Consider the following 71,917-nt stretch of genomic DNA (forward strand, 5'->3'; position numbering starts at 1 on the left):
TTTAAAAATGATAGAAGAATTATACACTAATAAGTTAAAAACAATAAACTCAAATTCTTAACTAAACTAAAAAAACATAAATTGCTTTTATAAATTAAAAATAATTACTCAAACCATAAAATTACCTGAATGGAAAAAGAAAAAACTTCAGGAATCGTTAACCTAATTGCTTTTTACTCAAGGTATAAATTTTTATGACTATCTATAAATATGTTGAACATAAAATATAAAATAAGAATTTGTATAATAAGTTAGGAGATATAGTACTTATATACATAGTACTCAAAAGAGAATTAAGATTTTTTTTTTTAAATTAGAGGATAAAATAACAAAATGTTACATCAATTTGTAGTGTGGTTATTAATTATTGAAAAAACTGATTAGTTTTTATTATTAATACAAAAAATCTATTATTTGGATTATTAATTATTGCTAAAGAAAGAAAACAAAGAATTTTTTTTATTAATGAAATAAATTTATTATATGATTATTAATTATTGAATGAAGAAAATAAAAAGTTTTATAATTTGATTTCTTCAAATTACATAATTAAATAAAAATTTAAAAAAATTATAAAATTACACATCACTGATTAAGTTTTAAAATAACAAAAAACCTTACAAATTTGGTTGAACTTTTATATATTTATATAGATGCCATCATCGAACTTTATAAATAATAAAAAACATTAATTGCTACATGAAAAACGGTCGACCAATATGGCCAAAAAGGATAACTTCTAATAATTCGCTCTTTCAAATTCTAAATGCTAATATAAACACTATGTAACTAAATAATATAAATAGCCGATATAGGTTTTGACTAGGTCAAACATTAACTATTACATAAAAAAAACTGTTGCTTGAATACAAGCTAAGAAGAATAATGTTTTATAATTTACCCTTTAACTTTTAAAACAATAGTATAAAAATTACATTATTAAACAGTATAGACAATAGAAATATACTCATTTTGACCATAAAGATAAGTTGTTTTAGTATAATTTTTTTCTTCATAAATATAAATTGTTTTGAAATATCATAAAATAATCATGTTTCAATTTTATCTTTATTTATATTAAATGAATAATTATTTTTATAATTTTTTAAAAGATAATTTAGTTAAATTAATGAATATTCACTTGACAAAGGAAGTATTATTTTCGTTCCATAATCCCTGTCACGTTTGAAAAAATAGTTTGTTTCAAAATACTAATCATATTTGTGGTTTCAAGGAGTGATAAATATTTTTTTCATATTTCCCTTATATATAGCAATATTATTACTCCAATTTAATAATTTTTTTAAAAAAATTAATATAAATTAAGAATAATATAATCAAGTTACTTAATAATTTATTATAAATTAAATAAATTTAATAATTTTTTTAAAAGATGTAAAATTTCAAATGACAATAGTATTATTGAAAGGGAGATGGTAGTTTTTTGTACCCTCATCAAAGTTGTAATATGGGTGTTTGGTCAATGCAATATCAGCAAAGCGTCTAAAAAGACAAGCTAATCCTGGGATCTGGAGTGAAAGTGAGGAAGGCATGGCACGTTTCTTGGTTTATTTTGCCACATTACACATGTCCTTCTCAGAATGCCACGTCTAGGGAGAATAAATTATTCTAGAACCTGTCGCATGCAAACACAACTCCTCTTCTCTTCACTTCTCTTCTCTTGTATGGTTGTATCGCCAGTCTAAGTTTAATGGATACTGGTGAGTGCTGAGTACTAAGCAAGTTTTGCCCACGCGTAATGCCAGCTGTTCATGCCATGGATTCCGTGATTGCCTACATCTTGGACCATGTGGGTCCATCTGCTCCTCAATCCTCAAGTTATTATTACATAATTCACTTTTGCCTTTAATGTTATTAGTAGTTTAGTACTACTTCTTTATTTTAATTTTTTTATAGAAATTATATGGATAATTTAAAAAGAAAAATTCCTAGTGTTAAATAAATTTCATTTTTGGTCCCTTCGAAAAAAAAAAAAAAATTCATTTTTGGTATAATATCCAAAATTTGAAGTTTGGTCGACTTTGACTTGGAGTATAAAAGTTAAATTTTTTAAATTTGTTTACTCTATGCCATGATAAAATTTAACTTTTACCTTTTCCTAAAAAAAAAAAACTTTTACCTGGATTAAAATTTTTGATAAACTATTGTTTTTACTTAATTTTTTCAACGTTCTTTATTAAATATTAACTATCTATAATTAAACGTTGTAGAATTATTTAATATAGGTGGACAAAATAATTATTTTATTTATTTGAGTATTTGAATGATGATAATGGTGGTGTATTTTCTGATAAATATATAGGTTTAATAAATATTTATAAAGACCATTCTCTTAAATAAAAGGAAATAAGAAAATTTTAGAACTTACTTTTTGCATCCAGGTGATTTTAATATACTCTTTTTTTCCATTTCACTTCATTTATTAATTTTTAAAATTCATTTTCTTTTCTAATTTTATGTTCATCTTTTGATATCTCTACTAAATGGATATCAATAATAAAATTAATAAACGAGTAATTTAATCAACTACAATTATATTTTAAAAAATTAAAATAATCAAATATTAAAAACATTATAATGATAATTAAATTATCATATATTATTTAAATAATTTCAAATAGTATAATATCAATCTTTTTAATAATCTCTTCATTATTCTTTTTTTTCTGTCTTTTTTTAAAAGAATTATAAATACTATCTTTATTTTTTAAAAAAATTATAAATACTCATCATGTAGATTATTAATTTTGATTTATTCTCTCCATTTTGATAATACTAAATATTAGATTTCATATGAGATTACTAAATTTTGTTGTACTTTTTTTTTCTATAATTATAACGTATAATTCCTTCGAGTCATAGAAGGTAAAAATTTTTGACATTATCAATAAATTTAAGAAAATTGTGATCGTTTATCACCCCAACCAATAAGGTATTGATTGTAATTTTTTTTATTATGATGATGCATAATTAATAAAATTTAATATTTATTAAAATTTTAATATTTATTATTCACAAAAACGTTTATTTTCTACTCATTTATAAAGTGAAATTATCTCTCTTAATTCATTGTCTAATTAGAAAATATACTGACTTACTAATGAGTGATGACGGGTGAGGGAGAAGGACGATGATGCGAAATTATTTGTTACTTATTTATATTTTTTTTGAAGGTTTACTTATTTATATTTGAAAAATAATAATAATTGAAAACAGAGAAAAGACAGCAGTTTTAAGTTTATATTGTGCTTCGTCTCAGTCCATAAAATTACCGACATTAGAAAAAGAGAATAAATTAGTAAATAAAAGAAAAGAAACATATAAAAAAAATAATTAACAAAATAAATAAATAAAAAAGAGATAGAAAGCAATGTAAAGAGAAGAGAGAAACAGAGTAGAGAAGAAAGATAATTTTTTCATAAAAATTGAAAACAAAAGAGAGAGAATGAAACAGAGCATTCTCCTTCTCATTCTTCTCATTCTCTGTCTCACCATTCTTGGCACGACAACTCTTACTGAACATTAAACGCACATCAATTCTCTGTTTTAATCACCTTCTTTGATTTTTCTTTCCATGGCCAAGACCGGTGTCTTCGATTCCGATCCGACTGTCATGGCCAAGGCGACTGAATTAAAGAAGGAACTCCGAAAGCTAGTTAGGACCATTGTAGATGATGAGGATTACCCTATAGAAATAATCGATCAAGCCAAAGAAACGCTATCTGCTTTAAAAGAATTGAAGATAAAGAAGAGATCCTTGTCTCCGAAGTTGCGTGAAATTTTGTTGCGTCCTCCTGAGGAGTTCAAGTGTCCGTTATCTAAAGAATTGATGAAAGATCCTGTCATTTTAGCAACTGGAGAGGTTTGTTTTGTATATTTAAGTGTTAAAAGATTGGTTCTTGGTTCTGTTTGTTTTCCGAGAAAATGCTGGTAATTTGTTTATGAAATGAAATGCAATTGTTGTTTTTGTGTTTTAAGTTTTTCACTTTTAGGCGAGTAGTCAATTAATCTACAATAATTTTGGCTAATGAAGATGGGTTCTGACTCTTATTGATTCTTGAAGTGAAATATAAGGAGTGGATTTTAAGTTCTTTGGGTTTTTGTGTGAAATTGCATAATTTTTCTGTATTTTGATTATATAATTTATCTATTCATTTTTAGGCCTTTTGTTTTTTTTTTTTCTTTTCACTTCACGGTCAGTTTGATGTTCATAAATCGTGGGAAATGAAATGGAATTCCTTATCTGTTTTGTGAAGTGGAAATCAAAAAGTTCCTTCTTTTCTCTCTCATTTCTCAGAAACCAAACAGAGGTTAAGGATTTTTCCCTTCTTCTGTGTATGTGTGACATGTGTTGTGTTGGGTAGTTTATTATTAATACTTATAACCATTAAGAATGGTTTGAAATCTAGCAGTTGTTGAAATTAACGTGCGATGGATGCTTTGCTTGTACTATTTCTTAAGTATGAAAAGTGGCGGTTCTGTGACTCTTAAAAATTGGCATATGATTAAACCCTTATTTATGATGCTGTCCATGCTTTTTATGTTATATTTTCAGAAATTAAATGTCGTTTGGTTTGATCGATTTTATAATGAAACAAATTTCTGGTGATGTTCTTACAGAGGAAATGTTCTTACAATCTGCAATAATTACTGGTGATATTGTTGATACAATTGATTAATGTGATTTTTCAATGTTGTTTTTTGGTTTTCAATTTTAATATTATTTTGGTCTGTGTTAGTCCTAAATTTGCTGCTTCTTGGTCATTGATTTGTTTGGTTTTGTTTGTGTGTCTATTTGTGCAGACTTATGATAGACCATTCATCCAGAAATGGCTGAAAGGAGGCAACCGGACATGCCCTCTAACTCAGCAAGTTCTGTCGCACACATACCTTACACCAAATCACTTGATAAGACAAATGATATCACAATGGTGTAGAAGTCAAGGATTAGAGTTGCAGGACCCTGTTCACTATGTTAATGAGGAAGGAATAACAGAAGCTGATCGCGACCATTTTCTGTCTTTACTTGAAAAGATGTCGTTAACAATTCCTGAACAAAAAGAAGCTGCAAAGGAGCTTCGGCTTTTGACAAAGAGGATGCCCTCATTCCGTGCGCTGTTTGGCGAATCTCTTGATGCCATTCCTCAATTGCTCAATCCGCTCTCTACAAGCAAGTCCACAAGTGAGATTCACCCTGATCTTCAAGAAGATTTGATAACAACCCTTTTAAATCTTTCGATCCATGATAACAACAAGAAGCTTGTTGCTGAAACCCCTGTGGTAATTCCTCTCCTAATGGAAGCATTAAGGTCAGGAACCATCGAAACAAGGACTAATGCAGCTGCAGCCCTTTTCACATTATCTGCTCTTGATTCCAACAAGGCACTTATTGGGAAATCAGGAGCCCTAAAACCACTTATAGACCTTCTAGATGAGGGGAATCCTTTAGCTATGAAAGATGCTGCTTCGGCAATTTTTACCTTATGTTTCATACATGAAAACAAGGCAAGAGCTGTGAGGGATGGTGCAGTCAAGGTGATTGTGAAGAAGATTATGAGTGGCGTGCTTGTCGATGAATTACTAGCTATCCTTGCTATTCTTTCTAGTCATCAAAGAGCTGTTGAAGACATGGGAGAGCTTGAAACTGTTCCTTGTTTGCTTCGCATTATCAGGGAGAGCACTTGTGAACGCAGCAAGGAAAATTGCATTGCCATTCTCCACACAATCTGTTTGTATGATCGAACCAATTGGAAAGCTGTGAGGGAAGAAGAGTGTGCACATGAAACAATCTCCAAACTAGCTCGAGATGGCACTTCAAGGGCCATGAGAAAGGCTACTGGAATTCTTGAGAGACTGAACAGAGCTATTAATCTTACGCATACAGCATAACAAGATAAGTTCTGCACAATGGCCAAGTTCAGCAAAATGTAAATTCTAAATCTGTTCCCCGATGCAACTCAGCTTATCTGTGCCATTCTCCCCAGCCTTTTTGTAAATTCTCTTCACTGAAAACTTCTATTCCAGGTTAATGAGTTAGCCTTTGTGTATAAATTTGCCATAAGCTTGTCACATCCTTTTTTTTTTTTTTTTTTTTTTTTTTATGTTATGTGCTATAGTTCCTTCAGGCGCCATGCCTTATTTTGTAGATGTTTTGGATTTTACTAGTAGCATTTTTGGCTTTTATTTTTCCTTTTACCCGGTTTTTAGCATCCTTGGTCCCCCTATGGAATTTAACTTGAATGAGATTTTTCTGGCTAGCTTTTGCCCTCTAATCCAGTTTCTACTTGCATTTTACTTGAATTGGTAACTATCACACAATTTTTCGTCTTGTATTGGTTGGAACTCATACCCTTACTAGGACTAGGACTTGCACTTGCACTTGCACTATTCTAAGTTGTTGGTTGGTTCATGAATGAATTGATCTTTTTAAGCTTGGAATGGAAAATATTGGCTTTTTTACTGTAAGAATAGTTCCAAATTGATGAATGAATCCAAATAGGTGAATGAATGGTTCTGAGATGGGTTTTGAAATTGTAATGCGTTGAAACAAGAATAATGTGGCCATATTGAATGGAGTTTGTGATTTCTGGTGTTGTGGTCCATGAAAGATGCTGTGTGTCTATTCCCTATTTGATATTTGCCCATTGCCTACTCTCTTGTGAAAGTCTTGAATGCAATAGTTATTACCAGACCCTATCTTCCTAGAAATATAAAACTTTGTCAATGCCAATTCAAGATGGCAACATAGTACATCCTTTGTAAGAATATTCCTTGTTAGTTATTTGTAATAATTTATTCACCAGTTTTATGTATGTGAGACTGAAGTTTTTTATGGGAATGTTACTATAAATGTGGTAGAAGAGGGATTCTTTGTTCTTATAATTCAATTAAAGAGGCAATTATGTTTTTTTATTGCTAATAAAGAGTTGAGCTTTGCTAAATGGCACAAGTGACAACTGCTAAAAAGTTTTATAAGGGCATGATAGTCTTTTTAACTCATATTGGTATGGTACAAATTGTGTCAAAGATGTTTTCCGTGAAGAGTTAAACAACCAAAGCAGCCATTGGCTGTTTTTTTTTTTTTTTTAACAAATCTTAATATTTTTACTCCATTTTGGAAGATAAGTTTGGTTTTATTTTCCATCTAGATTAGGAAAAGTTAATTAATATGGTTTGAAAATGATATTCGATTGAGAAAATGATTGATAACAAAATGGATTAAACAAAGGTAAATAAAAAAGAAAAGAGAGCATAGAAGAAAGAGGGTATAAAAATAAAAATGTGATTTGAAGCAGACATTTCTGTTGGAGATTGAAATTGTAATTTAATAATGATTTGAATGACAATTCAAAGTCTTGTGAAAAAGAAGGCTGAAACTGACATTTATGATTGACATGGCAATGGCAGTAAAAATTTCACATGAAATCCATTTCCTGGCATTCAAAACCACCAATTCAAATGGTATGCTCAAACTATCAAATCCACCATTTTAAGATTCAAAAATTAGGAATTCTTCAGGAATTTTAGTTGGAACTTCAATCTTGGACAAATAGAGGCATTACCAAAAAGAATGTAACAATAGTAATAGTGAATCAACTAACAATGATTTGGAATATGAAAACAAAATGAAGAACAGAAAAGAAATGGGTCTACCATGTGGAATTGCAGATGGATGGCTTAACTAAGCCCACAACAATCCAAAGAACCTGCGTCGGCTCTTTGATTGCTAAGCCTCTGTTTTCACTTTGAAGAATATTTGCTTCACATGTCTTTACAACAATAACAATAATCATTTGGTTTTTATAATTTGTTTGATCTAAAATGGCTTATTTTCTCGTAACTTTATTTTTCACAAAATGTTATCTCTCAGGAAATATAAATAAATATTACTCTTCCAAAAATGTTACAGCTTCTTATTTCTCTATAAATAAATAATTTTTCATATTTAAGAGAAGTAGAGCATTATATTTTTAGAGATTCAAGAGTATAATGAAAATCAATTCGTCGTATTCTTTAAAAAGTTTAACTTCTGATCCAACTTCTCCCGTTATCAAATAAATCCGTTTAGATAACTATTATTTAAATGCATTGATTAGAAATAATTAAAATTTATTTTTATAAGAAATTTAAGTCTATATATATATATATATATATTGTTTTTTCAAAATGAATATAAAAAATATACTCATTATAAGCCGGGGAAAGAGAATGATTAACGGTGTCATATGATTAAGGAATGTGAATTATTGTGAGAAGGTACAAGTGAATAATTGGAAGCGACATGATATGAGGAAGGTGTGTCCGTCCCATTCATTGTTTATTTAAATTTTGGTTTTAACGGTGGGAAAGAAAGATTGACTTTTTTTTTTTTTTTTTGGGATTCTAAAAGAGGAGAAAAATTTTGCAAAGATAGACCAAAGCCATGATAAAGGAGATACACCACCCTAATTTTGAACAAATAAATGTGATGGGTCTATTGAATAGACATTATGAAATGACCAATAGCATGGCCATTTCTATTCTATGATTTTAACTTTTCTTCGGATTTTTATGTTCAACAATAATTATTCTGTAATTGAATTCTATATATTTGTCATCGATTTGATATCCTCTTTTTTGTACTTTTTAATTTTTTTTATTTAATTTATATGATATTTTTAAAAAATTAAGATAATATATTTTATTTCAACTTTTTCTTTTATCTAGCTATATCTACTAAACTTCTATCTTTAATTATAAAAATTAATAGAGGGCAATTAGTTTATTATTCTATTATAAAATGAATAGATGGCAATTATAAAAATTTAAAAAATATTATTATAAATTAGATGATTTAATTATTTTTAATCACCATGTAAAAAACCTAAAATCACATAAAATGCACAAAGGAAATATGTGATAAGAAGTATTTCAAATAATATAACATTCTAATTGAAAGTATGAATTAAGAAATCATACGATTTAAGAAAAATACGATGAAAAAATAATTACTATGGAAATAAGATCCGCTCAACACAACTCCCATAAAAAAGAAATGAGACTTGCTTTCTTAACGGAAAAATTAATTATATAAATCATAAAAAACAATAAGAAGGCATAATATAAAATATGAACTATTTGAATCATTCTATTACTTTCCATTGTTAGGGTTTTATTTTCTTCAAGTTTATGAAAAATAAATCATGTCATATATATATATAATTTGATAACTGATAATACAATTTACTATGTAACCCGTGAGGAAATATCTGAATGGTAAAAAATGCTTTAATTTAGTAAAGTTAAGGATTCAAAATGTAAGAAGCATTTATGTAGAAACACAGAACAAACTCGAAACATTATTAAGTAGAAATAAAAAATAAATAAAATTCCTGTATGTAATTTCCATCTCAAACGAAATAAAAAATAAAAAAATAAAAATACCTCTTGATTGGGAGAAAAATAAACAAATTGGAGAATGGTCCACAAAGTACAATCAGGAGGTGAAATCTTGGACCGACAGAGCAAAATCATTGCATTCGACAAAGCAAAAATTATCAATAAGACTGTTTGTCAAGCCAAAAAAAAAAAAAAAAAAAAAAAAAAAAAAAAAAAAAACAAATCGTGAACATTATAAATTTATGTCTACCTCTATATGACCACTTATGTTAGAATATGAATTTACTTTAGCAAAGAGAAAAACTAAGATAACCTATAAATTTTTATAACATATGTTTTTTTTTTTTCTGATAAATTAATGATAATTAAATTTTTGATTTGTTTCAAAATATAGTCTCTTTTCCTTTTCTACGTCATAGTTAATTCTTAAATTGTCTACTATATCTTTATTAAATTTTATTTTTTTTTCAATAACTCTTATTAATTTTTATTTATTATTTTAATATAATAATTGCTCATATATTATTTAAAATGAGCATAATATAAAAATTATATAAATAAAATTATCCTTTAATCATGATAATTGCTAATTTTTTAATCGGTATGAAAATAAAAAAAATAGTGCCCACCAAGGGAGTACTGATAATATAGGGGAGTAAAAATGTCTTATTTATTGTAGAGTTGTCCACATTGGATGATGTCCTTTATGAATTGATTAAAAGAGACTCCTTGGCATCATTAACTTTGGACACATTTCTAACAACAAAAAAGAGGCAAAAAAAAAAAAAAAATAAAAGAACTTATCCATGTTGAAGAGCCAATTGTCAATATTTGATTAGTCCTCTCACTTATATGGAGAGTGAAAAGTTTAGGTTTGAAATTTTTCCACTGCAAAATTTTTCACTAATTTAATGACTAAAATAAAACACTATTCGTATTATAATTTATAATATTCTTTCAGTTTATTAAATCTCAGAATAAATAAAAAATACTGAAGGGTCAAGCTAAATAAATTTTATTGTCTTATTATTTGCTTGTGAAATGTAATGTCACTTTTGCTGAGATGCTCAAATTATGGATTTGATAAAATCATGGGTTATTATCAGTTGCCATTGCCAACGAACCCACTAATAAAAATGAAATGACCAAATGGGCCTCTACAAAACTTTGATCCACAATTTTTAATAGCCAGTACGGATTGGGATATTTTGTTCCTGTCGATGTGGTGACACCACACACTTGTACTATTATTCTTTAGGGAACAGACAAAGCTTACCCTTAAAATGCTTAGATGTATAAATTTATCTATATACTTAAAAAAAAATTTTTATTAACATTTCAAATTTTGCGAGACATATCTATCATACTCTATAAGTTGTGAATTTTGATAAATATTGTACCTCTTTTATATTAACAATAACACTTTTTTTTTTTTTTTTTGTTTATGGTATTATATGCCAAATATTCATTTCAGTATAGTTAATTTAATTTTCAGAATAATAATTTTTATATTTTTTAACTGTCCAATAAATATTTAATTGATTTATTTTTATAAATTCGAATATTCAATATAATAATTTTACAAATTAAAATATTTAATATGTTCAATTTTATTTGTGTAATATTTAATATGTTCAATTTTATTTGTGTAACTGTTCAATAGATCAAAGTAAAAATAAAAAATACTATAAAACTTTTTACATAAAATTCAATAGTGAATTTATACATTGATCAATAAAAATCATGATGCTTATTAAATATAATTAATATAAAATCAACTGCTATACAAATTGACTAACTAATTATGTGATCACCTTACGATTAGACTATCATACCTTTTTTTTTCTGATAAGCATTTGTAATTGGATTCTTCGTTATAGATATAATGCCTTTTATCTCTATTTTTATACTAATTTAATTGCATTATATTATATTTTATCAAAATTTACGAGTAATCTGAGGATGAGGAGAGCAAGGTAAAATATTACCCTGATAAAATAGGCTGCAGTAAATTTATGTACAAGCAGCAGGCAATAATTTAGAGCATAATATATGTACAAATTCAAAAGATCATACAGTTGGGGCATCAAACAACACACTTTGAAGCACATGCACAAAAATACATTATCAGACATGATCGATGCTGCACACTTGAGATACTGCTACCAAAAGTTAAGTTCTGAGAGAATCAGGTCTGCACTATAACCATTTAGTCCCTCACACTCAAAATATGAAGTTATCAAAAACAATCAATTTAGTTCCATCTTGTAAGCCCAACCATGTTTATCAAGATATGCTTGGACTGCTTCCTTTATCGCCAAGTTAGGAATTAGCTGAGACGGATCAAGGGGTTCTCGTGTAACCGGATCAAACTTCCCTACCTAAATTGATTTCAATTCAATTGATCAATGCAAATAAATACAAGCACACAAAAGGCATGGGGCTAGACAATGTTTGGAGTGACTTTTCAAACCAATCCTACACGGTTTTATCGGTTGATTAATGCAGATAAAGAAAGCAAACAAACGCAAAAGGTTAGCAAACGTTTGGATTGGATAGTTTGGCGTCACTTTTTCAAAGCAATCCTACCCAGTTTTAACGGTTTTGTTAATTGTGGATTTTTTTTTTCCCCACCTACAGTACATTCAATTAAAAGAAACAATAAGATACCTTCTGAAGATGGTCAAGGATTACTGCTCTCTCATATGAAATTCCACTTGGAGTAATGACAGGATCACGGAAAATATCAAGCGTAATTTTACAACATAGGTAATCCGGCACCTGAAAACTTTCAGTTCAATAAAACAGCTAATAACAAAGCGGAATATATTAAACAAACAAACCCAGAAACTACCTCAGTTGGCGTGTCATCTTCTGCAGCTTTCTCAAACACTTGTCCTAAATCCTCCAACTGTTTCACATGGGAAGCAAATGTTTCATCTAAAAATCCTTCTGTTTGAAAGTCATCGAGGAAATGTTTTTCCTTGAGAGCATTCTCACAGGCTTCTCTGAGAGGAACAAGAGTAACTCATGTGAGTGGAAAACAGCATGATAAGCCAGCAACTAATTTTCTAACTACTCAGAACAGCAGAAATCTTTTCCAACAACAGGCACTAAACTCACTGGGATTACATACTTCAAGTTTTGTAGTTCCCATGATCGCTTAGTAGATGCTTGCTCCCACTCCTTGTATTTTGATTTTGCTAGCTCTTGCCAGATCTCTTCCACCATATAACCCTTTGGACCTGCACCCCTACCAAGATCCAGAGCCTGCAAAAGAAAGCAATCAGTTCCTTGTAAGAACCTGATGCTTTGCATCAAATCTTCAATATAAACAACAAAATCTAGCTGGCACTATGTAATACTAGCAAATCTAAGATTATTGAAAACCTGTTTATTCACAAATAGCAATCACTGTTACACCAGATTGGTTCTTTGTAAATGTGTCATCACGTATCAGATTTACTGTTGCTTCAGATGCTACAGTTCATGATCTTAAATTCCAGCATGCTAAAGTTCATGATTTTTCCACTATCATTATTGGAAAGCAGCATTCATCTCTTCCATAGCTAGAACGTAGAGGGTCCTAAAAGAACGATATTGTCAGCCTTCCAATAGCGAAAACCTACTCCAAACACACTGCCCATATTCAAAAGCCAAAATATTTTCCCCAGTGAGTAAAGAATCTTGTACATTCACCATGCTATATAAGCTGTGGTTGAATGACTTTTAGGATGTCTATAAAAATTGGTTAAGTGTGTGTTTTTTTTTTTTTCATGAGTAGGAAAAAGCCATCCTGTTGCCTGCCACATAAGCACATATTACTGAATAGTTGAATAACTAATAATGGTCAGCTATTTTTCTGTGCTGAAGTAGCTGGAGCACATATCAACATTAAACTATTGTACACATTTAGCACCTTCTTGTATGGATGTCATAAGATATTTCTTGTCGCAAAATCTATTCCACTTCAGAAAATATTAGATGAAATATACACGCGTAGGTAAAGCATCTCATATTCTCATCGAAACTGCTGTCATCTTCTATTTATAAGCTAGCTTGTGGACTATGTGCAACTTTTATATTATTTACCACTGTCCTTATCCGTCAATAAACTAAGAGTTCTAAAAATGATAAAACAAAAATGGGAAAGAGTATTCATAACAAATTCAATTGTTATCGTAGAATGTTAATGGCCAACTGAAATCCATAAGCTGAAGCTGAGGCTAAAACAAATAACAAATCAATAAAAAAATCTGAAGGACAATGACAACTTAATCGCTAATTTGTCTATCTAGCCTTCATATGCACCCATCATCAGCTTTTTTTCCATTAGACGATCAGTTATTTGTTGGAATCACATTTTTTATATGTTTTCAATAATAGACAAAATAAGACCTTTTGGAACTTAATACTCACAATTCATCACGTCCCGATGGTACTGGATATGAGTATTTGGAGAATTATCTTCTTTTGTTAAGATTCAAACTTTATATTTTTTTTTTCCTTTCACTGATATTTGGATGCTGATAAGTTCCCCTATATGCTTAAGCTTTTGATTGGTCTGCGGTTGTCAACATGGTCAACACTAACAATTCATTGCACATGCATAAGCCAAATAAGTACCATCACCAGCATGCAAGTTGCATTCTCTCATTTACAAGAATCACAGTCAATTTTACATGGAATATTTGGTATAGGATGTTTACTATTTGTGAAGAAAGATTTGTCTGACAATCATAAAGACTATGATAAACAAATTTAAGGAGTTTCAACTGGGGTTTAAAGTTGAAAATGAACAAAACCATTCATGAACTATTTTCCAAGTAATAAAATCTTGTTTCAACTTACTAGTTAAGACAAACGATACAAGTCAAACTTACCCACAAAGTTCACTGTGAATTACCTAAGCTCAACTTGTTTACATTTGCAAACTAACTCATTTATAAACTAACAAGCCAATTAGAATGTCGATGTAGACATACCAAATGCAGTTTGTATTGGATCAATGGCAAAGCCATGTTAACGGAAGGGAAGCAATTCTTAGAAATAAAATAATATTGCAGTACATGTCCTGGGGTTCAAAGTTCAAACCTAGGACCTGCTATATTTCTATCAACCTTAACCATTTTTCCCTCTTGGTTTTGATATTAAAAGCCTTTCCCCCCATAATTTAAATTGCCAGCTTCACCCTTGTATGGGGCAAATTTAGCTGTTAACACTTATAACTAATCCTTTTAATCTACTGAAAAATATGATAGCTAAAGAAGCCCTAGAAAAAGAAAGATAAAAAAAAAAAAAAAAAAAAAAAAAAAAGCAAAGCCATGATAAGGAACTACCAATACAAGAATACTAGTTTGTGCACTAAAAAGTTTAAAACCAGGAAGACAATGAGAACAGTTCAAATAGCTATTCATTTCAGAAATCGAGAACGCATCGAGGACAATGATTTTGTTAAAAAACTGATACTATCAAATAGGAAAAGAAAAATGCACAAAATTGTGGTAGAAATAAATTGGGTGCAATATCTTACATGTAATAATAAATTACAAGAAAAATCAATTAGAATGGATTACTCATCTATAATTCAAGCAACTAATGCAAACGCTTACCGAATGAGTTCACAGCAAATCAAATGCATGAAGAAGTCTAGCATCATAGTATAGTAATTCGCTTTGCATAGGATTCCAAAGCCTAAAGGAAAACAAACATTCACGTGCAACTTACACCACCAGTCTGATGCCAGAAAGAATTCCAAGAACAATTCAAGATAAAAATAATTCTGTACCTTCTGCAATTCCTTCACCCCTTCAGATAAGTTGTCCTTCTGTAGTAATGCAAGTCCTAACATATAGTGGGCCTGTCACATGGCAAAACAAGCTTGAACTTCATGCAATCATAACAAATTTTATCAGTACATTTACAAAAAACAACACATGCACATTTGTACTGACCATACATAAGTAACTTTAGTTACGGTTAATTGCTATGTCAAATATTAATTTGAAGCAGTATATCTTTTAATCATAAGCTGAACAAATATGGGAAATTAAAAAGAGTCTGACAAAAAATGCTGGATGTAAACTACTGATATCTTGATGCTAGCAGTAAAATGCTGACTATTTTTCAGACCTACATGAAAGGATGCCTTTATCCATTACTGCATAAGGAGTTTAAGTTGAAAAATGGCAAAATAGGTAGAGCATATGTGTCTTACAAGTATATACTTCCTCCACAATAAGCAATGATAGTCTGTTTCTCCTTTTCTTATTCACATTTTCTGGAAGATTCTCCTCTCTCTTCTTGCTAATTCTCTCCAGTCACCATCATCTCATCCAATTCAATTCATGTGTTCATATTTGCTTCTTCTTTCTAACAGTTTATTTGCTGCTTATCCTAGTACAGCTGGGGCACTGCCCTTTTCTGTATTTCCTCTTATACTTAATTTCCTTTAGTTATCAAAAGAAAAGCTCAATGAAACAACACAAAAACAAAAGTCAAAGTGCATATGTTGAACTTTAACACCTCCACAGTCATGAAGAAAGAACCTAGCGCCATCTCAAAGCCTACTTTATTTTAAACAAATATATCTGGCAATGTGTATTTCTGTATGAATATGAATTACATGATATAAAATGAATGATCTCCTCTACCCGTGGTCATCATGCTTAACTTGCTCACTGTGTGAATGATTGAGAGTAGCATAAACCTTTCACACAGCAAGCAACCAAAGTATCTCAAACCATTGCTTTGTTAAAAGATAACAATTCATGCATTCTTGACCAAAAAGTTCCATTCCAAAACTCAAAATTCACAAAAGAAAGGAACTCAAAACAAAACTGCTGAAAACAGCAATCACCTTGAAAGAATTACTGTCAAGTTGAATAGCTTTGCGACAATCCTCTTCAACTTTCGCCCAATCACTGAATCCCCATATCAAAACCACAAAAAACAAGTTAAAGGCAAGAGAGAGAGAGAGAGAGAACAATTGTAAAAAAAAAAGAGGTCAGCGCTCGTACATACTTCCGTTTCCGATGACAGAGAGCCCGATTCGTCCAATACACAGGAACATTAGGGCATAGAGTAATTGCCTAGCTTTTCGACAACAGAAAGTAAACTATCAATGAAAGAAATGAAAACCGAAAACTTCACAAATCCCTAAATAAACTAATTAGGTTTTAAATTATTACCTCAGTGTAAGCATCGATTGCAGCACCAAATCGGTTTTTGCCGAAATAAGTGTTTCCATGTTTTCTCAATTCCTCTGCTTGTTTTGCCGCCATAGTCAACGCTGCTCCTGGCCCCATTGCCTTTCTCTTCCTCTCTCAATCCCTTTGTCCTCTAATTAATCTCTCTGTAAAACGAAAATGATTCTATAATTGATTAAGGGGGCCATAGTCTTCTCTCTAGAACTTTCTGTTTAAGTTATTGAAGGAAGGAAATGTCTAACGACTTTTCCAAATATATGTCTAGAAGCTGTAAATCGATGTTAATACGAGACGGCAACGAAGAAGAAATGATATGAGACTGTGACGGTGGAGGTTTCTAAGATCACGACATTCGTTTAAAACTAGAAATTTGGAAAATTGAAAATAAAATCAATTAACTTGGAGGGGAAGGAGTTCTCTCTTCTCTGTTGAGAAAGATTTGTTGGGTTACGTGTCGAGGACGTAGTTAGATCACAAATGGATTTTATTGGACCAATCTGGGCTCGTCTAGAACCAAAAGTTGATTTTTATTGGCGGTTGTTTTATTTTTATTTTTCTATTTTTCACGTGTTTATTTATTTTTGCGCCATATGGCCATTATATATAAGTTCTTTAAGGCGTGGTGCTTTAACAAGTTGTTTGCCAACTAGACCCATTTTTTCAAAACAATTTTGAAAAAAATTAAAACGATATTAATTTAATACTCCCATTCCGAATGTCATCTTGAAAATAATATCGAGACCAAATTGATTCTTTCATAAAACCGATTTGTACCGACCTAATTCCATCCAAAAAAATCAAGTATTTTGGTTTTTTTTTTTTTAATTTCAGATTATATCTTCATCCTGACACCAATTATTTATTAAGATGATAATCATATAAAAAATTAATATGCACTATTCTAAACATAAAATGAATCGGTTAATTAAACATATTTTTCAATTTAAAATTTTCTTTTATTATTTTACTATAGATATTACGTAAATCTTTTTAAATAATTTTTTTACTTAAAAAAATATTAATCAATAAAGAGAAAAATATTAATTGTAATTAATTTGATTACTAAACTATTAGTTATGCTGAACACTATTTTTATATGATATTTAGGATTAAATCAAGTATGTACAAAAAATTTAAATCAGTTTAAAGGTAATAAAAATAAAAAAAGATGATGAGCAAAAATTCATAAAAAAAACATTTGAAATTAAATTGTACATCGTTTTTAAATTATTATATTTAATGCTCTCATTAACTAGAAAGTAACAACTAACCAATCTTATATTATGACTTTAGTAGTAATTCATCATTGATTGAATTAATTATTTGATTTATCCGATTTTTTTAACTCAGATTTGTATTTGTGAATTTTATTTGATTGCAAGGGATGAGTGTAGTAATTTTATATTTTTTTTGTGAAAATAATAATTTAGTAAACTTATAGGATATCTTGATTAATTTCTAATGTGACCCATTCCGACCCTTCCCACAGATCCAATTTTCATCTTATCCTATTGCAAAAATTGGGTGGAGACGAGACGAGACGCAAATATGTATCTATTGGAACTTGAATAAAATCCTATTTTTTTATCCTAATATTTTAGGATGAAATTGAAAATTATATAATTTCGTCACAATGGGACTCATACACACCTCTATTTCTAACAACGTCTTAGTTATTCTTTTGCACTAGGCAATAATAGCTATTGAGAGCTAATTGTAAATCACACATGGTCATAACCAATGTTCATTAAATCAATCATGATAGGGATTCACTAAATTAGAGGATTCGACATAATTCAATATGGTTTAATCGAATAAATATATATTTTAAAATACGATTGAAAATATAGGAATTTATAAATACTAAATAACTTTTATAAAAAGAATAAAAAATGACTAAATTTAGTATCAAACAAAGAATTAATTAATTATTATAAAATATAATACTCCTTCCGTCCCATTTTGTTTGCTTGTTATTTCTTTTTGGGACGTTCCAAAATATTTGCAAGGTTGCTAAATTTGTTATTTAAATTTTTCCAAAGTAACTTTTATGATTGTTTATTAAATGAATGACTTTTATTAATATCTTAATGAGTTATGGGTAAAAAAGGGCAAAATAAATTTTCATTGACTAAATTCTTAATATCGTTTTGTCAACCACGCTAACAAATAGGATGGAGGGAGTATTATTTTGAGAAATTAAAGTAAATGTCACTTTTTGAAACTTACTTTTATAGAATGTCAGTTTGATTAAGATTTAAATTATTGTTATTTGTGATATACTTTTACTATTGTGCCCTCATTTTATTAGTAGGGAATTAATTTATTAATATTTTAATGTTTTAATATGTTAGTGTTCCTTTTTATATTAATTTTATATTTCAGTGTTTTAATATGTTAGTGTTTCCTTTTATATTAATTTCCTATTTTTATCATTGTTTCTTTTGTTTTTTTAGTATGTTAATAATATTTTTCTTCTGCTATTTTTTCAGCCCTCATTATTTTCTGATGGTTCTTTCTCATTTTTGTTGCCGTCTAGTATTTTCTTATCGTTCTTTTTCTTTTTACTGTCATTCTTCTCATCATTGGTATTGTTTCATGGTTTTGTTTTTATTCATAAGGCATGTTGATTTCCATTTTTGATCTATTGTTTATTGCTGAGAATATCTCTATCAATTTTCCACACAGTCAGTACTTTTGGAGATAAGATATGACTCTCGATTCTGTTTGAATTGATACAATACAATATAAATGTACACACCGTATTTACTTGTGTTGGTTCTTTTTTGAAAAAGAGCAACTAATCCACTGGTTGACAGCTTAGGTTGTGAATTAACTACGGGCATGCCGGGTGTATAAAGTACACCAACTGAAAATTAAAGTGCGCTCGATCTGACTTCTAGACTATGGGTTTGTTTCCTTAGTATACGCTTCACCATTATGCGATTAAATTAAAATTGGCAGATGAAATTGTAAAAAATAGTTTGATCACTTGAAAAGTAAATTGAATTTGATTGATTGTATTGAAAAAGAGCTTATAATTATAAGAAATGTAAATAGACAGTACTTAGAAAAAATAAGAACAAGGCTTCGAAGATAAAACTGCTTGACTCGTCGGAGAGTTTGATTTGATTGTTGAATTCGTCAGAGAATTTGGTTGCTTGTTGGGGTTCTCTTGTTCCACTTATAAGCTTCACAGGTGATTACCAAAAAGATCAACTGACACACGTTCCCATTAGTTCCTTTGGTGTTCTAACTTCCTATACGTGAACAACCGCTTGATAAATGCTTGCTCAACTACATATCACGTCTTCATCTCTTTCTTTTAATTAATTAATTAATAAATAAAATTAATTATTCAATTAATAATTCAAAATAATATTAACTGAGTCCCAATAAACTCCAAGCCCAAAATGCATAATAACCCTAATTCTAAAAAATCACAAAATGGTCCAACAATTGCCTCCATAGTAAGTTGACCAAATAGACCATGCTTAATATATTAGCCTATTTTGAAAATTCTAACCCAAAAAAACGCAAAAATTAAAAATATCATTCTAAACAAATAAACAAGAAACCCACAAATAAATAAAACAACCCTAACACGGCATTCACTTTTCTCTTTCAGGTTTGCACCGCCACCACTCTTCATTAACTTCTTCTTCTTGACAAAAAAAATTTGTCCCTTTTAATAAGCGACTTTCCAATTTTGAGGCTCAACCTTTGCCATTCTTGCAATTTTGCTTTGGCCAATTTGGCCGTTGTATACAGGTTCGTTTTTTTCTTTCTTTTCTTGCTTTTTTTTTTTTTTTAATTTTAATAATATATTTATATAATAGTTAATATATATATATAATTACTATAGGTTTGTTTTTTTTTTCCTTTTTTACTTTTTCTTTTTTTGGTTTTTTTTAATAATATATATAATAACTAATATATATTAGAAATAGGATATATATATATATATATATATATATATATATATATATATATATATATATATATATATATATATATATATATATAAAAATAGAAAAGTGGGTCTTTTTGGGTGGCAGCAAATTTTATAAATGAGAATTAAATAGCCGGGTATTTCTACCTTGTCTTTGGTAAATTTTTGAAAAATCATAGCTAAGGAACCAATAAAAAATTATTCCAGAGGCACCAAACTTTTGATACCAAATCCACTGGCAATCATTTTTCCAGATTATGACAACAGTGGAAATATTTTTCTAATCTAACCAAAGGAAAGAGCTAATTCCTCTGAGATAGAATATGAATCGTGTACCTTTAATTTTTCGGTGACAGGTTCCACTGCTTCATTTGCTAACTCATTCGGTGGTGCCCTTGCTAATGCACCAGCTCCTCAAGTAAGTTCCTTTGCTAAACTTTGCACCCTTTCTCTGCCAAGTTCTCTCAAGGGACATTTGTGACTAGCTCATCATCCTACCTATCAACTGTTTCTAGATATATTTTTTATATTGAGGCAAATCCCCTGGCTCATATGTCTTCTACTCAGCAGTCTCCTCTTTTCACTATTTAAGATTCAGATGTTTCAGTTATCTCTTCTCCACATGTATGTTCTATCGCACCTGCCCTGTGTTGCACCTGCAGATGGCTCTTCTTCTAATTTTATTTGTTTGTGATTGAGGATCTTTTACCCGAGATTTACTTTTTTTTTTTTTTGAGTGATCTACATTTTTCTTCTTAGGTACAGGCTTAGATAAAAAGCCATGAGACACACTCCTTTGCTATTTCATAGCATTAGTTGACCTGACACTAGTTTCAAGATATGAACCCCAACTGACCCTCCTTTTTTTTCTGAGATTTGTATGAATATATTTAAAGTCGTGAATCAGTCTTTACACGTTTATGAAAGAAACGATCAGTAAGCCTGTTTAATTTATTCAAGATTTCCATGGGATCAGCTATATAACCTGCCTATATTGTTGTGTTGCTTGCTACAGGTGACCATTCTTAATTGGGCCATGGGATTAGCCCCACTGCATTCATTGCTGATGATCCTTCATTTTCCACTAGTGGGATAGTACTCCTTGAGGAAACAACTATTGGCATTTCTCTTGTGCGGCTCTCCTGTACTACTTGATAACCAATAAGCATTTCCTCTAGGACGTTGTAAGTACAAACAACTGTGATTTTTTATTTTAGCTCAAGTTTTAACAGTCGGCTAACGTATGTTAATCTTGGATCCTCAGGTATGCCGAGGTTGATTTCCTCGAAGGGATCTTGGACTCCTGTAAGAATGTCATCCAGTTTTGGTAGCGTAGGGCTAAGCTCATACAATTGGACTTCTTCCCTGAAATCATCTACCGGTTCTTCCTCAAATATCACCTCAGCCCCATCAACTTCCTATGACTCTTCCATAGCTAAGTTGTCAAACAGTTGCTGCAAATAAGCTCTAGAGATGCAGCTGCAGCTGCTACCATCTCTTTATTAGTATATGACTTATTAGTCATGGAGCTCTGAGACATTAGTCTCCCACCTCGGCCTTTTGTAAGTCACGATGGGTAATGATGGCGTTGAACCAACTCCAGAGGTCTTTACCGCTCATGAGCTATTAAAAGATGTGCTAGGATCCTCTGAATCTTCACTAATTAAACACTCTAGTTGTTTTGGTGGATCCAACTCCTCTGAAAATTTTTATTGCCAATATTGTTACGACTTTTTAGGTGTCTTCAAGGACTTTGAATGAACCTTCAACTTCTTCAATTGATCAATGATACTCCTCAAATATACTTCAACAGCGTTGATAGATGCCACAAGTGGAAAAGGATCCTCATCAATCAACATCTGCTCTTTGTCAAGGAACCTCAACACTCCTCTGTTAATGCGATCCTGTAGAGCATTCCTGAAACTCTAATAGTTATTAGTATTATGGTTCCAGGAATCATGGTACTTACAGTATTGCTTGCCCTTCATCTCTTCTTTTGTCAGCAGCTTATGACCAAATAGAAGAGATGTAAATTTTTCCTTTAGTAAGGAATCAAATATCTCCTCTGTCTTAGAAACATCAAATGTGAATTGAGTTTTTGAACTGGATTTCTTCTTCTAAAAAGCTGTCTTTATTGGAGATCCAAGGTTTGGACACATAAGGAACCTGAATTCACCAAGTCAGCCACAATTATTTCCTGATGAAGCTCCTGATAGTAAGTTCCTGGTGAGTTTCTTTTCATCTATGATTCTTCTTTCAGCAGCTCTTCATATTCTGCTACCTTAGCCTCCAGCTTATAGAAATATCTAAACTCCATCCCTTGGAATTTCTTTTTCAGCTTGAAGTTCAAGCCTCTCTGAGCCATCTTGACAAACACATGTTCAAGTAAGAACGCCTTACAATTGTTCCTCAGCTTCTTAAACCTTACAATAAATGAGTCAGTCATCTCTCCACTTCTTTGTGTTAGCCTGGACAATTAGGCCATACAAACCTCTGGCTTAGCTTTAAAGAACTAGGTATGGAAGAGACGCTTCATCTCATACCATGAATTGACTGAGTTCCTCAAAAGTGTTGAATACCAGGTGAAAGTTGTACCTGTCAAGGAGTCAGGAAACAATCACAACTTATAGTTAGCAAAATTCTCTAGATTGGCAAGTTCCCCATATTAGATGGTGAATTTGGCTATATGCTCCATGGTCGGTTGTCCATCTTCTCCAGAGAATAGTTTGAAGTCTAGAATCTTGTACCCTCTGGGATAAGGGTTCTTTTTATCGATGGTTTCTGAATAAGGCTTCATAAATTTTGGGCGGTCAACTTGCTTGAGGCTAGGGCCATACAACTCCTACACAGCATCTTCCAGAACATCCATGGTGACTTAGAGAATCTGAGGAACAGGATTACCTGCCGTTTGAGGAACCGTAGACAATGGTGTATGTATTTTTGGGAGCTACGTTGAAGGCAACCCCTCTAGTTCCTTTGCTTCTTCTTATGCCTATCAACGTCTGAGGAGCATTAGAAGCCTCAGCCTCATAGACAGCTGAGTTAATCATATGACGAGTGGTCTCGAAAATAATAGTAGGAGTTGTAGGCCTGCTAGTAGGGCGGCCTGTCTAGAGTGATGCCTTTGATGGGTGGTGCACCGGCTCCTCTCTTTGATGTGGTGGTTGATACCTCTCTTCAGAAAGAGCACGACCACTGTCAGTGCCCCCCGAGGGACTTCGAGGCGGTTGCCCCCCGAGTTCTTTGGCACACTTGGATGAAGATTCATTCTCCTCTTTAGCAGAAGACTTGCTAGTAGGAGACTAATTGATGGGGGAGTCCACAACATCATTCTTATTTCCAGTGACCTTCTCTATAAGGACATTCATGGTTTGTAGCAATTGGGCTATCATCTGACCATTATTCCTCTGTGCTTCCGGCATTGCCTTCAAATCAGAAGAACTAAAGTTAATGACAACATCATCAGAAATAGAAGGTGTTTTGCTTGAGCGTTTATTGAGATTGTCAGAGGTAAGTGCAACTTCTACTGGATTTTGAGCAGTAAAGTTGATTTCTCCTTCCTCATTTTGAGCAGGACAATTATTTGCTTGTTTATCTTCAAATATTTATTATATTACTAATTTTTGAGGCCCCATAGTAGAGTTGGTTAGAGCGTGGCTCTTATGAGCTGAAGGTTGCGAGTTCGAGCCTCCCCAAACCAAATAAGTTTATTCATGACGTTGTTTAGAAGCTATTTAGAAATATAAAAAATAAATAGTTAAATATTTTTGATATTTGCTTATTTATCTTCAGATATTTATTATGTTATCAATATTTGAGGTGTCGTAGCTCAGTTAGTTAGAACATTGCTTTTATAAGCCGAAAGTCGTGGGTTCGAGCCTTGCTGGGACCAAAATAAGTTTAATTATCACATTGATTGAAAGTAATTTAGACAAATTTGTTATTTTTCTAAAATAATATTTTTGAGATTAAAAAGTTTGTTATTCAAAACTACTTGGTTTTTTATCTTCAAAATTTTATTATATTACAAATGTTTGAGGTCTCGTAGCTTAGTTGGTTAGAGCGTGGCTCTTATGAGTTGAAGGTCGCGAGTTCGAACCTCGTCGCGACCAAATAAGCTTATTCATAACATTATTTGGAAGCTATTTAGAAATTAAAAAAAATAATAAATGAACATGCAAATATTTTTTATATTTGCTTACTTATCTTCAGATATTTATTATGTTATCAATATTTGAGTTCTCGTAACTCAGTTGGTTACAACATTAGTCTTATGAGCCAAAAGTCATGGGTTTGAGCCCTGACGGGACCAAATAAGTTTATTCATAACATTGTTTTGAAGTTATATAGAAATATTTGTTTTTTTTTCTATAACAATGTTTTTGAGATTAAAAAGTTTGTTATTCAAAACTATTTGCTTGTTTATCCTCAGATACTTATTACATTATCAATATTTGAGGTCCCGTAACTCAATTGGTTAGAACGTTGGTCTTATGAGCCGAAGGTTGCGGGTTCGAGTCCTTTTGGTAGGACCAAACAAATTTGTTCATAACATTGATTGGAAGTTATATAGAAATATTTCTTATTTTTCTAAAACAATGTTTTTGAGAATAAAAAGTTTGTTATTCAAAATTATTTGCTTGTTTATCTTCAAATATTTATTATATTACTAATGTTTGAGGTCCTGTAGCTCAGTTGGTTAGAGCATGGCTTTTATGAGCTGAAGGTCAGGAGTTCGGTCCTCGCCGGGACCTAATAAATAGAATCATGACATTTTTTGGAAGCTATTTAGAAATATAAAAAATAGAAAATAAATAGTTAAATATTTATGATATTTGCTTCTTTATCTTCAGATATTTATTATATTGTCAACGTTTGTGGTCGCGTAGCTCAGTTGGTTAGAGCGTTGGTCTTATGAGCCGAAGGTTGCAGGTTCGGTCCCTGATAGGACCAAATATGTCCAATTTTCACATTGATTGAAAGTTTGTTATTCAAAACTAATTGCTTGTTTATCTTCAAATATTTATTATTATACAAATGTTCACGGTCCTGTAGCTTAGTTGGTCAGAGCATGGCTCTTATGAGTTGAAGGTCGCAGGTTTGAATCTCGTCCGGACCAAATAAGTTTAGTCATAATATTTTGGAAGCTATTTAGAAATATAAAAAATAGAAAATAAATAGTTAAATATTTATGATATTTGCTTCTTTATCTTGAGATATTTATTATGTTCTCAATGTTTGCGGTCGCATCGCTCAGTTGGTTAGAGCGTTGGTCTTATGAGCCGAAGGTTGCGGGTTCGGTCCCTATAGGGACCCAATAGGTTCAATTATTACACTGATTGAAAGTTTGTTATTCAAAACTAATTGCTTGTTTATCTTCAGATATTTATTATTATACAAATGTTCGAGGTCCCATAGCTCAGTTGGTCAAAGCGTGACTCTTATGAGTTGAAGGTCGCGGGTTCAAATCTCGTCGGGACCAAATAAGTTTATTCATAATATTTTGGAAGCTATTTAGAAATTAAAAAATAGAAAATAAACATTTAAATATTTTTGATATTTGCTTATTTATCTTCAAATATTTATTATATTATCAATATTTGATTTCTCGTAACTCAGTTGGCTACAACATTGGTCTTATGAGCCGAAAGTCGTGGTTACAACATTGGTCTTATGAGTCAAAAGTCATGGGTTTGAGCGCTGACGGGACCAAATAAGTTTATTTATAACTTTGTTTTGAAGTTATGTAGAAATATTTGTTTTTTTTTCTATAACAATGTTTTCGAGATTAAAAAGTTTGTTATTCAAAACTATTTGCTTGTTTGTCTTCAATATTTATTATATTACTAATGTTTGAGGTTCCGCAGCTCAGTTGGCTAGAGCACGGGTCTTGTGACCTGAAGGCCGCAGGTTTTAGCCTTGCCGGGACCAAATAAGTTTATTCATGACATTGTTTGAAAGTTAATTAGAAATATAGAAAATAAACAACCAAATATTTTTTATATTTGCTTATTTATCTTCAGATATTTATTATATTATCAATATTTGAGGTCCTGTAACTGAATTGGTTAGAGCATTGGTCTTATGAGCCGAAGGTTGTGGGTTTGAGTCCTTTTGGTAGAACCAAACAAATTTGTTCATAACATTGTTGGAAGTTATATAGAAATATTTCTTATTTTTCTAAAACAATGTTTTTGAGATTAAAAAGTTTGTTATTCAAAATTATTTGCTTGTTTATCTTCAAATATTTGTTATATTACTAATGTTTGAGGTCCCGTAGCTCAGTTGCTTAGAGCACGGCTTTAATGAGCTGAAGGTCGCGAGTTTGGTCCTCACTGGGACCAAATAAGTTTATTCGTGACATTTTTTGGAAGCTATTTAGAAATAGAAAATAAATAGTTAAATATTTTTGATATTTGCTTCTTTATCTTTAGATATTTATTATGTTGTCAATGTTTGCGGTCGCGTAGCTCAGTTGGTTAGAGCGTTGGTCTTATGAGCCGAAGGTCGCGGATTCGAGCCCCGCCCGGGACCAAATAAGTTTAATTATCACATCGATTGAAAGTTTGTTATTTAAAACTAATTGCTTGTTTATCTTCAGGTAGCTCAGTTGGTCAAAAAAACTAATTGCTTGTTTATCTTCAGGTAGCTCAGTTGGTCAAAGCGTGTCTCTTTTCAAATAAGTTTATTCATAATATTTAAAAGTTATTTAGAAATTAAAAAATAGAAAATAAACATGCAAATATTTTTGATATTTGCTTATTTATCTTTAAATATTTATTATATTACCAATATTTGAGTTCTCGTAACTCAGTTGGCTACAACATTGGTCTTATGAGCCGAAAGTCATTGTTACAACATTGGTCTTATGAGCCAAAAGTCATGGGTTTGAGCGTTGACGGGACCAAATAAGTTTATTTATAACATTGTTTTGAAGTTATATAGAAATATTTGTTTTTGTTTTCTATAACAATGTTTTTGAGATTAAAATGTAACATCCCTTCTCGGTCCACCCGTAAACCCGAATAAACCGAGACGAGACGCTACAAACTGGTTGACTGTATGTCCTGTCATGCTGACATCATCCTGTATATGAACATACTAGCATGCTGATGCTGTTATATTAATACTGTCTATAATCTTTACAAGACATGATACTAGTTACAAAATGGATTGGGCCCAACTGTGTGCCCTGTACATGCCATAAAAAGAATAACAAAATGAGTTTCTACCCTGAAGACCGAGTCTTCTACAGATGAACGGCAGCAGTTGTAAACGGACCCTCTACGGACCAGTCTCAAAACCTGCGAGTTAAACAGGTAACTCGCTGAGCAAATAAAGCTCAGTGGATATCTCAACAAGGAAAGAAACAATAAAGCACATACTTGTATATAAAGAATCATGTAGGCACACAAGGCACATATAAGCACACATATCATGATATCTTTCATTTATCTGTATGGTTTATGTAATGTTATGTCCAGATATCTGTATGGCTCCATAAGGTTATAGCGAAACCGAGGTGATAAGAAAAACTGTATAAACTGGATGAATACTGTATACTTGGCTGCTATGGCCCATATAATCATATCCACTCAACAGCCTGTAGCCGGAGTAACAAACTGTATGAGGCGCAGATCTGCTATCCTATGTCGCGACATGGCCTTATCGACATGGTTTCTACCTAACCTCAATGGAGCATAATGTTGGTATGTCAAATGTATAACACAACATCATAGTAATAGTTCATCACTTCATAAATTATAATGTTCATATGATTTCACATCATTTGCGTGCTTGGATGTTGTTTTGATACATGTTCTAATGTTGTCTTTTTGTTTTGAAATGATTGGATGCATACAAGTTGAGCAAAGAACCCAATTACATAGAAAAAGAAAGTCCAAAAATGCAGGAAAAACCAAGTCGCGAGCGCGCCTGTGAAAGTCGCGAGCGTGAGATGCAGAAAATAAGAGACAGTGTGTTATCAGGCACAAGTCGCGATCGCGTACTTGAGAGTCGCGAGCGCGTAGTGTGCCAAATGAGAGACAGTGAGTTTTCATGCCAACTACGCGAGCGCGCAATGCAAGTCGCGAGCGCTTCCAGGCCAAGGGCCAACTTCGCGAGCGCGCACTTGAGAGTTGCGAGCGCGTAACATGCCAATTGAGAGTCAGAGAGTTTGAAGTGGAAGTCGCGCGCGCGCAGTGCAAAGTCGCGAGCGCGCGACGTGCTTCCAGCCTACGCAGTGCCAGGTCGCGACGCGTTTCCAGCCTGCGCAGTCTGCACTCTTTTGGTCATATCTCTCAATATACAAATCCAATTTGGGTGATTCAAAAACCCATGCAAAGCTAACACATATAGGAACAAATAACTCTTCTATGACACTTCCTAATTCCCTCATTAAATGGGGTCAAAATCAAGATGAAGTCCTCCCCTGTTTTCAACATAAACTCAATACCTCCCCTGTTTTCTCACCACTACCATTCTCCAACATGAAGCAATATATTGTCTCAATAGCAACACACCACACAAATTCCCATGCAAAGACAATAATAAAAATCAAGAGATATCAAACCTTTACTCCAAAAACGCATGAGCTCTGTTCTAGCTTCTCTTCTCTACACTCTTTGAACTCCCTTCTCCTATACACATCAAAATTCTTACAACTTATCTACAATATCACTCAAGTAGAGACTGAATAACAATAAGCTGCAAGTAATTCTACTTACGTGGAGAGAATTGAGGTTGCCTAAATGGATGAAGAAATATGAAGAAGATAAAGATAAAGATGAACAATGGGAAAGTAAAATGATGATTACGGGTAAGTCATCACAAAATCAAGATAAATGATGGAAACTTACTACATGGTACCTCAATTGTCAAAAGGCTATAACTTAATACCCAAGCTTGTTCTTTTAATGCCATTAAATCCTAATCCTTACACTTTGCTCTTTTTCTCTCAATCAAGTAAGTCCACTAATAATCCCATTCTACCCCAACCGGGTTTGGTTCAACTCGACTCAACTCGACTCTATGTAAAGACTCGACTATGCAAAGACTCGACTCGGTAGGATGTCACATAAAAAGTTTGTTATTCAAAACTATTTGCTTGTTTGTCTTCAGATATTTATTATATTACTAATGTTTGAGGTCCCGCAGCTCAGTTGGCTAGAGCACGGGTCTTGTGACCTGAAGGCCGCAGGTTTTAGCCTCGCCGGGACCAAATAAGTTTATTCATGACATTGTTTGAAAGCTAATTAGAAATATAGAAAATAAACAACCAAATATTTTTTATATTTGCTTGTTTATCTTCAGATATTTATTATGTTATCAATATTTGAGCTCCCGTAACTCAATTGGTTAGAGCGTTGGTCTTATGAGCCAAAGGTTGTGGGTTGGAGTCCTTTTGGTAGAACTAAACAAATTTGTTCATCACATTGTTGGAAGTTATATAGAAATATTTCTTATTTTTCTAAAACAATGTCTTTGAGATTAAAAAGTTTGTTATTCAAAATTAGTTGCTTGTTTATCTTCAAATATTTATTATATTACTAATGTTTGAGGTCCCGTAGCTCAGTTGGTTAGAGCATGGCTTTTATGAGCTAAAGGTCGCGAGTTCGGTCCTCACTGGGACCAAATAAGTTTATTCGTGATGTTTTTTGGAAGCTATTTAGAAATAGAAAATAAATAGTTAAATATTTTTGATATTTGCTTCTTTATCTTCAGATATTTATTATGTTATCAATGTTTGCGGTCGCGTAGCTCAGTTGGTTAGAGCGTTGGTCTTATGAGCCGAAGGTCGTGGGTTCGGTCCCCGCCGGGACCAAATAAATTTAATTATCACATCGATTGAAAGTTTGTTATTCAAAACTAATTGCTTGTTTATCTTCAAATATTTATTACTGTACAAATGTTCGAGGTCCCGTAGCTCAGTTGATCAGAGCGTGACTCTTATAAGCTGAAGGTCGCGGGTTCGAATCTCACCGGGACCAAATAAGTTTATTCATAATATTTGCAAGTTATTTAGAAATTAAAAAATAGAAAATAAACATGCAAATATTTTTGATATTTGCTTATTTATCTTGAGATATTTATTATGTTATCAATATTTGAGTTCTCGTAACTCAGCTGGTTACAACATTGGTCTTATGAGCCGAAAGTCATGGTTACAACATTGGTCTTATGAGCCAAAAGTCATGGGTTTGAGCCCTGACGGGACCAAATAATTTTATTCATAACATTGTTTTGAAGTTACGTAGAAATATTTGTTTTTTTTTTTCTATAACAATGTTTTTGAGATTAAAAGGCTTGTTATTCAAAACTATTCGCTTGTTTATCTTCAGATACTTATTATGTTATCAATATTTGAGGTCCCGTAACTCAATTGATTAGAGCATTGGTCTTATGAGCCGAAGGTTGCGGGTTCGAGTCCTTTTGGTAGGACCAAACAAATTTGTTCATAACATTGATTGGAAGTTATATAGAAATATTTCTTATTTTTCTGAAACAATGTTTTTGAGATTAAAAAGTTTGTTATTCAAAATTATTTGCTTATTTATCTTCAAATATTTATTATATTATTAATTTTTGAGGTCCCGTAGCTCAGTTAGTTAGAGCATGGCTTTTATGAGCTGAAGGTCGCGAGTTCGGCCCTCGCCGGGACCAAATAAATAGAATCATGACATTTTTTGGAAGCTATTTAGAAATATAAAAAATAGAAAATAGACAGTTAAATATTTATGATATTTGCTTCTTTATCTTCAGATATTTATTATGTTGTCAATTTTTGCGGTAGCGTAGCTTAGTTGGTTAGAGCGTTGGTCTTATGAGCCGAAGGTCGCGAGTTCAGTCCCCGGTGGGACTAAATAAGTTCAATTATCACATTGATTGAAAATTTGTTATTCAAAACTAATTGCTAGTTTATCTACAAATATTTATTATTATAAAAATGTTCGAGGTCCTGTAGCTCAGTTGGTTAGAGCGTGGCTATTATGAGTTGAAGGTCGCGGGTTCGAATCTCGTCGGGACCAAATAAGTTTATTCATAATATTTTGGAAGCTATTTAGAAATTAAAAAATAGAAAATAAACATGCAAATAATTTTGATATTTGCTTATTTATCTTCAGATATTTATTATGTTATCAATATTTGAGTTCTCGTAACTCAATTGGTTACAACATTGGTCTTATGAGCCAAAAGTCATGGGTTTGAGCGCTGACGGGACCAAATAAGTTTATTTATAACTTTGTTTTGAAGTTATGTAGAAATATTTGTTTTTTTTTTCTATAACAATGTTTTTGAGATTAAAAAGTTTGTTATTCAAAACTATTTGCTTGTTTGTCTTCAAATATTTATTATATTACTAATGTTTGAGGTTCCGCAGCTCAGTTGGCTAGAGCACGGGTCTTGTGACCTGAAGGCCGCAGGTTTTAGCCTCGCCGGGACCAAATAAGTTTATTCATGACATTGTTTGAATGCTAATTAGAAATATAGAAAATAAACAACCAAATATTTTTTATATTTGCTTGTTTATCTTCAGATATTTATTATGTTATCAATATTTGAGCTCCCGTAACTCAATTGGTTAGAGCGTTGGTCTTATGAGCCGAAGGTTGTGGGTTGGAGTCCTTTTGGTAGAACTAAACAAATTTGTTCATCACATAGTTGGAAGTTATTTAGAAATATTTCTTATTTTTCTAAAACAATGTCTTTGAGATTAAAAAGTTTGTTATTCAAAATTAGTTGCTTGTTTATCTTCAAATATTTATTATATTATTAAAGTTTGAGGTCCCGTAGCTCAGTTGGTTAGAGCATGGCTTTTATGAGCTAAAGGTCGCGAGTTCGGTCCTCACTGGGACCAAAAAAGTTTATTCGTGACGTTTTTTGGAAGCTATTTAGAAATAGAAAATAAATAGTTAAATATTTTTGATATTTGCTTCTTTATCTTCAGATATTTATTGTGTTGTTAATGTTTGCGGTCGCGTAGCTCAGTTGGTTAGAGCGTTGATCTTATGAGTCGAAGGTCGTGGGTTCGAGTCCCGTCGGGACCAAATAAGTTTAATTATCACATCGATTGAAAGTTTGTTATTCAAAACTAATTGCTTGTTTATCTTGAGATATTTATTACTATACAAATGTTCGAGGTCCCATAGCTCAATTGGTCAGAGCCCCGTCGGGACCAAATAAGTTTAATTATCACATCGATTGAAAGTTTGTTATTCAAAACTAATTGCTTGTTTATCTTGAGATATTTATTACTGTACAAATGTTCGAGGTCCCATAGCTCAATTGGTCAGAGCGTGACTCTTATGAGCTGAAGGTTGCGGGTTCGAATCTCAGCGGGACCAAATAAGTTTATTCATAATATTTGGGAAGCTATTTAGAAATTAAAAAATAGAAAATAAACATGCAAATATTTTTGATATTTGCTTATTTATCTTGAGATATTTATTATGTTATCAATATTTGAGTTCTCGTAACTCAGTTGGTTACAACATTGGTCTTATGAGCCAAAAGTCGTGGGTTTGAGCCCTGACAGGACCAAATAATTTTATTCATAACATTGTTTTGAAGTTATGTAGAAATATTTGTTTTTTTTTTCTATAACAATGTTTTTGAGATTAAAAAGCTTGTTATTCAAAACTATTCGCTTGTTTATCTTCAGATACTTATTATGTTATCAATATTTGAGGTCCCGTAACTCAATTGATTAGAGCGTTGGTCTTATGAGCCGAAGGTTGTGGGTTCGAGTCCTTTTGGTAGGACCAAACAAATTTGTTCATAACATTGATTGGAAATTATATAGAAATATTTTTTATTTTTCTGAAACAATGTTTTTGAGATTAAAAAATTTGTTATTCAAAATTATTTGCTTATTTATCTTCAAATATTTATTATATTACTAATGTTTGAGGTCCCGTAGCTCAGTTGGTTAGAGCATGGCTTTTATTAGCTGAAGGTCGCGAGTTCGGTCCTCGCCGAGACCAAATAAATAGAATCATGACATTTTTTGGAAGCTATTTAGAAATATATAAAATAGAAAATAAATAGTTAAATATTTATGATATTTGCTTCTTTATCTTCAGATATTTATTATATTGTCAATTTTTGCGGTAGCATAGCTTAGTTGGTTAGAGCGTTGGTCTTATGAGTCGAAGGTCGCGAGTTCGATCCTCGCTGGGAAAATAAGTTTAATTATCACATTGATTGAAAATTTGTTATTCAAAACTAACTGCTTGTTTATCTTCAATTATTTATTATTATACAAATGTTTGAGGTCCCGTAGCTCAGTTGGTTAGAGCGTGGCTCTTATGAGTTGAAGGTCGCGTGTTCGAGTCTCACCGAGACCAAATAAGTTTAGTTATAATATTTGGAAGCTATTTAGAAATTAAAAAATAGAAAATAAACATGCAAATATTTTTGATATTTGCTTATTTATCTTGAGATATTTATTATGTTATCAATATTTGAGTTCTCGTAACTCAGTTGGTTACAACATTGGTCTTATGAGCCGAAAGTTATGGTTACAACATTGGTCTTATGAGCCGAAAGTCATAGGTTTTAGCGCTGATGGGACCAAATAAGTTTATTTATAACATTGTTTTGAAGTTGCTTATTTATCTTGAGATATTTATTATGTTATCAATATTTGAGTTCTCGTAACTCAGTTGGTTACAACATTGGTCTTATGAGCCGAAAGTTATGGTTACAACATTGGTCTTATGAGCCGAAAGTCATAGGTTTTAGCGCTGATGGGACCAAATAAGTTTATTTATAACATTGTTTTGAAGTTATGTAGAAATATTTATTTTTTTTCTATAACAATGTTTTTGAGATTAAAAAGTTTGTTATTCAAAACTATTTGCTTGTTTGTCTTCAAATATTTATTATATTACTAATGTTTGAGGTCCCGCGGCTCAGTTGGCTAGAGCGTGGCTCTTATGAGCTGAAGGCTGCAGGTTTTAGCCTCGCTGGGACTAAATAAGTTTATTCATAACATTGTTTTAAAGCTAATTAGAAATATAGAAAATAAACAACCAAATATTTTTTATATTTTCTTGTTTATCTTCAGATATTTATTATGTTATCAATACTTGAGGGCCCGTAACTCAATTGGTTAGAGCGTTGGTCTTATGAGCCGATGGTTATGGGTTTGAGTCCTTTTGGTAGAACCAAACAAATTTGTTCATAACATTGTTGGAAGTTATATAGAAATATTTCTTATTTTTCTAAAACAATGTCTTTGCGATTAAAAAGTTTGTTATTCAAAATTATTTGCTTGTTTATCTTCAAATATTTATTATATTACTAATGTTTAAGGTCCCGTAACTCAATTGGTTAGAACATGGCTTTTATGAGCTAAAGGTCGCGAGTTTGGTCCTCGCCAGGACCAAATAAGTTTATTCGTGACGTTCTTTGGAAGCTATTTAGAAATAGAAAATAAATAGTTAAATATTTTTGATATTTGTTTCGTTATCTTCAAATATTTATTATGTAGTCAATGTTTGCAGTCGCGTTGCTTAGTTGGTTAGAGCGTTGGTCTTATGAGCCGAAGGTCATGGGTTCGAGGTTCAAAGTTTGTTATTCAAAACTAATTGCTTGTTTATCTTCAGATATTTATTATATTACAAATGTTTGAGGTCCCGTAGCTCTAGTTGGTTAGAGTGTAGCTCTTATGAGCCGAAAGTCGCTGGTTTGAGCTTCGTCGAGACCAAATAAGTTTAATTATAACCTTGATTGAAAGTTATTTAGAAAATTTTATTTTTTTTCACGAAAATTTTTTTAAGCTTAGTCTCAAAGGTATTTGCTTTTTTATCTTCGAATGTTTATTATGTGATCAATATTTAAGGTCCCATAGTTCAGTTGGTTAGAGCGTTGGTCTTATGAGCCGAAGGTCGCGGTTCGGTCCCAGCAGGGGCGAAAAAAGTTCAATTATCACGTTGATTGAAAGTGATTTAGACAAATTTGTTATTTTTCTAAAACAATATTTTTGAGATTGAAAAGTTTGTTATTCAAAACTACTTGCTTGTTTATCTTCAAATATTTATTATATTATAAATGTTTGAGGTCACCTAGCTCAGCTGGTTAGTACTTGGCTCTTATGAGCCGAAGGTCGTGGGTTCAAATCTCGTCGGGACCATATAAGTTTATTCATAATACTATTTGGAAGCTATTTAGAGAATAGAAAATAAACATGCAAATATTTTTAATATTTGCTTATTTATCTGCAGATATTTATTATGTTATCAATATTATTCTCTAAATAAACATGCAAATATTTTTATATTTACTTATTTATCTGCATATATTTATTATGTTATCAATATTTCCCATAACACAATTGGTTACAGCATTGGTCTTATGAGCCAAAAGTCATGAATTTGAGCCCTGACGGGACCAAATAAGTTTATTCATGACATTGTTCGGAAGCTATATAGAAATATTTGTTTTTTTTCTACAACAATGTTTTTGAGATTAAAAAGTTTGTTATTCAAAACTATTTGTTTGTTTGTCTTCAAATATTAATTATATTACTAATGTTTGAGGTTCCGTAGCTCAGTTGGCTACAGCATAGCTTTTATGAGCTGCAGCTCGCAGGTTCGAGCCTCGTCGGAACCATATAAGTTTATTTATGACATTATTTGAAAGCTATTTAGAAATCTAGAAAATAAACAAGCAAATATTTTTTTATATTTACTTGTTTATCTTCAGATATTTATATCAATATTTGAGGTCCCGTAACTCAGTTGGTTAGAGCGTTGGTTTTATGCACCGAAGGTTGCGAGTACGAGCCTCACTGAGAACAAATAAGGTTAATTGTAACAATGATTGAAAGTTATTTAGAAAATTTTTTTTCCTACAATAATGTTTTTGAGATTAAAAAGTTTGTTATTCAAAACTATTGCTTATTTATCTTTAAATATTTATTATATCACTAATGTTTGAGGTCCCGTAGCTCAGTTGGTTAGAGTGTAGCTCTTATGAGCCGAAAGTCGCTGGTTTGAGCCTCGTTGAGACCAAATAAGTTTAATTATAACCTTGATTGAAAGTTATTTAGAAAATTTTATTTTATTTTCTACAACAATGTTTTTAAGCTTAGTCTCAAAAGTATTTGCTTTTTTTATATTTGAATGTTTATTATATTATTAATGTTCGAGGTCTTGTAGCTCAATTGATTAGAGCATTGGTCTTATGAACTAAAGGTCTTGGGTTCGAGCTTGCCAAAATCAAAAAAGCTTACTACCATGTTTTTAAGTTGTTATTCAAAAGTATTTGCTTTTTTATCCTCGAATGCTTATTATATTATTAATGTTTGAGGTTCCGTAATTCAGTTGGTTAGAGCATTAGTCTTGTGAGTTGATGAGTTGAAGGTCACTAGTTCTCATAAGATATTCAAAAGTATTTGGTTTTTTTTTTTTTTTTAAATCTGCACAATACTTTAAAGTTGTTATTCAAAAGTATTTGCTTCTTTTTATCTCTGAATGTTTATTATATTATTAATGTTTGAGGTCTTATAGTTCAATTGATTAGAGCGTTGGTCAAGATAAAGGTCATAGGTTTGTTCTCTGATGGAACCATATTTTTTAATTGTAATTAAGCTTCCTCACAACAATGATCATAAGTTATTCAAAAGTATTTGTTTTTTTTTATTTTTTTATCTACAATAGTTTTAAGTTGTTATTCAAAAGCATTTGCTTTTTTATCCTCCAATATTTATTATGTTATTAATCTTTGCGGTTTTGTAGTTCAAATTGGTTGGAGTGTTGGTCTTCTGAGTCGAAGGTCACGGGCTTGAGTTGCCGAAATCATTTTGTTACATTTGAAAATATTATTAATAATTTGAATTTAAATTCTAATTGGTAAGAAGAAATATTTTTATCCTTAATATATCAATTAACTTTTTAAATTGAAAATGTTCATTTTATTTACTGTTTCAAATTTTTATAAATGAATGTTTGAGTTCGAGTTCATTTATATTAGTTTATCACAACTTTTTTTTTTTTTTAAATCCATTTTTTTAAAGTTTTTATAAATTTTGAATTCTATAATTTAACTTTATTTATATTGAATAAGGAATTATAGTACAATTCCTAATTGTTTAACTCATTTTTTGATTTTTAAATTTAGGCTTTATATTTTAAATTTTGCTTATTGGATATTTAATTAATAATTAATTTTATTAATTAAAAAGAAAGAGAAGAAGTGGGCTAACAATGACACTCCTCAAGCGATTAATAACGTATAAAAGAAGGTGAGAGAGCAAATGAGCTAATCATGAGAACGTGTTTCGGTGGATGTTTCGGTAACTATCTGTGGAAATTATAAAAGGAGCAATGAGATGATGTAGAAAGCCCTAATCAAATTCTCTGATGAATTCAAACAAAACAAATCAAACTCAAGCAATCAATTTAATTTTTTAAGTCTTGTCTTTAATTTTTTGAGAGCTCTATCTATTTACTTTTCTTATAATTACAAACTTTCTTTACTTTCCAAGCAATTAAACTCTCTTTACTATGTAAGCAATCAAAGATTTCTTTTATAATTTCTTTGCTCAATTTTTACTTTAATCGAACTGGTGAAACATATATCTATGGAGTTAACTCATAATCTAGAAGTCAGATTAAACAAATTTACATTTTTCAGTTGGTGCACTACACATCTAATAGGTTAGCACGCTAGCAAATTTCAATTCAAACTGTCAGCTAACCGTTGATTCGTTGCTTGTTCTTGCTAGCAAACAATACTAACAAATAAATTGCCCAATTAGCAATAGGATAATAAGGAACCAATCATTCAAAACCACATTATTTGAAACCATTCTATTTTAATACTTCTTGCATCCCATAATTAGTGTTCTAGTTTAACTTGCACATGAATTAAGAAATTTTAATCAATATGGTTAAACTATAATTTTTACTTTATTTTTTCTTCATATACCCTTATGTTTGCATCCACAAAAATTAAATGACTCATATTAAATTGTTCTAAAATTAATTAAACATTTGATTTTAATAAAGTTCTATTGTAAGATTAAAAACTTGATATGTTAATTTTGTTTATATTAAGATTTACTTAATACTCAAAAATAGTAATAATATAGTAATTTGACTATTGTATTTATTGGCAAAGAAAACATATTAAATAAGGATAGTAAACTTTAACGTCTTGTTAGAAATCCATATTTTTATGTCTTGAATATATATATATATATATATATATATATATATATATATATATATATATATATATATATATATTTCAATTTTAAGGAATTCGATTTTATGGAATTGAACATAACTATACCAAAATTCCAGAAAAATATGTGAAATTTTCAAATGAATTTCACAAAACTAAGCAATCCAACTTTTTATGACAAAATGACCTTTCTCCTTATTCAAAGTCAATTTTTTAATTTTTTTTTACTTATTTAACTTATTTATTTATCAAACTTAACCAAACCCACTTAAAAATTTTATTTTTTTAGAAAACTATTTCTCATTATTTTGTTTATTTTAATATTTTCATCTTTTGTTTTAATATTTTTTAGTTTTTTTTTTTTTACTATTGAGGAGAAAGATTTCAAGTTAAATATACATTTATCACTGAATTAAACACGATAATGTTATTACTATTATTTTTGTTTTATACATTTATTTAAAAAAATTATAAAAAGTTATATGGCATAACATAAATATAATTCATATCTATTATATATTTTGTGAAATTACTATTTCAAAGATATTTTATGAAACAAAAATAAATGAATTTTCATACCTGATCATGTGGAATTTAATTAAATTATATATTTTTAATTAATTATACCAAATGTAAAAAATTCATTTAGAAATACTATTGAGGAGAAAGATTCCAAGTTAAAAATTCGTTTATCTAAAAATTATACCAAATATTTTTTACTATTAAGGAGAAAGATTCCAAGTTAAAAATTCATTTATATCAAAAAGAACATAAATCTTATTAACTTTTCAAAAAAGAAAATAGGACAACAATTTGAAATGGATGAAGAAGGAAAATAAGATAGTGGAAAATAATTATTTCGTCCCTGACATTTTACAGAATTAATTATCTCGTTCTCATATTTTTGTATAGTAGATATTTGATTCCAATGTTTGATTTATCTCGTCAAGTGGTCTTTCTATCTAATTTTAATGATTTTTACCGTTAAATGTTTAATGCAAGACTAAAATACTCTTTTGATAAAACAAAATTAAAGCCAGTATCCTTTTTTCTCCTCTTCCATCTCTCCAAATCTTCATTTTTGCAACTATACAAATTCTAAAAAAATATCAAAATAAAAAGACTTCGTAAAAACTACTACTTCCAGTAAATCAAATCCAACCCACCATTATAGTTCATCATTCAACTAAGTTTCAAGAATCCTAACCACAATCCACCATCATAATCCAAAATCAAAAAATTAAAATGAGAAATAATTTAAATACCACCTCTGTACAATCCCATCAAGGAAAAAAAAAAGAAGGAAACAGACAATTGAAAATATAAAAAAAAAAAAAAAAAAAATGAAACCTTTGACCAAGTGGCTAAGCATCCACAAGAGGTGGATTCAATTAACGGCACCGTTCTCCATCAAGATCTGGATCTTCAATTAACAATACTGATCTGAATCCTCAAATATATGATCCATGTCAGCCGGTTTATGGGTGAAGGAAGGAGTCATAGACACTGTGTTCGGTAATTTTCTTTAGCTCTTAAAGAGGAGCAAATGGGTCCTTGTTGATTGGCATTGTGAAGGAAAATGAGAAGCAAAATAAAAGGAATGAGAGAAAATGAAAGAAAAAGAGAAGGAATTCTTATTTCTTGAAACAATAAAGACGGTGGAGAAGATGAGTGAGAGAAGACCAAATAACTAATATATAAAAATACGAATACGAGATAATTAATTTTATAAAACCTCGTAAACGAAATAATTATTTTTTATAGATAAAAATTGAAGAACATAAGAACACCAGAAACTGATGCATTAATATGAATAAAAGGTATAGAAGCATTGTGAAACATTATTCCACTCATAAACGCGAGTATATGAGTAGGAAACTCGAGCAAGGGTGTAAGCTCTTATATTCGCTTATCTTCGATTCCACCTAATAGGCCTAGTCTACAAAATATCTTCACAATCACTAATAACTGTTCTGAGTTCTAAAAGATCATAAGCATACGAGTTCAAAGCAAAAATAAGACTTCAAATTCCCTCAACACAGTGCAAACAGTTTCTACAGTGCCGACAGTTTTCAGTTTTGGTTTTTATAGAAAGTCAAATTTGTAAAATCACTTTCTTGTTATTCAATTAAATAGCACTTCTGTTGAGATTTTACTAATTTTTTATTAGTCAACTCAAGAAAATCAAACAGAACATTTCTTTTTTCAATTTTGCTCTTAAGAAAAAATAAATAAATTCTAATATCTACTTCTATAGTTTAATTTTAAAATTTCAATGTTGATTATTATGTTGAATAAAAACATAATACCCAAATATTATAATAAATAAATAATACTAAATGATATTAGAGAAGAGAGAGAAAAAAAAGTTAAGAATTTGAATAGAGATAAAAATATATGCTTGTATATTTTGAATAAATAAATTATATTAGATTTATAAAGATAGAGAAAATATTAGTAATAATAACAACAACAATAATTTTTACGGGGATAAATCTTATAAAAATGAAAAAAATGAGAAATGTAGAATTAAAATTAGAAAATATAATTCTATAAACCACTGTCTGTGGTTTTATAAAATTTATTTTTTATTTTCAAAACAGTTTTCTCAAAAGCAAAGGAAAAAAAAAAATTAAATAAGTTTAAACAAACATGTTTTGTTTATTTTTTAAAGAAAAAAATGAAAAACAAAAAACTTAATCAAAAACAAAAAAACTAAATCACATTAGCGTTTAACTTTTAGCGATCCATGAAAAACAACTCGAATAATTAAAATAAATAACAGCTACTAAAACTAAAACAACTAATTTTGCCACACATACCTAACAATCTAACAGCTGTCTGTTCTGTTGCATCGTCCACTAATTTGAAACTTAAATTGAAATCCATATTTCAACCGGAACGTTTTTAAAATGCCTCGAATAACCAATGAAGAGCAAATACTTTTCCTTGTATGTTTGGGATTTATTTGACTCGTAAAATTTAAACAAGTTTTTATTTATAAATTAAAATTGATAAAATATTTAGAATAAAGAAAAGCTCGAGGTTTAATTTCGTGGTATGCAAAAGGAAATTCAATTTATATGAAAAATTTACGAAAACACTATTTAGTTAATTGGCAACAAAGATAGACTACTCGATGATTTCTCCAAACAAAAGTCCTTGTAAATTAAAAGAACTAAATAATTACTCATTTTAAAATATATTATAGGGAGAAATAGCTAGATATAAGCATTTAAAATTTTTAAAAAAGATAGAAATATAAAACTTTGCTACGATGGAAGAAACTAATCTAGAACAAGCTAAAACAAGAAACAATACTCGATCATTTCTTCTGTTTTCTGTATGTATGAAAAATGTTCAAATAGCTAACAAATTTCTGGGTGCTTTTCTTTCTTTATTTCGCCCCCCCCCCCCCCCCCCCCCCCCCCCCCCCCACAAAAAAAAACACAATTATTGCTGGGTACTAAAAATCAAGTTACCCCCAACAGAGAATACAGCAAAACATTGCATGTCATTCAAGGTACCTACCTACTCAAACGAATGGGACTATACATTCTTATGGTACAAGCTCATATTTGTATGCATAAAACATTGCAGAAAAGATCTATAATTTCAAGAGAGACTAGATTCTTGACCCTTGCCTTCTTCGGAAATATTAGATAACTGCTTGCGAACGCAATTAACAAGCTGGGAAGCTCTATGATCGAAATCTAAGGGACACCTTGGCAAACTCTGTAATCATCAACAATCATACAACAATCATACTCTTTCCCAGTAGAATTTTCTCTTATATGCTGGAATAGAAAAGCACATAAAGAAGTAATGCATACCTCAGTGGTCCACAAGCAATCACTCGCCTTTCGGGGGATTATGTGGATGTGGGTCTGAAATTTCCATGTTATAAGGCAAAGTCAGCACAGTCAACCATTAATCCATTATTTGTTGCTGTAAATGATTGAAAACATTCATTTTCCAGACAAATAATAAATAACAAAGTGGTCTCACTTCGATTCAGTTGAAATTGAAAAAACAAATACAATATAAATCATAATGGATTTACTAGAAAGATCTTTTTTTTTTTTTTCTAATTGAACAAAATTTCAAAACAACTTACATGAAATATTACTTGGCCTGCAGCTGCACCATTATTAACCAACAAATTGAATGAATCTGCATGAAAGTTCAAATCATGCTGCAGTTTACTATGTGTAGTTGAAGTTATGTTAGAAATGGTCCAAAAGAATATGATGTTATTTCTGATAAACTAGAAAAGAAAGTAATGCAAGCAGGTGATATATATATATATATATATATATATATATATATATAAGAGAATACATAGTAACAATATAAAATCAGTGGCCAAACTCTCCATGACAATAGCCTATTTAAGTGTATGGGATTAATTGTAAATCTTATTGTCAAATTATGATTGAGTTTAGATTATTTCTGCATTTCAGTTTTTCATCTTCCAAGCCATTCAAAAGAACAAGTCATGTTTCCCATGGTGGTGCAAAAATTGATGGCCCAAGGAACCAGATCTGACTATGTGCGGGTTAGAGGTATTAAGCAGCTGTATATAACCAAGCCGCTGGATCAAAAGAAGTGTGCATAGTGGCTTGTTAACTTGGTCCAACCTGGCCAGCCCTAATATTCCATTTAGAAAAGCTAATTTCCCATCCTTTTACAATATAAGTAAACTTGGATAAAGCATAAACCAAATAAATGGATTGGTAACCAGGAAAGCCATGTCCAAGTAAAAACAGAGAAATAAGTTGGTCACAGCAGCAGGAGAGAATGTTGAACACATACCAGAACCAGTAGCTTTCATTATTGCATTGCCAATAAAAGGCACTTTTGAACACATTGCTGCAACCACCTGCAATCCAATTCCTTAGAAGATGCATAGCAAGAATTAATTTATTTGAAGAAAAAAGAGTTGAGGAATGATCTATTTCTATAGCTTCGCACCTATGTTTTATGAACATAGGAAAGACTGGATCAGGGTTCTTGGACACAGTATGTATTCAACTCAAAAGAAAAGTTTAAAATCAATTGTTTCCTGGTTCACAAGGATGCCAAACGGGCATAATAGCTATGAGATATATATAACTGGGGAGTATCCCTCCCTCTTTCATAAGTCTAACCATATTGGTGATGAACAAAAAATGAAATTTTGGGATACCAGTACATATCCACATTTTGGACACCAGTCCAGGAATCCATTTATCTTGGAAACAAAAATGTCTTTCTTAAGCCCCCTGTATTTACAGGAGGGTGATAAAAAGAGAAGCCACGTATCTATTGTTGGGCTGGATGAGAGTTGATTGCTTAGGATTTGAACATAGTGCAAAGAATAAAATTGATCATTTTTTTTGTTACATGGCCTAATCCTGCTATTTTCATTCCTTAATTTGTGGTGAACGGCTTCTTTTTTTCAAAAGTACAGTCCATTCAGAAAGTACAATGTAAAAGAAGAGCCCACATAACTTGCACGGTTGCATCAATAAGATTAGAAGACAAAGTCTCACTCTGTGTGCTCACAAATTGAATCAAAATTTTTTTCTTCTATTAGGACACAACCACCTACCTCTCCATCTCTTTCATCTTGTCTTTCTCACAATTCACAAACTAGAAATTCTTGATTTTAAAGCAAGAATATATTATAGGCAAATTTTACAGCACTCTTTATCTTTTCTTCTCTGTAACAGAAATAGAGGAACATATATTGGGCTCTTTCTACTACAGCATACTGATACAGAACCAAATTTCTCATATCACTTGCACGGAATTGAGTTGTGGTTTTAAGAATATAAAGTGAGTACAGTCTTAATGACATGCAATATATCAGTACCACTGAATATGCACAAACAATTACAGGCCAGTCGCTATTAAATATTTGTGGAAGCCCACTTAAAGGCCTGCAAAAACAATTAAATATGCACTATACCACTGTATCATTGATATACAGTCACTAGAGGAAAATGCTCATGCTTGTTCATTTATCTGGCAAAACTGAATAAAAAGGCCAACCCGAAGGACAAAAAAGAAAATTAAGCTTCTAGGTAACGATTTATAGTAGTCCATTATCCTTCGGGTTTTCACCTTAGGTGTTGTAAAGTCAAACCTAAAAGGTGATGCCTAAAGACTCAAGTGGTCACCTCCAAGATAGACAAAAGCCAAGCTAAGCAAGCACCACCCGGTTTACACATTTACACCTTATTTGTAAGACATAACACAGAAACAATACTTTGTTTGAAACATGATCAAAGCATAACTTGTAATTAACATGACTTGGAATGGAAATTTAATCCAACAACAACAACATCAGTATTACGTAGAATTAGCATACTTTAAGTTGGTAAACCATTGAAAGTGTGCCATTAATATATTGAAAAAAAATTTCAGAAAAAAGTTGAAATGGGAACATAAAGGCTCTGTTCAATGTCTATAAATGTCTGCTTAACAAAAATTACAAAATTCATAAAGACCTGAAAAGTAATTGCATCAAATGAAAATACTTACAGATGGAGGAGTTGCTTCCAAGCAAGAAAAATGAGATTTTGGGATAATAAGAGAGTGCCTGAGAAACAAACAGAGGTTTAGCAAATAGTAAGCATGGAAATGTTATAATCATTCAGATGTTAATAAGAAATAATAGCTGAATATAACAGAGTAACAGAACATATAAGAAACTGTTTATTTCAACCTTCATAAAATAACAAGATAAATTTTGAACTTGGATATCATTATAATTTACAATGCTGCATATGCATAATCAGCTGAAGTACAGTAAGATTTAGGGTAATACTGGTAAAAGGAACTTCAGTTTAAACTTCTGACAACAGGGGACATTCCGTTATTATTATTAATTTTCTTCCAAAAACATATTCTTTTTTTATAAATAAAAAAGCCAAGAAACAAAAAAGTATAAGCTAACAAAGTACAATTATGCTTTGGATAAATAATACCTTACCCATGAGTCAGTGGGCTCGTATCCAAAATACACAGGCATGTATCATCTTCATAAAGCTGCAAGATTCAGATAACAGCAAAGAAATAGGAAAAAGAAAAATAATTTCAATTCGAGGCAAGTTTTATAATACTGTTATTACAGTTACCGTTAAATCAAATAATTTCAGAAAAGCTTAGAAAGTTGAAAACTTCAATCAATTTTAATCTGTAAATTCTAATAGAAAGTTGAAAAGCCGCTTAGCTAAATTAGATTAAGCTACCTTAAAAGCCGGGGACTCTCCACGAATAATCTTGCAGAAAACGCAGTCGTTTTGCTGATTCCGCTTCTCATCAGAAACACAGTTAGAAGGCGAAAAGCAGGTGCGAGCCAAACCGGCACGGGGAGATACGGGGTGGAGATGGGAGAAGAGAACAGCGAGCCTCCGTGTCTCCATTCACGCTAAATCAGCTAGATGGTCGACAACCGCCAAAACAGCAAAACACGTCGCCATTATATTATGGAGAGAGAGAGAGAGAGAGGCGTTTTTTGTAAGCGTGACGGAGAGTGGAGACAAACTGAAGGAAAGTGGAGTGATTTACTGACCGGTCGTTTGTTTTTGCTTATCCAGATTGGTGTCTTGTTTCGTAATTCGCAACGTGTCGGCTGTCTCGGACGAGTAATGTTTTTTGTTCGTTTTTATCTCAGTATATATGGGTTTTGTTTATTTGTTTGTTTAGAGAGCTATCACGTGCTCTGTAAAATATACAAGCGCACCAAACCTGACCCACAAAATAATAATAATTGTTACTATTAATTATTATGATTAGACATGATTAATAAACCATAAAAAAAAAAAAAGTTTTCACTAGTGTTAGAAACGCTGGGTTAAAATTAACAAGAAGTATTTGCTCCATCCGTCGTCGAATTTTTTTACCGAGAGAAGCGTCCAATGGCTAATCGCAACACCTGTTGATAACTCCTCACTTTTCTTTAATGTTAGATTATTATAGAAAAAATTACAATACGATCTATCTGATTTGCGAAATATAATTAATTCGTTCCTATCTTTTTCAAAATAAATTAAAATATTTTTTTATTTTATTTTCATCGGACTATAAAATTTTTTTATCTAATTTTTATATTTTTTCTGTTAAATAACTTATAAAATGACAAAAATATTCATTTTATTTTCAAAATCACAGGGATAAATTAGTTGTATTTTTCAAACTATAAAGACGAAATGTAATTTTTTTAATATAATATTTTAAAAATTTCTCTTTTAGCATATGTGTTTTCTTGTTGATTTAACGGAAAATATACAAAAAATAGTCATAAAAACATAGTAGTATAACGGAAGTAAAACATAGATACAGATTGATATATTTAAAAAGTACAGAAATAGACTAATTGTATTTCACAAACTCCAGATACCATACTATAATTTTTCCATTATTATTTTGTTTGCCATTTAATAGTGTAACTCGTTACATTGTTTAATATTATATTTTCATCTTATTATTATCATTATAGTTTTAGCAAACATAAATAAATTATATTTGGAGTGCTAAAGAAAATTAATCAAGAAAAAATATTTTTTTAATAAAAAAAATTAATTCATTTTTAAGGAAAATAATTTCTATTTTTTCAAGAAATGAAAACATTTTTTGAATAATAATGAACTTATTGTAACATTATAAATATATATTTATTGATTGAATCATCGGTAACTATCACCATCAATCATTGTCAACCATCACCACACGTCATCGATCAAAATTTATTTTTTATATATTTTTCTCATATTTAATAATAAATTTTAAACTACTAGATTTATATTTTGGTTCCAATATTAAAAATGAGTTAAAGAAATTAAAATATTTAATTTATAAGACCATAAAAATATTATTTTGATTCTAATATTAAAAATTAATTAATATTTAATTGAGTACAAAAATATATTTATAATTATAAAAAATGAGTTATTTGAAAATTATTTTGAAGAAAAATATTTTTCTGAAAATCATTTTAAAAATATAATTTATTTTCCAAAAAAATGAATGGAGCTTTAATTAAAAAAATTATCTGGGAAAAGGAAAAATCGGAAATAATACTAGGAAAAAAGAAAATGATAAATTTCAAACTCTACTACTGTTAAAATATGAGGCCTGGGTTTGCAGCGAACGATGAACAGGCTAGTGGATCTATTATTCCTTGCCATCCAATGAAGCCCACTTTCAGTTTCAACCTCAACTCTTAATAACGGCCCATTCTAAACTTCAAAATTGAAATTCTCAGCTCAAAGTGTAAATAAGCAAGCATGAGTTTGAGTCCGCTCACAAGCCGATTGAGCTCGATTCGAAAAAAATTTTAAAATATTCTGTATGAATTGAGTTCGAGCTCGAATTTAAACTTAATGATGTTTAGCTCGAAAGCTCATCAAATTTTATCAAGCTTTTATAAATATTTATCAAATATAAAAAAAGGCTTAATTAAATTCTAAACTCAAAATTTTAGAGTTAAACTCAAAGCTATAAATTACATGCTTGTCGATTTTTGTGCAGCTAAATCATATTGAGTCTGAGAGATTCGAAATTGGCTCAGGGCAACTAAATTTGTTTTTCTTGAAAATATAAGAGAATAAAAGTTAGTAAATTTGCATATTTAAGACCTGGTAAATATAGAAATTTCCTTCGTATAAGAAAATAAAAATTAAATATGCAAAATAAATTATGAAAGCTTAATAATTAGATTACAAGTGATCAAAGGCAGACCTAGAGTTTAAGTACTGAAGAGGCCAAAAATAGGAGGAAAAAAAAAAACCGAAAGAAAAATTGGGGACCTAATATGAATATTTATGAAAATATATACTGCAAAAAATTTAGAAGAGAAAATTAAAATTTAAAACATTTGGGGCCAAATCTTGAAAATTTTCAGATCGGTGTCTCCCAGCCAAGCCCTAAAGTGGTTACGCCCGTGCAAATACAATAATATTTTCCTCTTAAGAGTAGTAGAAAAGGAAATTATTGAGAGTAGTAAATTATATTAATTGTAATAAAAAGTGGTTTATATTAATTTAGGAGGTATATCTAATTTATCTTCCACTTCTACTATTCTTCAATTTACTTCCACATGTGACTTAAGATTTTTTTTTTTTTCAGGATAATTAAGAAACATCTGAATCAATTAAATTATAATAAAAATACTTCTCAATTTGATTAAGTTACTGTATCGCTTTGTTTGATAACCGACTTTAAAATATTATTTAATAAGTGGATACACTCGCGCAATGCTACGATAAATTATTTTTAATTTAAAAAAAAAAGAAAAATCAATTGAAAAAATAATTTAATTTATTAATAATTAAAAAATTAAAGTTCGGATAAATAATTCAAATTTTTTTATAAATCAAATGTAACAATAACAGTTAAATTGAAATAACTAACTAAATAAATAATATTCACACTCACTCAATGAAACAATCCGAAAATTTATTTTAGGAGACTTTTTATTTAAAAATTAAATTGTCAATTCTAGCCAATGGGATTATTTAATAAAATTTAAGGGAAAAAAAAACTTATATTTGTTAAATCAAACCTGTAAACAAATTAAAATCAAATAAAACTCACGATTTGGACCAAAATCGGACCTAAATCACTCTAGAAGACCCTAGAAAATTGCAAATTATTGTTTGGCCCTAAATTTCTTCTCCTCTCTAGTTTCCAGCGGCAGTGTCACTTTCTTTCCGACTTCCGATAGCCGCTCCAGCTGACCAGCGGCGAAGGCACCTTGTCCCCGCTGTAGCCTCATCGTCGTTTCTCTCTCTCTCTCTCTCCCCTTTCGTTTCTGGCGAGCGCGTGTCTCCAGTTGTAAATCTGTAAATCTAACGGTTTAAGATAAATTCTATAGCTAAATCCGTGATTTAATCTTTAGACTTTATTATTTTAGTGATATTTTTAATTTTTATTTTGATTTACTGAAGATTTTGATTTATAAAATTATATTATTAAACAGTTCAATTTGTAAAATCATTTTATTAAATATTTTAATTTGAAAAATTATATCAACTAAATAATATGGTTGAAAAATATAAAAATTATTGTTGTAAAAGTTACGGTAACTTCACATTATATTAGTATTTTGAATATAAAAGACAAAAATACCTAAAATTTATTATTAGTAGTATAAAAAGTGTGCAATATTATTAAAATTTATAATTTTAGGAGCACAATAAGACTTGTTCAAAGTTAAGGATACTGTGGAGCTAAAATAACAAAAGTTTTGGTGTGAATTTGTGTATTTAATAAAATTTTATATTTACATAGAAAATTTGTACAGTAATTTAACTCTAAAAGGTTTTTTTTTCTCAAAATGACGATTTCAACCTTGCATATTATAAGCAAAGTCTTTTTTTTTTTTTTTTTTTAAAAGAAAGAAAAATTCTTCAGTTGGCATTTTCTTTTACACGCAGTTGTAGAGCACATATCTATTGTCATATAAAGCTAATTAATCTGAAGACTTTATTTCAATTGATAGACTCATTATGCTTCTTTTTTTTTTTCGCTTAAAGTTAATTGCAAGAATGAAATAAGTTCATATGCATAAACTTAATTTTTAAAATATTATTTTAAATATATCGATTAATAATGATTTAGATTTAAATTAACATTTTTTTTTTCATAAAAATCAAATAAATCTGTGATTAATTTTTATTATTTTTCATTTGTCAAACACCAAGCATAATTGTTGACATTTATACAAATTATGAAACAAAAATTTACTAATATAAAATTCTCTTTAACGCTTATATTAGAAAAAAAAAATCATACGATAATGAATTTTACCATCTTTTATGATGTTAAGGGATTTACAGGGGTATAGCTAGTAGGGCTTAAAAAGAAAAAGAGTGAATTGGTATAAAATTTAATTAGGAAAAAATTCAGGATCGAGGAGATATGAAAGTATGTTACTAACTCCGTTTCATAATATTTGTTATATTTTAAAAAATAATATATTTTAAAATACTTGTTACATTTGTGGTTTCAAAGAGTAATAAATATTTTTTTCTATGTTTACCCTTTGTATATGACTAATAATTATTACTTCAATTTAATGGGTTTTTTTGGAAATTAGTATTAAATTTAAGGATAATATATCGATTTACTCAATAATTTATCATAGCTCAAATAAATATAATGGTTTTCTTTAATGACATGAAATTCCAAATGACAAGTATTATAGATTAGAAGTAGTAAAAAATTTGGATGATCAATGTTTGCATCTCAAGTATTCTTAAAAGAATTATTTTCTAAAAAAAAAACTGATAATTAAAGGGCAAATTCAGCCTTTAATAAATAATTTCGATGATAAGAAATAAGCTTGTTTATCTAAACTGAAGCAATAAACTATTTATTTTTTTATTTAAATTTTCCAGTCAAATTTTATTTGAATAAATTTATTTTTAAAATTGATTCAATAAGGTATACCATCGCTGTTTTGTAATACTTGTCACATTTGAGAAAATAGTTTGTTCCAAAATACTTGTCACATTTATGGTTTCCAGAAGTACTAAATTTTTTTTTTTTTCATATTTACCCTTTGTATATGACCAATAATTATTATTTCAATTTAATGATTGTTTTGGAGAATTAATATTAAATAAATGGTAATATAGTCATTTTATTTGATAATTTATTGTAACCTAGACACATTTAATAATTTTCTTAAGCAATGTGAAATTTCAAATGTGACAAGTATTATAGAATAGATGTAGTGTAACTTATTAGATGAAAAGATAAAACTGCTTCATGTAATTTATAAAATGATAATAAATATCACTCCTTAATGCGCTTTGATATTAATTATTAATTATTAACTCAATAAACTTTTAATTCAAATTTAAGATTCATAATCTATCCAACCCTTAACTATACATATTTAACATGGGATTTGAAACTTGGAGCACAAGTTCTTTTTATGGGAAAAAAATAATTACATTTGGTAGAAAGGAAAGAACCTGGCAAACGTGATAACAATTTCATTTCCGCAACCGGCCGCACGCGTTTGAAGTTTCAACATTTTGAATTTGCATAGCTTCTAGAAGTAGAATATTACGTTCCCGAAATACAAACGTAATCATCGCGGTCACAAAAACAAATTTTACTTTTACTTTTTGACTTAATTTACTCTCACCCTCTCCATTTGCAAAACCCCTCAGATCTCGCCACGTCATTCAACAGGACCGAAAATATCACGTGTTCAAATCACGCTATGATAGCCACCTAAAGACAGGAAAATCCACACTATTCTCGTGAAAAAGCAAAACAGTAAAAAACTTGAATTCTTCGTCACCAAGAAAAACCAAACTGCCAAACGCAAACCATCAAAGCACAGTTCTCAACTCATCATTCAAACTCTCTTTCCTCTTTATAAATTTCCGCTTCACAAAATTCTCCATCGTCTTTCTAAAACAATCTCGCCAGTTTTAGCCGCGAGACAGTAGCTGGCCTGTCGGTTTCGCTTCCTTCCATTACCATGAACAACCATGACCAAGAAAATAATATCATTGTGCCGATTTTGAATCTGGACGCGCTCAACGTGATAACGCCGTTAGGGCGGGGAGCGAAAGGCGTGGTTTTTCTGGTTAAAGAAGAGCAAAGCCGTGATTTGTGTGCTTTGAAGGTGATATTGAGAGATTTGGTAGAGAAGAAGAGTGATAAAGAAGTTGTATCTGATGGTAGTGAATACAAAAGGATTTGCTTTGAACGCGAAGTTTTGAGCCAATTTAAGCATCCACTCTTTCCTAGATTGCGTGGTATTTTGTGTACTGATAAAATTGTCGGTTACGCCATTGATTTTTGTCCTGGACGTGATCTTAATCAATTGAGAAAGCAACAGAGCGAGAGAATGTTCTCTGTTGATACGATCAGGTAATTAGTTAACTATGTATTTATTTAGAAATTTCCCTTTTTTTTTTTAATTTTTCATTTCCTCTGTCGCTAAATTGAATTTTTCTATTTTAGGTTTTATGCTGCTGAAATGGTTCTCGCATTGGAGTATCTTCACAACTTGGGCATAGCTTACAGAGATTTGAAACCAGAAAATATTCTTATTCAAGAAAATGGTCATATAATGCTTGTAGATTTCGATCTCTCTACCAAACTTTCTCCAAAATCGAATATAAAATCACCAAATTCCAAGTCAGTCCCTAAAGCAGGCAAGAAAAGATTGTCGCCCTTCCACCGGTGTTGCAACTCGGGAATTTCGCCGGACGAGTTGTCCGAATCAAATCCTAGACCAGTATCACCCGAATCAGACGCAACTGCAACAACCGGAAAGTCGAACTCGTTCGTCGGAACCGAAGAGTACGTTGCGCCGGAAGTCATCCAAGGCTACGGTCACGACTTGGCCGTCGATTGGTGGTCATTAGGAATCGTGTTATACGAGATGTTGTATGGAGTGACGCCGTTTAAGGGTTGCAATAGGAAAGAGACTTTTTACAGGATTTTAACGAAATCGCCGGATCTTGTAGGTGAAGCGACGCCGTTGAGAGACCTAATAGGGAAATTGCTAGTTAAAGATCCGAAGGAGAGGATCAAAATTGACGAAATCAAAGGGCACGATTTTTTCAAGGGCATTGATTGGGATATGGTATTGGAAGTGGAGAGACCACCGTACATTCCGCTGGGGACTTACGAGTATTGGGCAAATGAGGGTAAACAGGGAATTATGAAGATTGATGTGGAGTCATTTGTCCAAAAAATATTTGAGAAAGGTGAAGTTGAAAAACAAAAAGTTGATGACGACAGTAAAAGTAAAAACGAAATTAATAATGATACTCGACAAGAAGAGACGGTGATCAAATGCCAAGAAGTGTGGGTTACAGGACTCAGTAATCACCCTCACCAAAATAACAATTTTCTTGTTTTTTGACGTTTACCTTGGTATAGGTTATTTTTAGAATTTCAAACTCCAATATATGTATATAGATGAGATATATATACACTTCTAGAAATTTAATTCAACTTATGTTTTTTTTTTTTTTCTTTTTGCAAACTCAATTTTTTGTTTGGTTTGATCAAATATAGCTCTTTTTTTTCTGAAAGAAAATTGAGGTGAAATTGAAATTTTGATTCAATTTAGATTTCAATATTAAAGATTATCAAGTTCGATGGATTATTTACTAAAATTAAACTTGTAAAATCTCATATTTTGAAATGGTAATCTGATGTTGGATTGGAATAAAGTTTTAATTGTTTGTTTTTGAGTACTAAGAAGAGAAATATTAATGTTTTATATATACTGATCTTTTTTTTCCTTTTGGAGTCTGGTGGCCTATTCCTTCATTAATATAACGAGATTAATAAAACAATCAGATTTTGGAGAAATTTTTTTAATCTTTTCTACTTAATCTAATTAAACTACAACCACATCATTATTAAAACAACATAAATATTTAAACAAAAAGCTCAGTCAAGGTGATAGTTTGAAGTTAAGTTTAATTGAAATTTATCTTTTAAGTGATTGTAATAGGTTTTTTTTTTTATTTTTTATGAAATGACTAAATAATGGTAAAAATACTCATTGAGTAAAAAAAAAATCCATTACAACCTGGGAATTAGTTGTATAATGTAATTTTCATCTCATTATATAAATTATATTTAACCAAACATAGCTTCTGGGTTTTTACTTAAAAGAGAGTAAAGATTTGTATAAAGAACATTCTTATTTCTTTTACTCAAGGTAATTGGAAGTTTCCTCTTTTCTAAAAAAATTAAAAAAAAAAAAAAAATCCTTGAATTGTGGAGACAGGATAAAGTGGAATTTGTGGAAATTTGCACCAAAGTTTTCTAGAGAAATGAATGGTCATGTTTAGACTTCTTATACAAGGTTAAACTCATGAAAGAAAGAAAGAAAGAATGAAAAAGGAATGGATAAAATAAAATGCCTTGTTTGTTTTTCCACCCACTTGGATGCTTTCCCTTTCCATGGAATTTTAGGTGGAAATTCAGTATCCCTTTAAGGGATTAAGGAAGGGGCCTCATTTTGCTTTTCCTTTTCTTTTAGTTGGTTGGAACCATATGGGTTTTACATTTTCATTTTATGTCATTGAAAAATGAAGAATCTAGCATTATAGAAGAGACAATCTTGAGTTGCAAGACAGACAAGATATTTTAATCTCAGTTGATATGGTGAGTGGTGACATTTCTTGGCTGTATTATTAAAATTGCTAAGTACGACTTGTAGTATAATAAGTGGAATTGTTTATTGCTCCATGTCCTTGAGCTGCACTTCAAGATTAAAATTTCAATTCCAAACCTAACAAATTAACAATGACCTCCAATAATAATAATAACAATAAATTTTCAAATCCATACATTTTTCAAAATCGACAAAATTTTCTTCAATATTTCCTATAGATGGGCATTGATAGATGGTCAAATAAGGCAGTGTTTCTTTCTTTAAAAAAGGGCAAGAACGATTCCATTGGCTGAGGAGATTGCTGGTCCAGTCAATTTCTATTATTTTTAACTATAGATTTATATATATTGCATCCATAATTGGCTAGTGAATATTTATTAAAACTATAAATATAATTTGTGAAAAAAAAAATATTTTTAGGAGAAAGATTTTTAATTTTATTGATGATGATGATGATAATTTGTGGATGAAAAAATGGAAACATAATAATATTTATTTTTGCTGTAGAGGCAGACAACTGTTCCACATGCATATTGTGTAATTGCCAGACATTGCACAAACTGGTCTTGATTTGTCATCTTAACATCCAAAATTCAGTACCCCATGATAGGAAATAAGAATTTATTAGGTATGGTGGATTAATTTTTAGGACCAAATCTTTTTTCCTATTCCAAACCGTTCATCAGTGGCCTCACATTTTATTTTTCATATTATTTTCTGATAATTTGAATATAGTTATAGCTTTCACATGAGTTGTACAATTTAATAAAAACATATTATTCACTTCCAAATAATTTAAAATAATCACAAATATTTAAAAATATATACAAAAATAACTTTTTACAATCCACTCTTGAAAATTATAATCTAATTCATTCAATATTTTCTTGATTTTTCTAACGAAACTTCAGATAAAATTTAAGTGAATTGATGAGTTATAGTTAGTGTCATCCCAAGTAATATAAAAAAAATAAAATTTTGTCATCTAAATCTAATTTATTCTCAATTAGTTTTTCTAATTTTAATTAAAGCAGCATTAAGTATTTTATTAAGTGAGTGGCTGGTGAGACAAACAAAACTTCTGTATTGCTTCTCATTTGGGTTTTGACTATTAAAACCAAATGATCTAATATGGCTTGAGATAGAAATAGTCAATGGATCAATCATACCAACTTTGAGAAACTTAAGATAAAGGGACTTTGCTACTTTGCTACCTAGATTTTCATTACCTTAGAATAATGGAGAATCTCAAGACCAAATTGAGAGATTTAGGACCTCTTAGCCACCAAATAATAATAAATAAATAAAAGTAGAAAAACTCTATTAATTAATGAATAATGCCCACAAGTTAGTTGTATCAACTATCAAGGCCTATAGCAACTGTTAACTACTTCATTAAGTGGTGGTTATTAGTTAGCTTCGCAAGATGAAATAAGTAAGTGGTTATTTTATTAAGCACATGCAACAGAATGTATTTTCACATCACAATTCTCATAAAAAAAAAATTAGCATATCATACACATGCTAAAACATTAATTAGAACTAGATAAAAAAAATTTAGGACTAAGGTTTGTTTCAAAAGGAGAGGAAAAAAAAATAGTAGAGAAAAATAATGATAACTTTCGAATTATTTTTCTGTAGTTGTTTTTTACTTTTATGTTTAGATATAAAGAAAATAAATCATATTTTTATTTGATTACTTCATTATTTCTCACCTTTCTTTAAATATTTTCCGTAGCTATTTTCTTTCTTTCAAAATATACTTTTCTTCAAAATATATGCTAAAATATGAGTGCTTGTGTATGTTTGATACTCAAGTCTCAATTGTTAAATAATACACTGAAAGAGAATGATGAGTTGCACTGTTGATGGATTTCATATGTTCAGAATATTTTGGTTCGTGTGATGACATAAGAGATGCGCACTGTTGCTTTAAGTGTAGTGGTGTGGTGTCTCCAATTCTAATGGTCTAGTTTGGTCTTTTACCACTTAACAAGTAATACTAATACCTATATGTTTTCCCATGCTGAGAAGATAATTCCATATATAAATCCCATCTTTTCGCTTTTTGAAATGGAATTTATACAATCATGCATATATTAACTGTCAAATTAGTGATTTTTTTATTATGCAATAAATAAAAATGGATAGCAAAGTGCATTCATTCCATACACTTAATTGGTCAATTTTAAAGCAACAAACGAAAAATTGTTAAAATTATAAATAAGATACAATTAATAATGAAATGGACGGGTCTTCAAACCTTGGTTTTTGGCCACCCAATAAGACCATCCCCGGATAATGGTGGCCACATCCTAAATTGACTTCCTAGTTCTTAGACCATATAATCTTTAGGTTCCAAATTATGCCGTCAAAAGCATCATACCCCTCAACTTTGAAATCAAATTTATTTTCACATTACTAAACTTTCTAAATAAAAATTCACCATTATATAATTCAAATTAAAATGAAGTCAGAAAATAATGTAACAAAATTTTCGCATTCAATTTTTCAACTCTACAGTACAAATACTCCATAGAAAATTCAAGCTTCAATCCCACATGAAACTGTAATTTTTCATTTAAAAGAGGGATAGAGCAGTTAAGATTGTTATCTTTGGGTAAAGCTAAATGACCAAGGCATAACACGAGAAGCCAATCATTAAAGGTGTCCATCATATACTTTGTAGCAGAAAACAGGTTTAGATTCAAAATTAACCAACACTCAACCCAAAACAAAATAATACCAATAAGGTTCATCAGCCTAATGCAAAGAGTATAGGCAATAGCAAAATAAACATAATGTTTACTCATCCTCCTGGCTCCGCAACCTAGCCAGTTTGTTGGTAACAACAACATCCAACTGAGCTGCACGCTCAACAATCTCCTTTCTCTTTCTGGTGGATACATCATGGGCAATCTCAGCACAGTAAGTCCTGGAATTAAGTTAACAATAAGCATCACAGTATCTTAAATAAGCTGTTCAAGAATACATTTAAAGAGCTATACCTGTTGTGCATCATCAGAAGTTCAAGCTCATTCACATTGTGCACGACAAACTTCTTAAATCCATTGGGAAGATAGTGGCGAGTTTTCTTGTCTGATCCATAGCCAATATTGGGCATCAGAGTACATCCTTTGAACTTTCTCCTTACCCTTGAATCAATACCCTTGGGCCTCCGCCAGTTTTCCTGAAACCAGAACAAAGCTCTTGTTCAGAATAAATTCAAACATGGACACCTCAAAGCTACATCACAGAATCTTGCAAGACCCAGATGAAATCAAGAATCACAATCAAATCCAAGTCATAACCCTTGAATGAGGAAAAGAGAGCAACATCCCTTAAAAGTAGGAATTTGTCAGCAACATGATAAATTACATTTTGCCACTTTAGGAAACAACTTTATGAGACAAGGAGAAAGAGAAAAGCAAATAAACTGTGGGTCAGAAACCAGGCCCCCAAATCAAAAGCATTGTACAGACACATCAGAGGGAGCAGACATGTAGACCAATATAATTCAATTTCTGTGCACCTTACCATGCCACCTTCATTGTGTATTCTGTCCAGAGCATCGGCTTATTGTACACAGATAACAAAATTTTAATAAGAATCACATGGAATTAAAGCACAATAGAAAAGCAACTGATGTCCACCCGTTCAAAATCTAATTTGAACACAATGCAAATGAAGCTCTTGATACAGGAATCAGAAACCCAGTTCTAGAAAGAGAGAATGCCAAGAATGGCATCAAACAAATACAAATGACTCAACCAATTCAAATATAGAATTTTTGACACAACAAGAATGAGTGCGAATGAAATGTGGGTCAGAACCAGGCCCCCAAATCAAAAGCCTCCTAGCGAGGCATCAGAGGGGGCAGACATGTAGACCAATATAATTCAATTTCTGTGCACCTTACCATGCCACCTTCATTGTGTAATTCTGTCCAGAGCATCGGCTTATTGTACACAGATAACAAAATTTTAATAAGAATTACATGGAATTAAAGCACAATAGAAAAGCAACTGATGTCCACCCGTTCAAAATCTAATTTGAACACAATGCAAATGAAGCTCTTGATACAGGAATCAGAAACCAGTTCTAGAAAGAGAGAATGCCAAGAATGGCATCAAACAAATATAAATGACTCAACCAATTCAAATATAGAATATTTGACACAACAAGAATGAGTGCAAATGAAATGTGGGTCAGAACCAGGCCCCAAATCAAAAGCCTCCTAGCGAGGCATCAGAGGGGGCAGACATGTAGACCAATATAATTCAATTTCTGTGCACCTTACCATGCCACCTTCATTGTGTATTCTGTCCAGAGCATCGGCTTATTGTACACAGATAACAAAATTTTAATAAGAATTACATGGAATTAAAGCAAAATAGAAAAGCAACTGATGTCCACCCGTTCAAAATCTAATTTGAACACAATGCAAATGAAGCTCTTGATACAGGAATCAGAAACCTAGTTCTAGAAAGAGAGAATGCCAAGAATGACATCAAACAAATATAAATGACTCAACCAATTCAAATATAGAATGTTTGACACAACAAGAATGAGGAGTGCAAATGAAATGTGGGTCAGAACCAGGCCCCCAAATCAAAAGCCTCCTAGAGAGGCATCAGAGGGAGCAGACATGTAGACCAATACAATTCAATTTCTGTGCACCTTACCATGCCACCTTCATTGTGCTATTCTGTCCAGAGCATCGGCTTATTGTACACAGATAACAAAATTTTAAAAAGAACTACATGCAATTCAAACACTACAGAACCAGCAACAGTCCACCCATTCAAAATCTAATTACACACAAGGTCTTGATACAGAAATCAGCAACCTAGAAGAGAGAACATCAAGTATGACATTAAACAAATAATAAATGAATCCAACAATTCAAATTTACAATATTTGCAAAAAAGAATGATGAGAGCAAATGAAATGTGGGTCATAACCAGGCCCCCAAATCAAATGCCTCCAAGGAGAGGCATCAGAGGGAGCAGACATGTAGACCAATGTAATTCAATTTCCGTGCACCTTACCATGCTACCTTCATTGAGTATCCAGAGCATCGGCTTATTGTACACGGATAAAATTAAAACAAAACTGCATGCAATTCAAACAAAAAACAAAGGAACTAGGATCTATCCAATCAAAATCTAATTTAAACATAAAGCAACTAAACCCATGACTTATAAAAATGAAGGCGAGACTGATAAGACATCTACCAACCACATAATGCTCATTATTTATTTACATTAAAGATGCGCATGGCCAGGAAATTTTCACACAATCCAATAAGTCATATCTAATTCAAGGAAAATAAACAGTAAATCAGACCTTGACAGATATCTTTCTATCACTCTGGGGCCTCTTGAACTTCTTTACCCTCTTCTTCACAATCTTCTTGGAGAGCAAAGGAACCGCCATTGTATCTAAAACACAGACAAGAGGGGAACGTAAAATCAGTTATAAAAACTTTCATTTATTTACATATAGCTGGAAAAGAGAAAAAGGTACACAAATGCAGATAATATGAGATCACGAACTCACAGTTTCTATCAAAACTCTATGACTGAGTAAATATATCTCATTAACTAACACAAACAAGAGGCAAAATCTGCCATTGCCCTTTGTTGAATTAGAGTTTATTCATAACTTACGTGAAAATTAAATTTATAGTGTATTTAAATTAAAGATAAAAAAATTTGAACAGAATCCATCAATAGAATTCCATCGACAGTCATTGGTTATGACTTTTCTATACTCAATCCTATTAATTTCAAGATTATAAGTACAATAAGAAATGATTTCATTATAAATAACTATACAAAAGCAAACATTTAAATAGGTTACTTCAATGCAGTCATTCAATAAAATTAGATCTATAAAACAATAACATAATTACAAAATCCAAACCATGACCACAATCATCCACTTAAAATGGATAAAAAATCCAATAATCATTCTCAATAGCATAGGTACGCTACAAATGAACAGACCTGCTAATCTTAGTCATTTTCAGTAAGACATCTCACGATAAAAGAAACAAATGCAAAGACAAAGTAGAAAAGATGGAGAAAGAGATTAAGATTTAGGACCTGTTTGAGCCGCAGCTATGCCACTCCTGGTGCAACTTGTAAACCCTAAGAAAGTGAAGAGGGCTAGGGTTTTTAACTTCTAAGACAAATATATATACCCTCTAAGGGCTTGAATTGGGAATTCGAATACAATCAAACCAATCTCTATTCGGGTTTCATATTGATCCATTTTAGAAGCTTAGATATTTGGGTTTCATCTCGGCCTAATACAAGCTGGGCTCATGGCGACCCAAACAAACAAAAGGATGAATGAAGCGGCCCAAATCAGGTCTAGTTCCTTGGGCACTGAATTGGCGACGGCATGATTAGCCGGTGTAAAATTGCAAATAATTACCAAGGGTCCAAGACCACCAAGCTACAAGGGGAGCCAGTGACGAGCTTCTTCTATTTCCATATATTTAAAAAAAAGTAATTAATATTCCCTCTATCCACTTATATTTATTACTTAAAATTTTTTGCATAATAATGAAAAAGTAATTAAATTATTTAAATAATATTAAAATTCTCTTTAGTTTAATTAAAATATTTTGTTATCTCATTTAATTACTCTAGTATCAGTAGTTTTCTTCCATTTGGGAGTGATAAGATAAAATTTTATTAACTTGTGAAAATAATTATTATTTTTAATAGAGTTAAATGTAAAATTAAAAAATAATTATAATTGATGCTTTTTAATATTCTCAAAGCAACTAATAATTTTGAGCAAAACAATTTCGATCTTAAGAATAACTAACAAAAGTACATGGAGGGAGTATTATTTGAGCAATAAATTTTATCTATATTTTTTAATATACCTTTATATAAATATTTCTTTCAATAAAAAAATCAAATGGAAAATTATTAATTACATGGCTTGTTAAATATTGATATATTAGAAAATTAAGAAACCAATTATACTTTAAGAAAAGGAAAGCTTGGGACAATTAAAAATAAAAATAAGTCTATTTGTATGTGATAGAGGGAGTATTTATTATTTAAATTATTTCAAATTATGATAAATTAAGGCTTTGCCTACTATTCAGAAATTTTTTTTTTTTTTTTTTAAGAAAGAAAATATATCCCTTCATTTCAAGCCTGTAAAATTAGAACATCTTCAAATTAAAGAAAAAAAAATGAATTGAAAAAAATTTTAATGTGAAATAGATTTTATTATTTCTCTTCCATCATTATTTTATTTTCTAACATAATTTAATAATATTTTTTAGGTGATAATCAAATGATAATGATAATTTCCGTAGGTGATACATATATAATCAATATTTTTGTATTGCCCTTTCATTTATAGTTTCAAAATGAATTTCAAGAGTGATGGAGAAACAGAGACATAGACAATTTTAGTTATGGGATATATTCCATCATTTTTATTATTATTAATAAGATTTGATTCGTTATTATTGGACTATTTATATGGATGTTTTATTATTAAATTTTATTTCATTAGTGAATAGAATTATTTTGTTAAACATTGAAAGTGTGATGCGGGTAGTGTCGTGGTGATACAAGACATGTCGAATCAAAATTAAAGTTGACTCTTTACGCTAGTGCCATTAATTAATTTTCATGTGCCTCAGCATCTTTGATACCCATTGCTTTATATCTTTACCCTTTTCTCTTCTTTTTTTTTTTTTTTTTTTTTTTTTTTCAATTAGGAGTTATTTGTTTAAACTTATTGATATTTTATTCAAATTTCTACTTTTTCATTCAGACAATAAAAAATAAACTTTATTTTAGCTGAATGAAAAATTTTTCATTTTAGAGCTGATTTAATAAACTATTATAACTTATTGGATGAAAAGATAAAATTCTTCTTACAATTATAAATATATATAACTATATATCATTTCTTAATCATTTAGTTTATAAGATAGTGAATTTAAATTCGGCATTCTGGATTCAATCCAAATAAAAGACTAATAATCTCTTGTCAAACTATAAAATATAGAGATTTTTTGCCATTCCCCTTTAGGTTGCTAACCATTCTTTTTCTTTGTTGCTTATTTTTATTTGTTATTTATTTTTATTTTTATTTTTTAATATTAAATATTGATTATAATTTTATCTTATATTATTTAGATGTTTATAGTGTTAAAATAAAATTTCATATGAGATTAATACGAATATAACAGTTAATTAATAAAACAACAATGTCTATATACACACACTTCAATTCAATTTATATCGTCATTTATTTAAAATTCATTATGATTGTATACATACAATTCTACAACATTATATAATAAATACGTTTCAATATATATATATATATATATATATATATATAACAATAAAATATTATATGTATTTTTAAAATTAAAAATTTCAATTATTAGTAATCTCACGCACACATATTCATTTTATTTAAAATATTTTAAAAGACTTAACTATATATATTTTATTTGACAATTTATTTTTAAAAATATATATTCCATCAAATTATATGAATATAAAGAAAAAAATATACTTAATAGTTCTTATTTAAATATGAACAGCCATAGTTCTTTTCTTATTATTATGTCATAAGGTCCAACGCCATCCGATGAACAGGCTCTACTGCCTGGCCCAACTGCCTCCTCTGCTAGCTAGCATGTTTTGGACTAGTTGTACTTATAGAGAACAAGTGGAAGTGATGATATTTATTTTTTTAAGCAAATGATCCATGACCCAGTGATAAGAGTGATGTCTGAACCAGGTTTCAGATTCAACGGTCTAATATTTAATTTTCTTCCTTTTAGCGGACTGTACGATGAACTTTAAACTGTTGTAATATTTAATTTTTTTAGTAGTTACAACTAAAAAGAAAGCCATAATTAATCGATATAGGGCCTACTATTTAAAATGAATTAATTAAAATTGAGTGGATTGACAAGCTGTTTAAACCAATCAAAGCTGTTTTACTCTCTCCTAACCTTGTTATGGTTTGTGTTTCCCATTTTCAGGACATAAAATGCCTAATCAAGGCCTCCGGTACGCATGACAAGTTCAGTAAACCGCCGATTTGAGATGTTTAAAATTTTGAACCGGAATCAACTCTTGAACCTCTGGTTCCGGTACGGTTCGGCACGGTTCCGGTGAACCGACGGTTTGAATTACCGTTCCGATTTGGTTCCGGCAGTACGCAAATTTTTAAAAAAATAATAAAATTTTGATTCCGAATTCATAAATAAATAATAATTTTAAAATATTTAAATTTTATTAACTAAATAAATTATTATAAAATTTTAAAAGAAAAACTTCTATTAACTAACTTGGAACTATTATTACATTAAATTTACAAATTTTGCTAATTCACTAATATAGAAAACTCTAAATGGAATATAAAATTAATGAAATGAGTTAAAACTTATTATTTTCAAATACTAAGAAAATTATTAAAAAAATCAAATGAAGTAAATTTATGAATGGAAAAAATTGAGATTAGAGAAAGAATTTGAAATTGGATCTAAGAAAATAAAAAATAAACAATAGATAATTCCAATATTAAGGAAAATAAAGCAATAGAAAAAATAATGAAATACGAAAATTTGAGAGAATTTTGATTGAGAATAAGAGAAGAATTATGATATAATTGGTTGTGAAATAAAAAATCATCAACTCATCATATTTATACATGTTTCTCATTTATTAGTTTCCCAAATTGTCCCTTATAATAGAAAAATAACAACTATATTTTTGGATAATTTAGTAAATTACAGTAAATAAATAAATAAATGATTAAAAATGAATAAAATTTATTTACCAAAAAATAAATAAAAAACACCTATCATATCAAAAACTATTCGTTACACTCTTTTTTTATGCACTTGAAAGTATTGTTATTTTTTTTTTTTGTATTATTATTATTTTTTTATATAAATCAACTATTCATGCACCATTTTTTTGTATAAATTAAGTAAAAAAATGTGTATTTTTTTTCACCACTTTTTATAACTTATGTACTATTGTACTTCTCTTCACCATAAATCAAATCAACTATAATCAAATCAAGTGATATAAATTTTTTTATAAGAATTTTAAGCTATAATTTTTTGTGCATCTGGTTCGAACCGGACCAAAACTGCCGGTTCCTGGCTAGTTCCGGTTCATATTTTAAGATTTACATGAATTTTAACCGGCCCTTGAACCGCCGATTCCGATTCAAAATTATGAACCGCCGGTTCCAATTCGTCTACAGTACGGTTTGGTTCTTGTTCGGTTCAGGTTAGAACCGAACGGGTGGCCATGCCTAGCCTCCGGAGATGCCCCATAAATAGACAGACTTGTTCATGAAATTAAATTAAATGCCAACATCATGATCATCATCAACATAACCTTTTTCTTTAAATTACTTTTATTTCCTTATTTATTAATTTCAAACTTTTCAAGCCCATTTTATGGGAACGTTGATTATGGTATTGAACGTTTAACATATTTTGATTAGTGTTTAATTTTTATTTTTGTTTATGAATTTACCAAAGATAATTTATGATTCGTCTTTATTACATTCCATATGTGTAAAGTAGATATGAGTAAAAGGAAATTGCTCATTTCGTATTTGAATATGGTCCGTATTTATTACATTTGATAGTCGCTACCTGAGGTCCATTAAAAAAATAGTATGACCTTAGGATTAATTATTTTTTGTAATAATGTAAACTAAATTAAAATTATATAATTTTTTCATTAAATTACTAGTTAGATATGTTTAACGTGTATAAACAGTAAATTTTAACAAATTTGAGTTTGAATAGGACAATTTTTTTTTTAAAATATTAGCAGAAAAAACTATTTTTAAATCGTACATTCACTTATCATTATATTATGTCTCGGTGTACATTTAAATTTAATTTGGTTATCTAAGCTATCTTTATTTTTCTAAAAAAAGAAAAAAATGCATCTATCATTACCTCGAGAAAAAAATATCCAATAAGAAATATGGAACAGTATCCCACGCCTGGACTCTAGCATAATTACAGGATATTCTAGCAAATTTATGAACACTTGCTTTCGCTTGACGCGAACCCAATTGACCTTAATCTCTAGCCTACTTTCTAACAAAGTTTTACAATCAGCAATAATCATACCAAACTCCGAAAGGTCCAAAACATTAGACAATAAAGCACAGTAAACTACTCCAGAATCAGTATATAATAAACCATTTCCATGCATATGCAAAGTTGCATAATTGATAGCGAAACACAAAGTCACTGCCTCGATAATAGCAGGAGTCGGGCTTCCATCATAATAGCCTAACAATGCACATATGAAACGTCCTTCTTCATCTTCAAAGCAGATGCCATAACCCCCCAACTGAGCTGTATGAAAAACTGCACCATCAACATATGGCCATGCCATGCACAGCCCATAACTTCCTCTGTCGCTCTAACACACCACTGTAGCTGGTCATTTTCAGCAGCTCGTGGGGCTACCCGTGCTCGAGCTACCCTCTGACAAGTAGTAGTGGCCCGGTAGTCGTGCAGATCTGCTTTAGCCCTCTCGTGGCAATAGAACCTGCAGTAGTTTTATTTTGCCAAATAAATAAGTTCCTTGAGTGCCACATCTGCCATGCGTGCATAACAAAAACCTCCAACTTTGGATAAATCTGAGACTATCATAACCTGCATGAAAAAAATCTAAAAAAGTGCAATTATCATTAGGAACCCTTATGCCTCCAGCTCCCACACATCTTTGGACCTCTCGCAATGAACTAAAACGTGATTGACGTACTTCACCTCTTGACAAAAAGGACAACTCCCATTAATATTTATACCTTTCCTCCTCAATCTTTCTCTAGTAGGAAGAATATCTCTCAAACTTCGCCACATAAGATCTCTAACTTTAGGAGGCACATTCATTTTCCAAACCTTACCCCAACACACCCACCAATATTGCTAGCACCTCTCTTAAAGCAAGAAAATAACTAGATTTAACACTATAAGTACCCCGTTTCTCACAATGCCAAACCAATTGATCCCTTCCATCACACGAACTTAGAGGAGTATTTAAAATGTTCTGGACATTGTTGGATTTAATTTTCTATTGTGGGCTTAATATGTAAAATTAAATATGTACAGCAGTCCAATTGTAAAGTCAATTTCAAATGTGGTCTTGATTGTGAATAATTGACTATTGAGGTATCAACTAATTATAGATATTAAGTGTAGAGACCATTATATAATTCCTATTTCGTTAAAGGACCGAAATAGGAATTGTACTAACCCTACAGGTATATAAAGGTCGTGGTCCCCAGAGGAGTTGAATACGATTCAGTTTTACGTTCCTTTCGTATTGCTTCCGCTAAATCGATTCTTCAATTCTCTGGAAGGCTGCAAACCTAATTTTATACATCAAGATCGACGAACAACGATGTCAGGTACGCAACCTTTTTTTATTCAATCTATTTTGTTGAATCTAGTGGTTTGCACGATCTAGGTTATTATTGAATTATTTGAGATTAATTCTTACAAGTGGTATCAGAGCCTTGTGCATAATTGCTAAATTTTAGATTGATTTTTCGTATTTTTTTTTTTATTTATTTGTTTACCCTACTGTTTATAGATTGAGGGTTTTGTTTAATAAAAAAAAAAAATGTATATATATATTTTTGTTCTCACTGTTCTTCGGATTCCCAAGAACAGGTAAGAGGTTTTGAACAAACGCCATTGACGATTAATTGTTCGTGTGATATTTTATATATTTTATATATTTATTTTTTTTTTGAACAAATTCAGATCGTTTTTGGTTGGCGGCGGACCTGTTGGTTTTTTGTTTTTAGGGTTAGGGATGGCAAATTACGGTTAGGTCCCTGGAAAATTTCATATTAGTCCCTTAATTTTCTGTAATTTCATATTGGTCCCTTAATTTTCTGTAACTTCAGATTAGGTCCTTAATTTTCTGTAACTTCAGATTAGGTCCCTAAATTTTCTGTAACTTCAGATTAGGTCCCTAAATTTTCTGTAACTCTTCTGTTTTCTTTCGATTAGACCCTGAACTTTATTTATTCAAATATATTTAGTCCTATTTTATAATTTAGTCTCAAATTTAGTGACTTAAAGACTAGATTATAATTTTTTTTGGACTAAATAATTTTAGATTATTAAATATTTAGACAATCAATTCATTTAATTGCAATTGTTTTGTTTTAATTACAATTAAATGATTTAATTTGTCGACTTGAGATTAAATTTTGGAGTGATTAAGTCCCTATTGTGTTTGATATTTGTTAAAATAAATTGATTTGATCAATAAGTCACCAAAGTGACCTCTATTGCTTGAATTGATTTATTTTAGAATATTAGACAGGTGTATTAGAATTCGTTGCGGATAGTTAATCGGCCCAAAGGAAGGTTGCTATCTGGCTGAGTTTTGAATACATGTTTGGCAATAAATATGTGATAATTGTTTGATTATTTTCCATGACAATGATATATCGGCCCAAAGGAAGATTTATTATTTGTCAGGACTATGTTATCAATATTTGATTGCTGCGTTGAGATACTAATTACAAGTTAATGTTTTACATCCAAAGATGAGAATATTAATGTTGTGTCTGTATCTTATTTCCATTTTTTGATCTCTACTTATGTGAATTGTTTCATTTGTGGATTGTGAGCTTATACTTGTCTATTTGTTTATTTTCTCTGATGTCAGCTAACATGTCATTTAATCCTGATTGTGTTCCTAAACTTGAGGGATCAAATTTTGAGTCTTGGAAATCAGACATTATGATCTTTCTGGGCTGTATGGATTTGGATCTTGCATTCAGGATGGACGAACCTGCTCCTCTTACTGATACGAGCACTGATGTTCAAAGGGTTCAGTATGAGAAGTGGGAGCGTTCTAATCGCTTAGGTCTAATGATCATGCAGAAAGGAGTCCCAGAACATGTTCGAGACTCTGTCTCAGCTGAAAAGAACAATGCTCAAAACTATCTTGCCGAACTGGAGAGGGCTTATGTCAAGAATGACAAAGCCGAAGTGGGAACACTTTTAGGAAAATTAACCTCCATGAAGTTTGCTGGCAATGGTGGTGTTCGGGAGCATATTCTTAGCATGTCTCAGATTTCAAAGAGACTGAAGGCGCTGGGTATGGCTTTACCAGATGACCTTTTAGTCCATATGGTTATGAATTCTCTTCCTTCTCAGTATGGACAAATTAGGACTTCCTATAATTGTCAATCGAATAAATGGACTCTTAACGAGCTCATTTCTCATTGTGTTGATGAGGAGGAAAAGATGAATTCTAACAAAAGAGAGAGTGCTCATTTTGTTTCTTCAGCTGGGAAGGGCAAGAACAAGAAAAGAAAGAGGCCTTTTGCAAAGACTGTTGAAAAGGCTATTGAGAAACCTGCTGCTGCTACTGCTGTAGATCCAATACAAAAGAAGCCTTATGTGCCAAAATGCTTCTTTTGTGGAAAGACGGATCACTTGAGAAAGGACTGTCCTAAATTTGCTATTTGGCTTGCAAAGAAGGGGCTGCCTCAACTACAGAAAGCCAACTGACGGTGAAAGATACGTCTATGTAGGAAATGGCGATCTGGTTGAAGTAGAGGCAATTGGACATTTTAGATTATGTTTAAGTACTGGTTATTTTTTGAATCTTATAGATACTTTTGTTATTCCCTCTTTTAGAAGGAATTTGATTTCTGTTTCCTTTTTGGACAAATCTGGTTTTCATTGTTCTTTTGGAGACAGTGTATTTACTTTATCTATGAATTCAAAAGTTTTGGGTACTGGTTGCTTGAATGAATGTGATAATCTATATATGTTAGACATTGATACTAGTTATCATGAATCCCTGCATGTTACTACAAGAGGTACCAAAAGAAAGTTGAATATTGATAACTCAGCTGTACTTTGGCATAGACGTTTGGGTCATTTATCCAAATCAAGAATTGAGCGTCTTGTTTCTGATGGTATCTTAGATACACTTGATTACACAGGTTTGGATTCTTGTATTGAGTGTATTAAAGGAAAACAGACTAAACAAAAGAGACTAGATGCCATTCGGTCATCCAATGTTTTAGAACTGATTCATACAGATATTTGCGGTCCATTCCATATTGCAACTAGAAATGGCCAAAGATATTTTATATCATTCATTGATGACTATTCTCGTTATGGTTACTTATATCTCATTCATGAAAAATCTGAGTCTTTGGACGTGTTTAAATCTTATAAAGCCGAAGTTGAAAATCAACTAGGAAAGAAGATTAAATCTGTTCGATCTGACCGTGGTGGTGAATATTATGGTAAATATGACGGTTCAGGTGAACAACGTCCAGGACCTTTTGCGCTTTTCCTACAGGAATGTGGAATTGTTCCTCAATATACAATGCCTGGTACTCCCAGCATGAATGGTGTATCTGAGAGACGTAATAGGACTCTTATGGATATGGTAAGGAGTATGATTAGTCATTCTACTTTACCAGAGTCTCTGTGGGGTGAAGCGTTAAAGACAGCAGCTTATCTTCTCAATAGGATTCCATCTAAAGCAGTTGCTAAAACACCTTATGAACTTTGGACTGGACGTAAGCCTAGTCTAAAGCATCTTCATGTTTGGGGATGTCCAGCTGAAGCAAGGCCTTACAAGCCGAATGAAACAAAACTGGACTCCAAAACTATCAGCAGCTACTTTGTTGGATATTCTGAGCAGTCTAGGGGTTACAAGTTTTATAATCCTACTTCCAGAACTTTTTTTGAAACGAGAATTGCAACATTTTTTGAGGATGTTGATTTTGGAGGGAGAAATAAAGAAAGAAACATTGTCTTTGAAGAGAAACCAAGTAAGGATGATTCGGTTCTCATTCCTTTTGTTGTTTCTGATAGCGTACAGACTCCAGTTGCTCCTGTCACTATTCAAGATCCAATTCAAGACAATGCTATTCTTCCTCAAGAACAAATTCAACAACCTCAAGAATTAGAGTCTGTTCAAATGCCTTTGAGGAGATCTACTAGGGAGAGAAGAAGTGCTATTCCAGATGATTATATAGTGTTTCTTCAGGAACATGAGGATACTGTAGACATGATAGATGATGATCCAGTTAGTTTCTATCATGCCATGCAGAGTTCTGACTCTCATAAGTGGATTGAGGCAATGAACGAAGAGTATAAGTCTATGCAAGACAATCAAGTTTGGGATCTTGTTCAATTACCTGAAGGAAAGAAACCCATTGGTTGCAAATGGATATTTAAAACCAAAAGGGATTCTCAAGGTAATGTGGAGAGATATAAAGCACGTCTTGTAGCAAAAGGCTTTACTCAAAAGGAAGGGATTGACTATAAAGAAACCTTCTCTCCAGTTTCTTCGAAGGATTCTTTTAGGACAATCATGGCCTTAGTTGCAAATCTTGATCTTGAGCTTCATCAAATGGATGTTAAGACTGCGTTTCTCAATGGCGACATTGATGAAACAATATTTATGGTGCAACCAGAAAATTTTGTAATTGGAGATCCAAAACATCTGGTATGCAAATTAAAGAAATCCATTTATGGACTCAAGCAAGCTTCTCGTCAATGGTACTTTAAGTTCAACCAAGTAATTGTCTCGTTTGGCTTTGAGGCAAATACTATTGAAAATTGTGTGTACCATAAGTTCAGTGGGAGTAGGTTTATCTTTTTGGTCTTATATGTGGATGACATACTTCTTGCTACTAATTGTAAAGTCTTGCTACATGAAACCAAAGTTTTTCTTTCAAAGCATTTTGAGATGAAAGATTTAGGTGAAGCTTCTTTTGTTTTAGGGATTCAGATACATCGAGACCGTTCTCGAGGTATTCTTGGATTATCACAAAAGAGCTATATTGATAAAGTGCTCAAGAGATTTGGTATGCAGAATTCTAGACCATTGGATACCCCTATTGCAAAAGGTGATAAATTTAGTAATCAACAATGTCCAAAGAGTGAACTTGAAATTCAGGAAATGC

The 71,917-nt window shown here is 30.8% G+C and overlaps 5 protein-coding genes and 8 non-coding genes across 13 annotated transcripts; 5 read left to right on the top strand and 8 right to left on the bottom strand.

Moving 5' to 3' along the window:
* Window positions 1-3,446: 3,446 nt before the first annotated feature.
* PUB9 (plant U-box 9) lies at window positions 3,447-6,072 on the top strand. Its single transcript, XM_012229751.4, has 2 exons — window positions 3,447-3,883; window positions 4,825-6,072. Exons 1-2 carry the CDS (start codon window positions 3,596-3,598, stop codon window positions 5,908-5,910), a joined length of 1,374 nt encoding a protein of 457 aa, XP_012085141.1. The 5' UTR covers window positions 3,447-3,595; the 3' UTR covers window positions 5,911-6,072.
* Window positions 6,073-11,411: 5,339 nt separating this feature from the next.
* On the bottom strand, window positions 11,412-17,030 carry CHIP (carboxyl terminus of HSC70-interacting protein). Its single transcript, XM_012229739.4, has 8 exons — window positions 16,590-17,030; window positions 16,423-16,490; window positions 16,259-16,322; window positions 15,188-15,259; window positions 12,536-12,669; window positions 12,254-12,407; window positions 12,070-12,180; window positions 11,412-11,780 (listed from the first exon to the last, which is right to left on the bottom strand). The coding sequence occupies exons 1-8, from the start codon at window positions 16,704-16,706 to the stop codon at window positions 11,649-11,651; spliced, it is 852 nt and encodes a 283-aa protein (XP_012085129.1). The 5' UTR covers window positions 16,707-17,030; the 3' UTR covers window positions 11,412-11,648.
* A 9,989-nt stretch (window positions 17,031-27,019) lies between these two features.
* TRNAI-UAU (transfer RNA isoleucine (anticodon UAU)) lies at window positions 27,020-27,094 on the top strand. The gene has a single exon. It is a non-coding gene; the product is annotated as a tRNA-Ile (tRNA).
* Window positions 27,095-30,308: 3,214 nt separating this feature from the next.
* On the top strand, window positions 30,309-30,382 carry TRNAI-UAU (transfer RNA isoleucine (anticodon UAU)). Its single transcript has one exon. It is a non-coding gene; the product is annotated as a tRNA-Ile (tRNA).
* Window positions 30,383-32,532: 2,150 nt separating this feature from the next.
* Window positions 32,533-32,606, top strand: TRNAI-UAU (transfer RNA isoleucine (anticodon UAU)). The gene has a single exon. It is a non-coding gene; the product is annotated as a tRNA-Ile (tRNA).
* Window positions 32,607-42,204: 9,598 nt separating this feature from the next.
* Window positions 42,205-46,378, bottom strand: HINT3 (histidine triad nucleotide-binding 3). Its single transcript, XM_012229718.4, has 7 exons — window positions 45,990-46,378; window positions 45,731-45,786; window positions 45,280-45,337; window positions 43,567-43,633; window positions 42,869-42,924; window positions 42,585-42,638; window positions 42,205-42,486 (listed from the first exon to the last, which is right to left on the bottom strand). The coding sequence occupies exons 1-7, from the start codon at window positions 46,161-46,163 to the stop codon at window positions 42,367-42,369; spliced, it is 585 nt and encodes a 194-aa protein (XP_012085108.1). The 5' UTR covers window positions 46,164-46,378; the 3' UTR covers window positions 42,205-42,366.
* Window positions 46,379-52,041: 5,663 nt separating this feature from the next.
* Window positions 52,042-53,730, top strand: LOC105644383 (serine/threonine-protein kinase OXI1). Its single transcript, XM_012229705.4, has 2 exons — window positions 52,042-52,635; window positions 52,729-53,730. Exons 1-2 carry the CDS (start codon window positions 52,241-52,243, stop codon window positions 53,636-53,638), a joined length of 1,305 nt encoding a protein of 434 aa, XP_012085095.1. The 5' UTR covers window positions 52,042-52,240; the 3' UTR covers window positions 53,639-53,730.
* Window positions 53,731-57,565: 3,835 nt separating this feature from the next.
* On the bottom strand, window positions 57,566-61,156 carry LOC105644374 (large ribosomal subunit protein eL32z). The gene is made up of 4 exons (XM_012229692.3): window positions 61,018-61,156; window positions 60,257-60,351; window positions 57,916-58,097; window positions 57,566-57,842 (listed from the first exon to the last, which is right to left on the bottom strand). Exons 2-4 carry the CDS (start codon window positions 60,344-60,346, stop codon window positions 57,713-57,715), a joined length of 402 nt encoding a protein of 133 aa, XP_012085082.1. The 5' UTR covers window positions 60,347-60,351; window positions 61,018-61,156; the 3' UTR covers window positions 57,566-57,712.
* Window positions 58,342-58,460, bottom strand: LOC119371413 (small nucleolar RNA snoR100). The gene has a single exon (XR_005179037.1). It is a non-coding gene; the product is annotated as a small nucleolar RNA snoR100 (small nucleolar RNA).
* Window positions 58,725-58,842, bottom strand: LOC119371408 (small nucleolar RNA snoR100). Its single transcript, XR_005179030.1, has one exon. It is a non-coding gene; the product is annotated as a small nucleolar RNA snoR100 (small nucleolar RNA).
* LOC119371412 (small nucleolar RNA snoR100) lies at window positions 59,107-59,223 on the bottom strand. The gene has a single exon (XR_005179035.1). It is a non-coding gene; the product is annotated as a small nucleolar RNA snoR100 (small nucleolar RNA).
* Window positions 59,491-59,608, bottom strand: LOC119371411 (small nucleolar RNA snoR100). The gene has a single exon (XR_005179034.1). It is a non-coding gene; the product is annotated as a small nucleolar RNA snoR100 (small nucleolar RNA).
* Window positions 59,856-59,974, bottom strand: LOC119371410 (small nucleolar RNA snoR100). Its single transcript, XR_005179033.1, has one exon. It is a non-coding gene; the product is annotated as a small nucleolar RNA snoR100 (small nucleolar RNA).
* Window positions 61,157-71,917: the final 10,761 nt, after the last annotated feature.

This window comes from Jatropha curcas, chromosome 3 (assembly GCF_041381405.1).
Source record: "Jatropha curcas cultivar XTBG-Jc1 chromosome 3, XTBG_Jcur_1.0, whole genome shotgun sequence".
NCBI lineage: Eukaryota > Viridiplantae > Streptophyta > Magnoliopsida > Malpighiales > Euphorbiaceae > Jatropha > Jatropha curcas.

Coding starts and splice junctions, on each gene's coding strand:
- LOC105644374 (XM_012229692.3), bottom strand. CDS start 60,346: ATGGCGGTTCCTTTGCTCTCCAAGAAGATTGTGAAGAAGAGGGTAAAG. Junction 58,098..60,256: donor ATAGAAAGATATCTGTCAAG/GTCTGATTTACT, acceptor TTCTGGTTTCAG/GAAAACTGGCGGAGGCCCAA. Junction 57,843..57,915: donor CTTCTGATGATGCACAACAG/GTATAGCTCTTT, acceptor ACTTAATTCCAG/GACTTACTGTGCTGAGATTG.
- LOC105644383 (XM_012229705.4), top strand. CDS start 52,241: ATGAACAACCATGACCAAGAAAATAATATCATTGTGCCGATTTTGAAT. Junction 52,636..52,728: donor TTCTCTGTTGATACGATCAG/GTAATTAGTTAA, acceptor TTTCTATTTTAG/GTTTTATGCTGCTGAAATGG.
- HINT3 (XM_012229718.4), bottom strand. CDS start 46,163: ATGGAGACACGGAGGCTCGCTGTTCTCTTCTCCCATCTCCACCCCGTA. Junction 45,787..45,989: donor GAGAGTCCCCGGCTTTTAAG/GTAGCTTAATCT, acceptor TGAATCTTGCAG/CTTTATGAAGATGATACATG. Junction 42,487..42,584: donor ATTGCTTGTGGACCACTGAG/GTATGCATTACT, acceptor TGATGATTACAG/AGTTTGCCAAGGTGTCCCTT.
- PUB9 (XM_012229751.4), top strand. CDS start 3,596: ATGGCCAAGACCGGTGTCTTCGATTCCGATCCGACTGTCATGGCCAAG. Junction 3,884..4,824: donor TCATTTTAGCAACTGGAGAG/GTTTGTTTTGTA, acceptor CTATTTGTGCAG/ACTTATGATAGACCATTCAT.
- CHIP (XM_012229739.4), bottom strand. CDS start 16,706: ATGGGGCCAGGAGCAGCGTTGACTATGGCGGCAAAACAAGCAGAGGAA. Junction 15,260..16,258: donor TTGACAGTAATTCTTTCAAG/GTGATTGCTGTT, acceptor GCCATGTGACAG/GCCCACTATATGTTAGGACT. Junction 11,781..12,069: donor TCCTTGACCATCTTCAGAAG/GTATCTTATTGT, acceptor AAATCAATTTAG/GTAGGGAAGTTTGATCCGGT.